Source organism: Marmota marmota, unplaced genomic scaffold, assembly GCF_001458135.2.
Source record: "Marmota marmota marmota unplaced genomic scaffold, marMar, whole genome shotgun sequence".
NCBI classification, from domain to species: domain Eukaryota; kingdom Metazoa; phylum Chordata; class Mammalia; order Rodentia; family Sciuridae; genus Marmota; species Marmota marmota.
Window position 1 is genome coordinate 31,496,414 of NW_026000221.1, and position 70,610 is coordinate 31,567,023.

Here is a 70,610-nt window from a genome sequence, read left to right on the forward strand (position 1 = left end):
TCTCCCATCTGGGTGTCAGGGGAAGCTCCTTAACAGCTACAGCCAGGGAAGAGAGGACTCGCCTCTCCAGGCGGAAGACTCCACCCACCTGATTGTCAGGTGGAGCTCATATACCCAGCAAAGCCAGGGTAGAAGAGACTCACACTTCCAGGCCAGAGACATTTCCCACCTGGGAATGGGGTAACTCCTATACCGCCTTAGCCAGGGTAGAGGGGACATACCCCTCCAGGTGGAAGAACCCTCCCACATGGGTATATGGCGAGAAAGGGATCATATACACCTGCAGCTGGGGTAGCAGTGCCTGGCCCCTCCAGGCGGGAGATCCTTCCCTTCTGGGGGTAAGAGGTGTATCTTATACTCCCTCAGCCAGGGTTGAGGGGTCTCGCCCCTTCAGGCAGGAGATGCTCCCACCTGGGTGGGGGTGGGAGCTCTTATACCACTGCAGCCAGGGTGGTGGGGACTCGCTCCTCCAGGCAGGAGATGCCTCTGACTGGGGTGTCCTGGGGAACTTGTATACCACCTTAACAAGCTTAGAGGAGACTCTCCCATCCAGGTGGGAGAGACCTCCAACCTGGCTTTCGGCAGGAGCTCTTATACCACTACAGCCAGGGTAGAAAGTACTTGCCCCTGGTGGTGGGAGACCCCTCCCACCAGGGTGTCAGTGGGGGCTCATATACCATCACAGCCAGGATACAGGAGACCTACATGCAGGAGAACCCTCCCACCTGTGTGTCTGTGGGATCTTGTATACCTCCAAAGCCAGGGTAGAGGGTACTCGCTGCTCCAGTTGGGAGACCCTTCCCAACTATGTATCAGAGGGATCTTGTATACCTACCGCCACAGCCAGGGTAGAGGGAACTTGTTCCTTCAGGCGAGAGACTCCTCCCACCTGGGTATGTATGGGGGGGGAGATCCTATACTGCCACAGCCAGGGTAGAGGGGACTCGCCCCTCCAGGTAGAGACCCAGGCAACCTAGGTTTCAGGAACAGCTAGTATACCACTGCAGCCAAGGTAGAGGACACTGGCCCCTCCAGGGGAGACCCCTCCCACCTGGGTGCGTGTGTGGGAGATCCTATACCTCCACAGCCAGGGTAGGGGGGACTCGCCCATCCTTGCAGAAGACCACTCCCACCTGTGTGTAGTGGGGGCTTGTATACCGCCTTAGCCAGGGTAGAAAAGACTTGCCCCTCCAGGCAGGAGACCCCTCCCACATGGGTGTCTGGGAGAGCTTGTATACCACCACAGTCAGGGTAGAGGGGACTCATTATTCCAGGCGGGAGACCCCTCACACCTGTGTGTATTGGGACCTCTTATATGGCAAGAGCTAAAGTAAGGGGACTCGCCCTTCCAGGTGGGATACCCCTCCCACCTGTGTGTCAGGGGAGCTTGTATAACGCCAAAGCCAGGGTAGAGGAAACTTGCCCATCCATGCAGAAGACCACTCCACTTGTGTGTAGGGGAGCACTTGTATACCGCCTTAGTCTGGGTAGAGAAGACTTGCCCCTCCAGACGGGAGACCCCTCCCACATGGGTATCTAGGGAGCTTGTGTACTGCCATTGCCAGGGTAGAGGGGACTCATTGCTCCAAATGGGAGACCCTTCTACCTGGGTGCCAATGGGAAGATGTATATCCCGCAGCCAGTGTAGAGGGTACTCGTCCTCCAGTCCGGAGACACCATAACCTGGGTGTCGGGGGAGCTCCTATACTGCCAGAGCCAAGGGAGAGGGTTCTCGACCCTCCAGGTGGAAGATCCCTTCCACCTGGTTGTCAGGGGAGTTCATATACTGTTATAGGCAGGGTAGAGGAAATTCGCCACTGGAGGCAGGAGACACTTCCCATCTTGGTGTATGGTAGAGCTCCTATACCACTGCAGCCAGAGAAGAGAGGACTCACCTCTCCAGTCCAGAGACCCTCCACCTGGGTATCAGAGGGAGATCCTTTATCACAGCAGCCTGGGTAGAGGCGACTCATCCCTCCAGGTGAGAGATCCATCCAACCTGGGTTCAAGGGAAATCTAGAATACCTCTGCAGCCAGGGTAGAGGGGACTCGCTCCTTCAAAATGGAGACACCTCCCACCTTGATATGAGGGAGAGCTTGTATACCACATCAGGCAGAATAGAGGGGACTTGCCCCTCCAAGTAGGAAACCCCTCCACCTTGCTGTATGGTTGTGCTGGTATACCCCCTCAGCCAGGATAGGGGGAGTCACCCCTCTAGGCAGGACACCCCTCCACTGGGGTGTCAGGGGGCATTCCTATACTGTTGTAGCTAGAGTAGAACGGACTTTCCCTTTCAGTCGGTAGACCCCTCCCATGTGGGTGTCTGGGTGAGCTCCTATCCCTCAGCAGCAAGGGTAGAGAGGAATCACCCCTCCAATTGGGAGACCCCTCCTACCTGGGTGTCCAGGGGAGGCTTAATTACTGTAGCAGCCAGGGTACAGGGGACTCACTCTTCCAGGCGGGAGACCCCTCCCACCTGGATGTGTGAGGGGAGATCCCATACCGCCACAGGCAGGGTAGAGAGGACTCACCCCTCCAGGTGGGAGACCCCTCCCATCTGGGTTGCAGGGAGTGCTTTTATTCTGCTGCAGCCAGGGTAGAGGGGACTAGACCCTCCAGGAGGGAGACCCCTTCTACCTGGGTGTCCTGGGGAGCTCATATATCCCCGAAGAAAGGTTAGAGAGGACTCCCCCCTCCAGGCGGAAGAAACCTCCCTTATGGGTTTCACAGGGAGTTGCTACACTGCTGCATCCAAGGTAGAGAGGACTTTCCCTTCCAGTTGGGAGACCTTTCCCAACTGGGTGTCTGAGGGAGCTTGATTACTGCAGCAGCCAGTATAGAGGGGACTCGCCCCTACAGTCGGGAGACCCCTCCCACCTGGGTGTCAGCAGAAGCTCCTATCAGGCCACAGTCAGGATAGAGGGAACATGCCCCTGCAGGTGGAAGACCACTCCCACCTAGGTGTACTGGGAGCTCTCATATGACAAGAGCTAAAGTACAGGGGACTCGCCCTTCCCAGTGGGATACCCCTCCCAACTGGGTGTCTGGGGGGAACTTGTATACCACCAAAGTCAGGGTAGAGGACACTCGCCCTTCCATGCGGAAGTCCACTCCCACCTTTGTGTAGGGGGGTGCTTGTATACCGCCTTAGCCAGGGGGTATAGAAGACTTGGTCCTCCAGGTGACAGAACCCCCCCACCTGGGTGTCTGGGAGAGCTTGTAAACCGCCACAGCCAGGGTAAGGGGGACTCATACCTCCAGGCGGGAAATCCCTCCCACCTGGGTGTCAGGGGGAGGTAGTATACTCCTGTAGCCAACGTAGAGGGGACTCAACTCTCCAATCAGGAGACCCCATAACCTGGGTATTGCAGGGAGCCCCTATAACTCTCCTATATAGACACAGGGGAGAGGGGACGCAAATCTCCAGGTGGAATATCTGGTCCACCTGTTTTTCAGGGGAATTCTTATATTGCCACAAGTAGGCCAGAGGGGACTCACCCCTGGAGGCAGGAGACCTCTCCCACCAGGGTGTATGGGGACCTCCTATACCAGTGCAGCCAGGGTAGTGGGGACTCACCTCTCCAGGCTGGGGACTCTCCCACCTGGGTGTCAAGGGGAGATTCTTTACTGGAGCAGCCAGGTTGGAGGGGACTCGCCCCTCCAGGTGAGAGACCCATACAACCTGGGTGTCAGGGAAACCTAGTAAACCACTGAAGCCTGAGTAAAAGGGACTCGCCCCCTCAGGAGGGAGTCCCCTTCCATCTGGGTATGGGGGGAGCTTGTATACCACAGCAGCCAGAAGAGAGGGGACTCGCCCCTCCAAGCAAGAGATCCCTCCCACCTGGGTGTCTGGGAGAGCTGGTATACACCCTCAGCCAGGGTAGAGGGAAGTCGCTCCTCTAGGAGGGAGACCCCTTCCACCTGGATGTAAGGGGAAGCTCCTTAACCCCTTCATCCAGGGTAGAGTGGACTCACCCCTCCAGGCGGAAGACCCCTCCCACCTGGGTGTCAGGTGGAGCTCATATACCCCTACATCCAGGGTAGAGGCAACTTGCACCTGAGTCAAGAAACACCTCCCACCTGGGAATGGGGGTACCTATACCCCCTTAGCCCAGGTAGAGGGGACTCACTCCTCTGATGAGGGCCACAGACAAGTCAAGATGGCGCCTGGCACTTTGCCAAGAGGAATGGTTTGAGAAGTAACACCACCGAGCCATTAAGATGATGGAGATTCCTTAATGACTGACTGCTGTGTCTAGATTATGTCAATTAAGTTAAGCTGTGTAATCATTAAGATGATGAGGATTCCTTATTGGATGACTGCTGTATCTAGTTTATGTTAATTAAATTAAGCTGTGTGTAATTAGTTGGGTATATATATTTCTCTGTCCTGTAATAAAGCGGCTCCTGCTGTATCAACCTTCACAATTTGCTTGTCATCACCGCCCCCCCCCTCCCCCGTTACTTTGCCCAGCCAGACTTCGGCACCCCTTCAGGCAGAAGACCCCTCCCACCTGGGTGTCTGGTTGAGCTCCAATACCTCCCCAGCCAGGGTAGTGGGGACTTGCCTCTCTAATCGGAAGACCACTCCATCCTGTGTGTCCCAGGGAGCTTTATTACTACAGCAGCTAAGGTAGAGGAAACTTGCTCCTTCAGGTGGGAGACCCCTCCCACCTGGATGTAGTGGGAGCTCTTATATGTGAAGAGCTAAAGTAGAGGGGACTCACCCTTCCATGCAGGATACTACTTCCACCTGGGTTCTGGGAAAGCTCGTATACAGCCACAGCCAGGACAGAGGGGACTCATTGCTCCAGGTGGGAAACCGTTCCCTTCTGGGTGTCTGGGGGAGCTCCTATAAAACTTGTATATCCCGGAAGCCAGTGTAGAGGAGACTCACCCCTCCATTTGGGAGAACCCATATCCTTGAGGTTGGGGAGCTCCTATAAAGCCAGAGCCAAGGGAGTGGGGACTGGACTCTCCCGGTGGAAGATCCCTTCCACCTGGTTGCCAACAGGGTTCATATACTGCCATAGCAGGGTAGAGGTGACTTGCCATTCGAGGCGGTAGACCCCTCACATCTGGGAATAGAGGTGCTTTTATACCACAGCAGCCAGAATAGAGGGGACTCTCCCCTCCAAGCAGGAGACTCCTCCCGTCTGGGTGTATGGGAGAGCTGGCACACCCTTTCATCCAGGGTAGAAGGAAGTCACCCCTCCAGGCGGGAGATCCCTCCCACCTGGGAATCAGGGGAAGATCCTTAACTGCTGCAGCCAGGATAGAGTGGACTCACCCCTCCAGGCGGAAGACCCCTCCCACCTGGGTGTCAAATGGAGCTCATATACCCCTACATCCAGGGTAGAGGCAACTTGCACCTGAGTCAAGAAACACCTCCCACCTGGGAATTGGGGTAACTCCTATACCACCTTATCCTGGGTAAAGGGACTCATCCCTCCAGGCAGAAGACCCCTCCAACCTGGGTGTCAGATGGAGCTCATATAGCCCAACAGCAGGGTGGAGGCGACTCACACCTCCAGGTAAGAGACAGCTCCCACCTGGGAATGGGGGTAACTCCTATACTCCTTTAGCCAGATTAGAGGGAATAGCCCCTCAAGGTGGAAGACCCCTCCCACCTGGGGGTCAGGTGAGCTCATATATGCCAGCAGCCATGGTAGAGGCAACTCACAACTCCAGGGGTGAGACACCTACCACTTGGGGATGGTGGAAACTCCTATACCTACTTAGCCAGGGTAGAGGGGACTCACCCCTCCAGACTTGTGACCCCATAACGTGGGTGTTGGGGGAGCTCCTATACTGCCAGAGCCAGGGGACAGAGGACTCGACCCTCCAAGTGGAATATCCCTTCTTCCTGGTTGTCAGGGGAGTTCATATACTCCCACAAGCAGGGTAGAGGGGACTCACCACTGGAGGCAAGAGACCCCTCCCACCTGGGTGTAGGGGGGACCTCCTATACCACTGCAGCCAGGGTAGAGGGGCCTCACCTCTCCTGGCTGGAGTCCCACCAACCTGGGTGTCAGGGGGATATAATTTACCGCAGCAGCAAGGGTAGAGGGGACTCACCCAGTCAGGCGGGAGACCTCTCCCACCTGGGATTAAGGGGGAGCTCTTATTCCGCTGTAGCCAGGGTAGAGGGGACTCGCCTCTCCAGGCAGGAGTCCCCTCCAACCTAGGGGTCAGGAGGAGTTCGATTGTACACTGCTGCAGCCAGGGTAGAACAGGCATCCCCTTCTAATCAGAAGACCCCTCCCACCTGGGTGTCTTGGTTAGCTCCTCTACCTCTGCAGCAATAATAGAGGGGACTCGCCCATCCAATCGTGAGACTCTTCCCACCTGGGTGTCTAAGGGAGCTTGATTACTGCAGCATCCAGTGTAGAGGAGACTCGCCCCTACAGGCAGGAGACCCCTCCCACCTGGGTGTCCAGGGGAGCTCCTATAGTGCCAATTACAGGTTAGAGGGAACATACCCCTGCAGGCAGAAGACCCTCCCACCTGGGTGTACTGGGAGCACTTATATGGCAAGTGCTAAAGTAGAGGGGACTCGCCCTTCCAGGCGGGATACCCCTCCCACCTGGGTGTTGGGGGAGCTTGTATACCGCCAAAGTCAGGGTAGAGGAGACTCGCCCTCCGATGCGGAAGTCCACTCTAACCTGTGTGTAGGGGGGTGCTGGTATACTGCCTTAGCCAGGGTAGAGAAGACTTGGTACTCCAGGCAGGAGATCCCTCCCACCTGGGTGTCTGGGAGAGCTTGTATACCGCCACAGCCAGGGTAGGGGTGACTCATTGCTCTAGGCGGGAAACCCCTCCCACCTGGGTGTCTGGGGGAGCTCATATACCCCGCAGCCATTGTAGAGGGGACTTGCCTCTCCAGTCGGGAGACCCCATAACCTGGAAGTTGTGGGGAGCTCCTATACCGCCAGAGCCAGGGGAGAGGGGACTTGCACCTCCAGGCGGAAGATCCCTCCCACCTGGGTGTCAGGTGGAACAGCCGAGTAGAGGCATGTCGCACTTCCAGGAGAGAGAAACCTCCCACCTGGAAATTGGGGTTACTCCTATACTGCCTTAGCCAGGGTAGAGGGGACTCGCCCTTCCAGGTGGAAGACCCCTATCACCTTGGTAACTAGAGAGGGAGGGTTTGTATACAGCTGCAGCTGGGGTAGCAGCGACTTGTCCTCCAGGCAGGAGATCCCTCTCTTCTGAGGGTGGAAGGGGGCTCTTATACCCCCGCAGCCAGCGTTGAGGGGACTCACCCCTTCAGGCGGGAGACCCTCCCACCTGGGTATCACTGGGTACTTGTATATCACCTTAGCCAAGGTACAGGAGATTCGCCCATCCAGGCGGGAGACCCCTCCAACCTGGCTTTCAGTGAGCTTATACACCACCACAGCCAAGGAAGAAAGTACTTGCCCCTCCTGGCGGGAGTCCCCTCCAACCAGGGTGTCAATGGGAGCTCATATACCACCACAGCCAGGATAAATGGGACTTGCTCATCAGGCAGGAGACCCCTCCCACCCGGGTGTCAGGGGGAGCTCTTATACCACTGCAGCCATGGTAGAGGGTACTTTCCCATTCAGGGTGTCAGGGGGAGCTCCTATACCACCGCATCCAGGGAAGAAGTGACTCACCCCTTCAGGCAGGATATCCCTCTAACCTGTGTTCTGTGAAGCTCCTATACCGCTGAAGGTGGGGTACACGGAACTCAACTCTCAGGTGGGAGACCTCTTCCACATTGGTGTCTATTAGGAGCTCCTATACTGCTACAGCAGGGTAGAGGGGTCTCTAGCCTCCTGGTCAAAGCCTCCTTCCAGTTGGATGTCAGGGGAGCTCCTATGCTGCAATAGTCAGGGTAGAGGGGACTCCCACCTCTAGGCAGGAAGCCTCTCCCATCTGGGTGTCAGGGGGAGTTCCTACACGACTGCAGCCAGGGTAGAGGAGACTCACCATTCCAGGCAAGAGACACCTCCCTCCTGGGTGTCAGGGAAAGCTAGTAAACCACAGAGCGGGTTTGCCCTTCCAGTTGGAAGACTACTCCTACCTGGGCGTCTGGGTGAGCTCCTTTACCTCTGCAGCCACAATAGTGGGGACTCGCACCTCCAATTGGGAGACCCTACATCTTGGGTGTCTTCTGGAGCTTGATTACTGTAGCAGCCAGGATAGAGGAAACTCGCACTTCCAGGCAGGATACCTGTACCACCTGCGTGTCTGGGAGAGATTTTATACAGCCATAACCAGGATAGAGGGGACTCATTTATCTTGGCAGGAGACCCCTAACACCGGGGTGCCTGGGGGAGCTCATATACCCCCCGTGCCAGTGTAGAGGGGACCCACCCCTTCAGATGGGAGACCCCATAACCTGGGTGTCGGGGGGAGTTCCTATACCACAAGAGCCAGAGGTTAGGGGACTAGAACCTCCAGGCGGAAGATCCTTTCCACCTGCCTGTCAGGGAAGTTCATATACTGCCACAGGCTGTGTAGAAGGGACTCGCCACTAGAGGCGGGATACCCTCCCACATGGGTGTAGGGGGTACCTCCTATATCACTACAGCCAGGGTAAAGTGGACTCACCTCTCCTGGCTGGAGACCCACCCACCTGGGTGTCAGGGGGAGATCCTTTACCACCGCAGCCAAGGTGAAGACGATGGACCCTCCAGGCAAGAGACCGATCCAACCTGGGTGACAGGGAAAGCTAGTAAACCAGTGCAGCCAGGGTAGAGGGGATTCACCCCTTTAGGCGGGAGACCCCTCCCATCTGGGTATGGTGGGGAGCTCGTATACGACAGCAGACAGAATAGAAGGGACTCGCCCCTCCAAGCAGGAGACTCCTCCCATCTGGGTCTCTGGGAGAGCTGGTACACCCCCTCCAGGCTTGTGACCCCATAACCTGGGTGTCGGGGGAGCTCCTATACCACCAGAGCCAGGGAAAGAGGACTTGACCATCCAGGCAGAATATCCCCTCCACCTGGTTTTCAGGGGGAGTTCATATACTCCCACAAGCAGGGTAGAGGGGACTCGCCACCTGAAGCGGAAGACCCCTCCCACCTGGGTATAGGGGGGACCTCCTATACCACTGCATCCAGGGTAGAGGGGCCTTGCCTCTCCAGGCCGGAGTTCCTCCCACCTGGGTGCCATGGGGAGATAATTTCCCACATCAGCTAGTGTAGAGAGGACTCGCCCCGCCAGGCGGGAGACCCCACCCACCTGGGTTTCAGGGGGAACTTTTATTCCCTGCATCTAAGGTAGAGGGGACTCGCCCCTCCAGCCAGGGCACCCCTCCCACCTGGATGTCAGGGGGAGTTCCTACACTTCTGCAACTAGGTTAGAGTGGACTTGCCTTCCAGTTGGAAGACCCCCTCCCACCTGGGTGTCTGTGTGAGCTCCTCTATCTCCACAGCAAGGATAGAGGGGACTCACCCATCCAATAGTGAGACCCATCCCACCTGGGTGTCTGATGGAGCTTGATTACTGCAGCAGCCATTGTAGAGTGGATTCGCCCCTAAAGCCCGGAGACTCCTCACTCCTGGGTGTAGGGAGGACCTCCTATACCACTGCAGCCAGGGTAGAGGGGACTCACTACTCCAGGCAAGAGACATCTCCCTCCTGGGTGTCAGGGAAAGCTAGTAAACCACTGCAGCCAGGGAAGAGGGAACTCGATCTTTAAAGTGGGAGACCCCTCCCATCTGGGAATGGGGGGTCCTATACCACAGCAGCCAGAAGAGAGGGGACTCACCCCTCCAAGCAGGAGACCCCTCCCACCTGTGTATCTGGGAAAGCTGGTAAACCCCTGCAGCCAGGGTAGTGGGAAGTCACCCTTCTAGGTGGGAGACCTTTCCACCCTGGGGGTCAGGGGAAGCTCCTTAACCTCTGCAGGCAGAGTAGAGTGGACTCGCCCCTACAGGCAGAAGACCCCCTCCCACCTGGGTATCAGGTGAAACTCATATACCCCAGCAGCCAGGTTGGAGGCAACTCGCACCTCCAGTCGAGAAACACCTCCCACCTGTGAATGGGAGTAACTCCTATACCCCCTTAGCCCGTGTAGAAGGGACTCACTCCTCTAGGCAGAAGATCCCTCTAACCTGGGTGTAAGGTGGAACTCATATACCCCCCAGATAGAGGCAACACACACCTCCAGGTGAGAGACACCTCCCACCTGGGAATGGGGTAACTCCTATATGGCCTTAGCCAGGGTAGAGGGGACTCACTCCTCCAGTTGGGAGATGCCTCCCAGATGGATGTCTGGCAAGGGGGGGGGGGTTCGTATACAGCTGCAGTTAGAATAGCAGTGACTCGCCCCTTCAGGTGAGAGACCCCCTTCCTACTGAGGGTAAGAGGAGGCTCTAATACCCCCGCAGCCAGGGTTGAAGGGACTTGCCCCTTCAAGCGGGAGACCCTCCCACCTGGGTTTCAGGGGTAACTTGTACACTAGCTTAGCCAGGGTAGAGGAGAATTGCCCATCCAGGCGGGATACCCCTTCAACCTGGCTGTCAGCGGGAGCTCTTATACCATGATAGCCAGGGAAGAAAGTACTTACTTGTCCTTGCGGGAGACCCCTCCAACTAGAGTGTGAGTGGGAGCTCATATACAGCCACAGCCAGGATAGAGGGGACTTGCCCCTTCAGGCAGGAGACCCCTCCCACCTGGGTGTCAGGGGGAGCTCTTATACCACCGCATCCATGGTAGATGATACTTTCCCCTTCAGGTGGGAGAACCCTCACACCTGGGTGTTGGGGGAGCTCCTATACCGCTTCAGGCAGGGTAGAGGGAACTCTACCCTCCAGACTGGAGACCTCTTCCACTTGGGTGTCCTGGGGAGCTTCTATAACACTGCAGCAGGGTAGAGGGGACTCTAGCCTCCTGGCTGGAGACTCCTCCCAATTTGATGTCAGAGGAGCTCCTATACTGCAGTAGCCAGGGTAGAGGGGACTCCACCTCTAGGCAGGAGACCCCTCCCACCTGGGTGTCTGAAAGAACTGGTATACCCTGTCAACCAGGGTAGAGGGAAGTCACCCCTCTAGGCGGGAGACCCTTACCACCTGGGTGTCAGGTGGAGCACATATACCCCAGCAGCTAGGGTAGAGGCAACTCGCACCTCCAGGCAAGAGACACCTCCCACCTGTGAATGGGGGCAACTCCTATAACTGCCTTAGCCAGGGTAGATGGAAATCACCCCTCCAGGAGGAAGACCCATCCCACATGGGTGTCTGGCAAGGGTGGGTTCCTATACAGCTGCAGCTGGGGTAGCAGGGACTTGCCCTCCAGGCTGGAGACCCCTCCCTATTGAGGGTAGGAGGGGGCTCTTATATATCTGCAGCCTGGGTTGAGGGGACTCGCCCCTTCAGGCAGGAGACCCTACCACCTGGGTGTCACAGGCAACTTGTATACCACCTTAGCCATGGTAGAGTAGACTCGCCCAACCAGGTGGGAGACCCCCTCCAATCTGGCTTTTAGCAGGAGCTAATATACCACCACACCCACGGAAGAAAGTGCTTGTCCCTCCTGGCAGGAGACCCCTCCAAACTGGGTGTCAGGGGGAGCTCTTTTCCCTTCAGGTAGGATACCCCTCCCACTTGGGTGTCTGGGAGAGCTTGTATACAGCCACAGCCAGTGTAGAGGGGGCACATTGCTTCAGACGGGAGACCATTCCCATCTGGTTGTCTGGGGGAGCTCATACACCCCTGCAGCCAGTATAGAGGAGACTGCCCCTCCATTCAGGAGATCCCATATCCTGGGTGTTGGGGGAGCTCCTATACAGCCAGAGCCAAGGGAGTGGGGCCTTGAACCTCCAGGTGGAAGATCCCTTCCACCTGGTTGTCAGCGGAGTTCATATACTGCCATAGCAGGGTAGAGGGGACTCGCCACTGGAAGCAGGAGACCCCTCCCACCTGGGTGTAGGGGGCACCTCCTATACCACTGCAGCGAGAGTATAGGGGACTCGCCTCTCCAGGATGGAGACCCTTGCACCTGTGTGTCAGGGGGAGATCCTTTACTTCTGCAGCCAGGGTGGAGGGGACTCGACCCCCAGGTGAGATACCCATCCAACCTGGGTGTCAGGGAAAGCTAGCAAACCACTGGAGCCAGCATAGTGGGGACTCGCCGCTTCAGGTGGGAGATCCCTCACATCTGGGTATGGTGGGGGGGAGCTCTTATACCAAGGCAGCCACAATAGAGGAAACTTGCTTCTCCAAGCAGGAGACCCCTTCAATCTGGGTGTCTGGAAGAGCTGGTACACCCTTCTAGGCGGGAGATCCTTCCTACCTGGGAGTCAGAGGAAGCTCCTTAATCTCTGCAGCCAGGTTAGAGGGGACTCACCTGTCCATGTGGAAGACCCCTCCCACCTGGGTATCAGGTGGAGCTCATATACCCTAGCAGCCAGGGTAGAGGCAACTCGCAGCTCCAGGCAAGTAACACCTCCCACTTGGAAATGGGAGTAACTCCTATACCCCCTTAGCCCAGGTAGAGGGGACTCGCTTCTCCAGGTGGAAGACCCCTCCCACCTGGGTGTCAGGTGGAGTTCATATACCCCAGCAGCCAGGGTACAGGCAACCCGCACCTCCAGGTTTGAGATACCTCCAACCTGGGAATGGGGATAACTCCTATACCGCCTTAGCCAGGGTAGAGGGGACTCACCCTTCCAGGTGGAATACCCCTCCCACATGGGTGTCTGGTGAGGGTGTATTCTTGTACAGCTGCAGCTGGGGTAGCAGCGACTCGCCCCTCCAGGTGGGAGACCCCTCAATACTGAGGGTAGGAGGGGGCTCTTATACCCCACTAGTCAGGGTTGAGAGGACTTGCCCCTTCTGGTGGGAGACCCTCCCACCTGGGTGTTGCGGTGATCTTGTATACCACCTTAGCCAGGATAGAGAAGACTTGCCCATCCATGCACGAGACCTCTCCCACCTGGCTTTCAGTGGGAGCTCATATACCACCACAGCCAGCGCAGAAAGTACTTGCCCCTCCTGTCAGGAGACCTATCCAAGCAGGGTGTCAGGGGGAGTTCACATACCCCCACATCCAGGATAGAGGGGAGTTGCCCCCCTTGGCCCGAGACCTCTCCCACCTAGGCTTCAGGGGGAGCTCTTATACTGCTTCAGCCAGGGTAAAGGGGACTTACCAATCCAGGATGCATGTCCTGGGATGCTCCTATACTTCTGAATCCAGAGTTAAGGGGACTGACACCTCTATTCTGGAGACCCCTTCCACCAGTGTGTCAGGGGAGCTCATGTACTGCCACAGCCAGGATACAGGTGACTCGTCCTTCCAGGTGGGAGACTCCTCACACCTGGGTGTCTGGATGAGCTTGTATACTTTTGCAATGAGGGTAGAGGGGAATCTCTGTTCCACTTGGGAGACCCTTCTCACCTGTGTGTCAGGGGGATCTCGTATACTGCCACAGCCAGGATAGAGGGGACTTGCCACTCTAATAGCAAGACCCCTTTCACCTGAGTGTCCTGAGGTGCTCCTGTACCACTGAACCCAGGGTAGAGGGGACTCACCACTCCAGGCGGAAAAACCCTCCCACCTGGGTTTCAGCGGGAGCTCTTATATTACTGCAGCCAGTGTAGAGGGGACTTGCCCCTCAAGGAGGGAGACCCCTTCCACCTGGGTGTCCTGGGGAGCTTCTATACCGCTGAAGCCAGGGTAGAGGGGATTTGCATCCCTAGGCAGGAGACCTATCCCATCTGGATGTCAGGGGGAGTTCCTACACCGCTTCAGCCAGGGTAGAACCGACTTGCCTTTCTAGTCGGGAGACTATTCCCATTTTGGTGTCTGGGTTATACCTCCACAGCCAGGGTAGAGGGGACTTGCTCCTCTAATAGTGAGACCAATCCCAACTGGGTTTCTGGAGGAGTTTGATTACTGCAGCAGCCAGGGTAGAGGCAACTCACCCCTATGGGCAGGTGACCCCTCCCATTTGGGTGTAGGGGGGAGTTCTTTACTGCTGCAGCCAGAGTAGAGGGAACACGGCCTTGCAGGTAGAAGACGCCCACTACCTGGGTGTACTGGGAGAGCTTATATGGCAAGAGGTAAAGTAGAGGGAACTTGCCCTTCCAGGGGAGATACCCCTCTCATCTGTGTGTCGGGGGAGCTTGTATACCACCAAAGCCAGGGTAGAGCGGAATCACCCGTCCATGCGGAAAAACACTCCCACCTGTGTGTAGCGGGGCGTTTGTATACCAGCATAGAGAAGACTTGCCCCTCCAGGCGGGAGAACCCTCCCACATGGGTGTCTGGGAGAGCTTGTGTACCCCTGCAGCCAGGGTAGAAGGGACTCATTGCTCCAGGTGGGAGACCCCTCCCACTTGGGTGTCAGGGGAGCTTGAATACCCCCGCAGCCAGTGTAGAGGGGACTGGCCTCTCCAGTCGGGAGAACCCATAACCTGGGTGTCTGGGGGAGCTCCTATACCTCCAGAGACAGGGGAGAGGGGACTCGACCCTCCAGGCAGAAGATCCCTTCCACCTGGTTTTCGGGGAAGTTCATATACTGGCACAGGCAGGGTAGAGGAGACAAGCCACTCGAGGTGGGAGACCCTTCCCACCTGGGTGTAGGTGGGGCCTCTTATACCACTGTAGCCAGGGTAGAGGGGATTCCTCTCTCCAGGCAGAAGACTCCTCACACCTGGGTACTGGGGGGAAATTGTATTCCGCCTTAGCCAGGGTAGAGAGGACTCGCCTCTGCAGGCCAAATGTCCCTTCCACCTGGTTGTCAGGGGAGTTCATATACTGCCACAGGCAGGGTAGGGGGGACTCACCACTCAAGGCAGAAGACCCTCCCACCTAGGTGTCAGGGGGAGATCCTTTACTCCGCTGCAGCCATGGTAGAGTGGACTCGCCCCTCCAGGCAAGAGACCCATCCAACCTGGGTGACAGGGAAAGCTAGTATACCACTGGAGCCAGGGTAGAGGTTCTTGCCCATTCAGGTGGGAGATCCCTCCCATATGGGTAAGGGAGGTTCTTGAATACAAAAGCTGACAGAATAGAGGGGACTCGCCCCTCCAAGCAGGAGACCCCTTCCACCTGGATGTCAGGAAGAGCTCAAATACCCCAGCAGCCAGGGTAGAGGCAACTCACACCTCCAGGTGAGAAACACCTGCCACTTGAGAATGGCAGTTAACTCCTATACTGCCTTAGCCTGGGTAGAGGGGACTCGCCCCTCCAGGCTGGAGACTCCTTCCACCTGGGTGTCTGGCGAGGGCACTTCTTATGCAGTTGCAGCTGGGGTAGCAGTGACTGGCTCCTACAAGTGGGAGACCCCTTCATCCTGGGTATAGGATGGGCTCTTATACACCTCAGCCAGTGTTGTGGGAACTCGACCCTTCAAGCAGGAGACCCTCCCACCTGTGTTTGGGGTGTTAGATCATATACCTCTGCAGCCAGGGTAGTGGGGACTCGCCCATCCTGGCAGGATGCCCCTACCACCTTGTTGTCCAGGGGAATTTGTATACCATCTTAGCCAGGGTATAGGAGACTCGCCCATCAATCCGGCAGACCCTTCCAACCTGTCTGTCAGTGGAAACTCATATACCACCACCGCCAGGGTAGAAAGTACTTTCCCCTACTGGCGGGAGACCCCTCCCACTAGGCTGTCAGGGGTGAAAGGAAAGTAACCACTGCTTTATTACAGCAGTGCCAAATAGGAGAAAAAGAGAGAGAGAGAGTGAAAGAGAGAGAGCGAGAGAAGAAAGAGATGGCAATGGAGGGTGAAAGCAAGAGAGGGAGACAGTGAGAACAAGAGAGGGGGGCCCGGCAGGAGGAGTTTTTATAGCCAAATTCTAATGAGGTCTCTGGGTCTGCAAGCTGCCTTGTTGGCAGACAATGATTGGACCACACAGTAGTTGCTAAGGGAGTCATCCTCTGCCTTCAGGCAGATAGGGCAGGGGTCAGATGTGGGTTTCTGAGGCACCAGACAGGTGGAGTTCAAGTGTTCAGCCTTGAGTGGGGTTGAGTATTCAGACTTGATGCAAACAAGTGATAAAGGAGCAGACAGAGGGGTGTTTAAGTGCACGGGTGATCCTGCAGACAACTTAGTTCAGCCTATCTGGCACCCAACAGTCCTCTCTTTTTTTATTTTTTAAGGGGAGTGGGAGCAATGCAAAATCGTTTGGCAAATTCCTGCTGAGAGGGGATGGAATGGAGCCTACCTGAAAGAGGTGGGGAATGTTCAAGGACAGGCTTGGGAATACCAGGGTGGCTAGAGATAACACCCAGTGGCTATAGACAGTTATCTCAGAAGGGTAAAGTCCATAAAGTTTCCTTGAAGCCATAGGATGTCAACTACATCAAACCATTTTTGAGTGGAGGAGATCCTTGGTATCAGCCCTTGGTCCTGTAGTATGGACTCTAGGAAGTATCAGAGGTGGCTTGGTTGCATTCAGTAATGTTAAGGGTGACTGCCCATTTGCAGCCAGTGGAAGAGCAATCGCCTTGACCCATAAATTGAGAGTGGGTGGTGTCATTCTTGTGCCAAGTCACTTGGACGTTAAAGCCCCATCTGTGGTTGGGATAGAAAATGAGGGTTGGGGTTTGTGGGGATGTGGAGCCTCTAAGTGCTGTTGAGGCCTTTGGAGACTGACTAGTTGAAAAACCTGAGAAGCGAAGGCTGGCCCACTGTCTAACTGGATTATGGAACCAAACCTGGGAATTATCTCTTCAATGAGGATGGAGGCTATGATGTCAGCAATTTCCCTGGATGTAGGGAAGGCTTCTATCCAACCTGAAAAAGTATCAACCAAAGTAAGTAGGTAGTGAAGTTTTTGTGCCTAGGCATGTGAGTGAAGTTGATCTATCAGTCTTCATCTGGCTGGTGGCTCCTCATTTCATGTGTGGGGAATTTAGGTTTGATGCTTCTTTGTGGGGATACTGTAGGGCAGACAGAACAAGCAGAGTGGACATGCAGGAGAGGAGTTCTATTTCCTAGGAAGGGAAAGAGTGGTTGTAAAAACTGGAAAAGGGATTAACATGGTTTTTAGATGGGGGCAGAATCTCTGGAGCCAGAGGAGTTGGTCATGAGTCGTAGGTCTTCATCTTGGGCATCAGGGCTCGCAGTCTTAAAGAAGTAGTTGATTGACTGGCTGGTTGGTGAATTTGTGTATCTGATCTTGCAGGAACTTCCATAGGCAATTTAATGGTCATGGTCCTATGAGGAGAAACATAAATTTGACTAATAGGGATCCTCCGAGGGGGAGGAGCCAAGGCCATACTTGACTGAACATTCCCCATGAAGCCTGTTGGCTTAGTTCCTGTCTCCTCTTTTCTAGCTGTTGTTGTCCTTCATTACTCTCAGGAATGACTGTGTTTTGGCTTAACTCTTTTTTTGTAGATGTTTAAGATCAAGCTGGTGAAAATTGACTTTGTTTCTATCTATTGTTAAGAGTTAGCTGAGTTCCCATAGGGGTCACTCGTGGCGGAACTTGAGAGCAACTTCTTAGTTCTGCTAGTGCCATTTGTGCTAGGATGGGTCCAGGTCTTGCTTGATCATGTGGCTTCCCTTGGAAGCATCAAGGATGTCTCCTATCTCCAATGACCCTCCTATTCACAGCAAGTGCTCTGATTGGCTTTTCATTCTCCGGTGGTCTTATTAATCACCATGATCAGGATATTATGTGGCCCAGATTTTCAAAGCTCTTTACAAAAGTTCTCTGTTCCCTGGATTCAGACTGAATTATAGGGTAAGAGCCAAATATTGGTTTTCATGGCCATTTTAATTTACGTCTTGATCTTAAACATCCAGCAAAGTCAGTTTCACCAGTCTTAAATTAAGAATACTGAGCTTTAGCTGAAGTCTGGCCTTCTTTGGAGTCATTCTGTCATGTAGTAATATGGGAGACAGAGCCTTACTCAGATAATGCAGGGGTCTTCATAAATCTTAGGTAAAGTGTTCTAGTATTGAAGCTGATCTTTGCTTTTAAATATCATTTTATAAATTTACATATATTGTTATTTGAGGTCACATTAATATTAGCAAACACAATATGATATTACATTTAAATTGTACCCCAGTATATAGAACTTTATGTTAATCTTATTGACAACAGGTCCAGTTATAGAAAATTAAATGATATAAATAAATCTCCAATATGTTATTTTTAAAAGCCTAAAATTACCATGCAGCCTTTTGGAGAACACCAGCTTGATATAATGTTTTTTTAAAGCTTCTATCCTAAAGATTTATATACCTGGAAAATATGAACACATTTAATATACAAAGAAGAGTAATAGTACCACAATTACTATTGATGTTTTTATATTAATCAAGTTTAGCTCTTAAAGGAATAACATATTACAATATTGCAAAAAAAAGAAAAAAACAGTTGTTATTTAACTATAGTTGTATAATGCTTAATTTCATCAAGACTACTTGGTCAAAAAACTTACATATATAACCCACTTACACAGACCTTCTTTATCACTTACTTAATACTATATAGCCAATGCATATAGACCTTCTTCATTACTTGCTTAAACCCTCTTATTTACTTAATCATATAGACTTTCTTATCCAGAAACTTTTTTCCCTTCTATTAAATCCATACCTAGAACCTTCTAATTTCTCTTTCCCATCTGTTAACCCCTTCTTTATTCACATTTTGAAACAGTCCTTGTAAATTTCTGAATTTAGGTAAAATATTCCATTTTAATAAGAGATATTTTGTTATTTGCAGTACACAATTAATCACATCTGTTTACCATTTCATGAAAACATAAACAATGTTTAAGTATATAGAATTATAATGTTGTAGGGATGGACAAGAGGCAAGGAACCTAAAATAGTACCAAATATAGGTAAACACTTTTATTTGGTTGCAGCCAGATTCAGAGGGCACAGCTTCTGCTGTAATCAATTAGTCCCATGAACCCCAAGTTTAGGTAGTTTCAGAATTTTGTAACAAGCATGTAAGGGGTGGAGCTCAGAAGTTCCCAGTTTGCAGAAGTTCACATAAAAGCAGTTTTTTCTCTGTTCTGGGCAAGTTTATCCTTCAAAGACACCTGAGAAGGGGAGAGCTTCTTTTTCCCTTTCTTTCCTCCCCCTGGCAGCTGTTACCATGGAACCCAGTTGGTAACTTCTTTTACCTTAGAAATTTAGCCATTTCTGTGAAGCCCAGCTCAAGGCCAGAAGCCCAACATATTTTTTGTGAAAAACTAGTAAGGGGGTGTCCAGCACCTGGAGTGCTGAATTTTTCCATCCAGTGGACAAGTAAAACAGGGTAACATAAAAATTGGAAGTTTATCTACATTAAACTTTTCTTTACAGACTCTTTGCTGACAGTTCTAAAATCAGCCATGGAGAAGATTTATGGAGAAGGTCAGTTAAGACTTTTCTGTGGGCCTGGGTAGGGAGGAGGAAGATGGGAATGTGGGGTTGACAGCAGCTAGGGTGGATCTGAGACTGAGGAAGGAGATGTAAATGAATAATGGGAAAGGGGTTTGAGATTTTCCCTAGCACGGAAAACTTGAGCAGTAGGACAGGTAGAGCAGAGGGGAGGACAGGAGTGAATATCCCAAAAGGACTGTAAGGGACGTTAAATTCTTAGTAACCTGTTTTCAGTGACGACAAAGCCAATTTAAAGGCTATTTTTACCAGATCTCAGATAGGGATCCGAGAGCTCTCCTCATTTAGTTTGAGCTTTGGGTTAACTGGTAAGAGGACATGGTGGGACCAGATGTGGGCACTGAAAGGAGAAAAGAGGAGTGAGTGGGTGCAGGGATAACTTCAATACCTGCTACCCCAGCAAGGAGGTAATGGTTTTAGGAAGGGTGGTGTTTGGGTTTTTTATCTATTAATTGTTGGGGAGAAAGCAGGTTATTGAGGTTGAGGAGATGGTGGAGGGTCTGGGGCAGAAGTTTGAGTGTGAGGACCTATTCAAGCCAGGTGATAGGATGGAGGTTCACATCAGGGTCAAAAGTAGTGGATGTGTCTGGAGGAAGAGATGATTGGATATCGGTGGTTATGGGGGTTAGTTTGCAAGCTAGAAAAAATGGTATAGGTTTGCAAGAGGTTCAAAGAGCAGAATTGGATTGGAACAAGAATAAAGCTTGGACATAGGGACTCTTTTCCCAATTTTTCGAATGCTCACAGTAATTGTAAAGATCCCTTAGAATGGAAGGATCCAGAGACCGAAAATAGGGTCATTTATTTTGCTTGTCTATGGGATAAGTGGGCCAATCCTGGGTGCTATATTTGATCAATTTTTGGGGTTTGATGTCTGGTATCAGTGAAAGGGTTTTGAGATTATCCAAGAAGCATTTTAAGGGAGAGTCAACCGGCAGAGAGTATGCATTACCCATTTCACAAACAATATAAGGGAGAGGGAAGGGGACACAAACATAGTATAGGGTAGACGGAAGGAGATGCAAAGGTAGTGTAAGGGAGAGGTAGGAAACTGATTTATTGGCAAAAGGTCATCCCTGCTAGAGCCAAAAATCAAGAGTGCCTAGTGGCAGGTTCGAGCTGCAGAGATTGGTTGTCACTGAATCCTGACAGTAGAGACTTCTGTCATGGACAAGGCTGCAGCCATGGAAGATCTTAGCCAAGGCTTTTTGGGACCCCTGCTGGAGAGGCCAGAGACTCCCAGGGCCGGAAAGAGGGGAGAAAGAGAAGAAGGGGAGGTTAAGTGTTATCTCTAGCAGCCAAGTCTTAAAGGTGCGAGGACTAGGACTTTATGAGAGCAACCAAAACCGTGAAGGTCTGGGTGGGGTGTGATGTTTAATTCTATGTTATGTGATCCCAGAAGTTACACAGTCCTTTGAGGGTGACCTACAAAACCTATGCTGGTAAACCAGCAGCTGGGAGTGGGAAGGGAAATAATTTTGAACCCAAGAGTCCAATCTGCCCAAGGAAGGAGTCCTTGAGGACCACTGTGGCCTTGAAGGCTATGATGGGGTGCTTTCCTCCACACATGTGGGCAAAGGTGTTTGCTGGAAGATCAATGGTCAAATCCTCCTGAAACCACCATTGGGTTTAGGACTCCAGGAAGGGGAAACTCACCAATTGAAGGCCAGGGGTGCATGTAGTTCTGGTGGTCAAGAAAATGGGTTCAGGTTGTCTGATGAGTAGAACTTCTGGAGGAAGAGGGAACCAAAAGTGGGTTTTATCCCTCTTCCTGGGTTTCGGCAACAATGAAAGGAAAGTGACCACAACAGTGACCACAACAGTTCAGAGCAACCACTGCTGTATTGCAGCAATGCAAAAGAGGAGAAAAAGAGAGAGAGGAAGAGAGGGAGCAAGTGAAGAAAGAGAGACCAANGAGAGAGAGAGAGAGAGAGAGAGAGAGAGAGAGAGAAAGAGAGAGAGAGAGAGAGAGAGAGAAGAAAGAGAGAGCAAGGGGAGTGAAAGCAAGAGAGGGAGACAGACAGCAAGAGAGGTGGGCCCAGCAGGAGGGAGTTTTTATAGCCAAATTCTAATGGGGTCTCTGGGTCTGCAAGATGCCTTGTTGGTGGACAATGATTGGATGACACAGTAGTTGCTAAGGGTGTCATCTTCTGCCCTCAGGCAGATGGGGTAGGGGTCAGATATGGCTTTCTATTGCACCAAAGAGGTGGGGGTCAAGTTATCAGCCTTGAGTGGGGTTGAGTATTCAGACTTTATGCAAACAGGTGATAAAGGACCAGACAGAGGGGGGTTTGAGTGTGTGGATTATCCTGCAGCTAACTTTGTTCAGATGTCCTGCAGACAACTTACATCAGCCTGTCCTGCACCTAACAAGAGGGAGCACATATACTCACCCCTCCATGCATAAGACCCCTCCCTCCTGGGTGACCTGGGGAGCTTGATTACTACACAGCCAGGCTAGAGGGGAAATGCCCCTATAAGTGGGAAACCCTTCCCACTTGGGTGTGTGTGTGGGGGGGTCTCCTATCCTGCTACAGATAGGGTAAGAGAACATGCCCCTGCAAGTGGAAGACCCCTCCCACCCTGGTGTACTGGGAACTCATATATGTCAAGAGCTAAAGTAGAGGTGACTCGCCCTTCCAGGTGGGATACCACCTGGTGTTGGGGGAGTTTGTATACTGCCAAAGCCAGGGTAGATTGGACTCGCCTGTCCATGTGGAAGACCACTCCCACCTGTGTGTAAGGGGGTGCTTGTATACTGCCTTAGCCAGGGTAGAGAAGACTTGCCCTCCGGACAGGATAATCTTTCTACCTTGGTGTCTTGGAGAGTTGTATACTGCCACAGCCAGGGTAGAGGGGACTCATTGTTCCAGGCAAGAGATCACTGCCACCTGGGTGTCCAGGGGAGCTCATATACCCCTGCAGCCAGTGTAGAGGGGACTCACCTCTTCAGTCAGGGGACCCCATAACCTGGGTGGTGGGGGGAGCTCCTGTACTGCCAGATTCAGGGGAGAGGGCACTCGACCCTCCAGGTGGAAGATCCCTTCCACCTTGTTGTAAGGGGAATTCATATACTGCCACAGGCAGGGAAAAGGGGACTCACCACTAGAGGCAGGAGACCCCTACCACCTGGGTGTAGGGGGTAGCCCCTATACCACTACATCCAGGATCAAGGGGATTTGCCTCACCAGGCTGGAGACCCTCTCACCTGGGTGTCAGGGGAAGATCCTTTACCACCACAGCCAGGGTTAAGGGGACTCGCCCCTCCAGGTGAGAGACTCATTCAATCTGTGTGTCTGGCAAAGTTAGTAAACCAGTGCATCCAGGGAAGAGGGGACTTGCCCCATCAGGTGGAAACCTGCCCACCTGGGTGTGGTGGTGGGGAGTTCATATAATGAAGCAGCCAGGGTAAAGGGAACTCACCCTTCCAGGTGGAAGACCCCTCCCACCTGAGTGTCAGGGGGAGCTCCTATACCACTGTAGTCAGGGTATAGGGGACTCGCCCCTTCAGGCAGGAGACCCCTCCCACCTGGGTGTCAGGGGGAGCTCATATACCGTCCCAGACAGGGTAGTGGTGGCTCATCCTTAAAGGTGGGAGACCCCTCCCACCTGGGTGTCCTGGGTTGGGGGTGCTCCTATATAGCTCCAGGCAGGGTAGCAGGGAATTGAAACCCCAGGCAGAATATCACTTTCACCTGGGTGTCTGGGGGAGTGCTTATCCTGCAGCAGCCATGGTAGAGGGGAAACACCCCTCCAGGCAAGAGTCGCCTCCCACCTGATGGTCAGGGGGAGTTCATATACCTCCATAGCCAAGGTACAGGGGACTCACCCCTCTAGGCCAGAGACCATCCCACCTGAGTGAATGAGGGAACTCCTATACTGCCTCAGCCAGGGTAGAGGGGACTCACCCCTCCAGGCTAGAGACCCTCCCACCTGGGTGTCAGGGGAGCTCCTTTACTGCCACAGACATTGTAGAGGGAACTCATGCCTCCAGGTGGGAGACCCCTCCCTCCTGGGTGTCCCGGAGCTTCTATACTGCATTATCCAGGGTTGAGGGTGCTCTCTCCTCCAGGCAGGAGACCCCTCTCATCTGGCTATGGGGGGTGGACTCGTATACCTCTGTAGCCAGGAGGGAGGGGACTCACCCCTCTAGGCGATAGACCCCTAAACCCTGGTTGTCAGGGGATCTATATACAGGCAGAAGCAAGGAACAGGGGACTAGCCATTCCAGGAGAGAGACCCCTCCCACCTGTGTGTGTCAGGGGAGGCTCTTATACCACTATAGCCAGGGTAGTGGGGACTCCCCCCTCCAGACAGCAAAACCCTCCCACCTGGGTAGCACACTGGAGCTAGTATACAACCTTAGCCAGGGTAGAGAGGACTTGCCACTTCAGGCGAGGGACCCCTTCCACCAGGGTGTCTGGGGGGAGCTCCTATACCATGGAAACCAGGTTATAGGGTATATGCCACTCCAGTTGGGAGATCCATCCCACCTGGATGTTAAAGGGATCTCTTCTACAGCTGCAGCCAGGGTACAAGGGACTCACCCCTCCAGGCTGGAGATGCCTCCCACCTGGTTGTTGGAAGGATCTAGTATACCTCTGCAGCCAGGGTAGAGGAATCTCACCCCTCCAGGGTGGAGACGCCTCCCACTTAGGTCTCAGGGTGGGGGAGCTCTTATACCACTGCAGTCAGGGGAGTGGGGACTCACCCCTCTAGACAGGAAAACTCTCCCACCTGGGTGTCATGGGGAGCTTATATATTACCTTAGCCAGGATAGAGAAGACTGACCCCTCAAGGGAGGAGACCTCTCCCACCAGGGTGTCAGGGGGAGCTCTTATACTACAGCAGCCAGGGTAGAGGGGAATTGCCCCTCCAGGCAGTAGACCCCTCCCACATAGGTGTCTGGTTGGCAGGCTCATATGCTGCCCTAGCCAGGGTAGAGGGGTCTCTCCCCTCTAGTCGGAAGAGCCCTCCCTCTTGGGTGTTGGGGGAGCCCCTATACCGCTGCAGCCAGGGTAGCAGAGACTTGCTCCACCAGTTGGGACTCTCCTCCCACCTGGGTATTGCAGGGAGCTTGTATAACATGTTAGCCAGGGTAGAGGGGACTGGAGGTGCAAGTAACCTCTACCCTGGCTGAGGATGTTTTGAGCTCACCCCAAGACATAGGTGTGAGGGGTCTCCCTCCTATAGTGGTGACTGCCCTGTATCCTGGCTGCAGCAGTATCAGAGCTTCCCCTGACAACCATGGGGGAGGGTCTCCCACGTGGAAGAGCGAGTCCCCTCTACCCTGGCTGCTGGGCTTTAGGAACTCCCCTGACACTCAAGAGGTAGTGGTCTTCCATCTGGAAGGGTGAGTCCCCTCTCACCTGGCTGCAGAAGTATATGGGGAGAAAGGGGAGTAAGGGGAATGTGTGGCACAGGGAGAGGAGGGCTCATGCCCCAGTTTCACTGCAGGGTGTCAGGATTGAGGAACAGGCCCCAGGCTGAAGGATGCCAAAGCCCCCAGGTGAGGGGCACTACTACCTTGTTCCAAAGGAAGACCACAGGGCCAAACATCCCAGTTTCAGCCCCTGGCTCTGGAGAGCATCCTGGGAAAGCGATCTGGAAAAGGAGCCCAGCAGGGACAAGGACAAAAGAAGGGCTGAAGGAGGGCACAGCACGAAGTGATGGATGAAGGGTGTTTGTGGGGTGCAGGCCAGGACCGTAGAAAACAGCTCAGACTAGGGATCTAGAGGAGGGCCCAGACTAGGGGAGAGCAAGGAAGGGTGGAGCCAGATAGGCAGGGGCTGCATGAGGGTTTTCAGATGCCCAGAAGCCAAGGCAAGTGGGGAAGAGGCCCCAGCAAGGCACACAGTTCAAACCCAGGGAAGCACAGAGCAAGAAGCACCCCAGAAGCTCAAGAGAGGAGCCAGTCCAGGGAATGGAGAGCCAAGGGCCATTGCTGGAGCAGGTGGCTTAGGACAGTAGACAGTGCTAGGGAGGGAAGGCAGAGGATCCATCAAGGGGGAGTGAGGCTTGAGACCCAGCGCCACTGCCAGGTGTCAGGGTTCCTGGTGCTGCTCCAAGGGCCTAGGGAGAGTAAGTAGCCCAGTCGAGGTTCAGGATTCTATTTCCCATAAGGTGTCCTGTCCCAGATGAGGATCAAGGGCCAGGGACCAGGCCAAAGGGCCTGGCAAGGGACAGGGCTAGGAGTGCGATATGTGGGCACAGTGGGTGTTCATGGTGGGTGCAGAGAGGGGCAAGAGTCAGGACCCAATCAAGGAGCCCAGGTAAGGGACTGACCCCACCAAATGGTATTAGGGACCCAATGATCAGGAGGCCCCTGCTCCAGGAAAAAGTGGTAGGAGAAGGAAAGGTATGATCAATGCTAGGATGAGGAGACAGAGGGCTGTGCAAAGGGCACAGAGGAGAGCGAGCTAGGTGGTAAAATCAAGGGGCCCCCAAGTCAGACATGATAGGAAGAGACACCAGAGAAAGGAACACAACCCGAGTAATGGATAAGGAGCTCAGGCTGGCAGCCAGGCCAGGGGATTGTAGGGCGAAGGGTCAGGGCAAGGAAGGGCTGGGATGGCTTAGGGGCAGCTTGCAAGGCTAGCGGGCAGGAGAGGGAAGGCAAGGGATCTCCCAGGGCAATGTCATCACTAGGTCCAAGTCTACTACCATTTGTCAAGTTTGGGCGGCAATGCAGGCCCAAACGAGAGGCCCATAGGGATCCTTCAGGACCCAGAGACCAGCCAATTCAACTACTCTGCCCCAGTTGAGTAGATCCTCAGAGAGAGACCAGGACCAAAGGAGGGCAATGTGAGGGATACCTTTGGTCCAGGTTTGGGGGGGTGTATTGTTGGGGAGCCAGTAACCATTGGAGATCAGGCTAGGGAGAAACAGGAGAAGGAGAGGGTCCTGACAATGACAAAATAAGACAGTACAAGGGGAACAGAAGGGAGGAACAGGAAGGGGGCCCAGCAAGGGGCCTGAAATCAAGGGACAGGGACAGGGTCCTGGAGAAAGGCGACCAGGGGCTCCAGCAAGGATCCAGGCCCAAGAATGAGGAGCCAAGTACCAGGACCTAGTCCTGGGTCCCATGAAAACAGACAGGGCTGGGGAGGGGAGAAAGGGGAGCAAGGGTAGTGGGTAGCACAGGGAGAGGAGGTTTCAAAGCCAGGTTCACTGCTGGGTGTCAAGATCGAGGAGCAGGGCTCAGGCTGAGAGAGTCCAAAGGCCCAGGCAATGGGCATGGCTATGTTTTCCCATAGGGAGCCCACAGGGCTAAATGCCCATTTCCAGTCCCTGGGACATGGTGAGCATAATGGGAAAGGGATATTGAAAAGGGGCCCAGCAGCAACATGGAGAACAGAAAAGATGAAGTAGGGTACAGTGTGAAAGGCCAGAGGAAGGGTGTTGATGGGGTAGGGCCAGGACTCCTGAAAGGAGCCCACGCTCGGGACCAATAAGAAGGCCCAGGCCAGGAAAGGGCAGTGAAGGGCAGGGCTGGGCAGATGGGTAACAGTAGGACTCTATGGCTCAGGGAAGCCAAGGGGAGCAGGGTACTGGCCCCAGTGAGGCCCACAGTCCAAGACCAAGGAAGTACAGAGTAAGAAGTGCCCCCAGAAGCTCAAGCAAGGAGGCACACCAGGGAATGCACTTCCAAGGGCCAGGGCTTGGGCAGGAGGCTCAGGACAGTGGACAAGGCTTTGGAGGGATTGCAGGTTTTCCGGCAGAGGATAGACAGGTTCCTGGCACAGGGCGAATGCGAGGGGTCAGTGTTCTGGGTTCAGGACCAAAGGCCCAGAGAGAGCAAGGGACCTAGGTAAGGGGAAGGACTGTTTCCCATAAAGTGCCCTGGTCCAGATGAGAATACAGGGACAGGGACCTGGCAAAGGAGGCCTGTCAAGTGAAAGGGGCCAGGAGGAGGGTGAAGGGAGAGCATGGTGGGGGTTCTTGGTGTTTGCATGGGGTGGCAAGATCCAGGACCCAAGCCAGGGGCCCAGGCAAATGATCCACCTGACCGACCATGGATGAAGGACTCAAGGAGCAGGAGACATTCAAGTGCCTGGAGAAAGCATGAGGGGAAGGGGAAGATGGGCTTCACAAGGACCAGGAGATAGATAAAAGCACAATGGGCATATAGGAGAGCAAGATGGTGCTCCCAAGTAAGGGACCCCCAGGTCAGACTCCATGCTATGCCAAGTGACATGAGAAACACTGTCAGGGGCTCATGTAACCACCTGGGGACTGAAGTGCAAAAGGTCAGGGTTAGGGAGGGCTGGGTTGGTGTGGGGGCAGCATGTATGGCAAGAAGGCAGGGGAGGGAAGGGAGGGGATCTCTCAGGGCTGGGTTTGAGCAAGTCATATGTTAACTGCCAGGCCTCAAGTTTAAAGAAGAAAAGGGGACTCAGGCAAGAGGCAAGGCTGTGTTTCCCATAGGGAACCTTAAGGGCACAGAGGCCAGCCAATTTGGCTCCTCTGCCCAGGTGAGTAGATCCTCAGAGAGGGACCTGGATGAAAGGAGGGTCAAAGAGGGCACTGTGAGGGGATAGCTGGCATACAGAGGTTGTGGGTGTGGTCAGTTGGCAGCCAGGACCCATTCCAGGAGCCCAGGCTAGGGAGAAGAAGTGGATGTGAAGGGTCCTGGCTGGGCCAGGATACTATAACACCAGTGGAACAGAGGAGAGGCACAGGATAGGGCCTGTAAAAAGAGGCCTGAAGACAAGGGAAGGGAAAGGGTCCTCGAGAAGGCAGCCAGTGCCTCAAGCAAGGAACTGGGCCCAGTAATAGAGAGCCAAGTGTTAGCACCTGGGGTTGGATGAATGAAAAGGGACATGGATAGGGAGGTGAGAGAGGGAAGAAAGAGGAGTGCGTGGCACAGGGGGAGGAGGGCTCAAGGCCCAGGTATACTGCAGGGTGTCAGGGTTCAGAAGCAGGGCCCAGGATGAGGGAGGCCAATGGGCACAGGCAAGGGGGCAGGGATACATTTTTTCAAAGGGAGCCCGCAGGGTCAAGAGGCCAGAACAAGTCACCGGGCCCAGGTGAGCATCCTTGGAAGGAAATCAGGAAAGCAGGCTTGACAGAGACAGAAACCACTGGAGGGCAGAAGGAGGCCTCAACCTGAAGGGTTGCAGGGCAAGTGTGAGTGGAATGGGGGCCAGGATCCCAGCAAGGAGCTCAGGCAAGGGACCTAAGGGAGGACCCAGGCCAGGGGAGAGCAGGGAATGCTGGCACGGGGAGCAGAGGCTGCACGAGGGTACTGCCATACAGGAAAGCCAAGGGAGCAGGGAAGCAGCCACAGGGATGGGCCTTCAGAAAATGCACAGAAAATCAGTGAGCAAGAAGGACCACCAGAGGAGCCAGGACAGGGAATTGATAGCCAAGAGGCCAGGGCTTGTGCAGTGGGCTCAGGATAGTGGACAAGATTTGGGAGGGAAGGCAGGGGATCCATCAGAGAGCAGTCAGGTTCCAGGCCCAGGGCCACCTCCATGTTTCAGGGTTTCTGGTGCAGGACCAAGGACCCAGGGAGAGCAAGGGGCCCAGGTGAGGGGCAGGGCAATGTTTCTCATAAGGCACCTGGACTCAGATGAAAATTCAGGGCCAGAATCCTAGCAAAGGAAGCCAGGAAAGGGAAGGGGGCCAGAAAGAGGGTGATGGGAAGGCACGGCTGCAGGTCAGGGTGGGTGCGTTGTGGGGCAAGAGCCAGGACCCAAGCCAGACACCCAGGCAAGGGACCCACTCGATAAATGTTGATGAGGGACACAAGGACAGGAGACCCATGAGTGCCAGAAAATAGCACAAGGAAAAGGGGATAAAGGCTCTCCAGTAGGACCAGGAGAAGCCAAGGGGCATCTAGGGGAGCTGACTTGTAGGCCCAAGCAAGAGGCCCCCAGGTCAGACCCAATATGAAGAGACTCCATGCTATGTCAAGGGCCATGAAGAATGCAGTTAGGGGCTCAGGAAACACCCAGGCCCAGGGATTGGAGTGCAAATGGTCAGGGTTAGGGAGGGCTGGGTTGCAGTAGGGGCAGCATGCAAGAAGAGAAAGCAGGGGAGGGAAGGAAAGTGATCTCTCAGAACTGGGTTGGAACAAGTCCCATGTTAACTGCCAGGCCTCAATGTTCAGGCAGTGAAGGGGACTCAGTCACACTCGCATGGCTGTGTTTCCCATAGGGAGCATTAAGGGCGCAGAGGCGAGCCAACTCCACTCCTCTGCCCCAGGTGAGGAGATCCTCAGAGAGGAACCTGGACTAAAGGAGGGGCCAAAGATGGTACAGTGAGAAGATACCTGGTTGATGGAGGTGGGTGGGGTTAGGATGCCAGGACCCATTTGAAGACTGGAGGGCTGAAGGAGGGCACAAGCTAAAAGGGTGCAGGTCGGGTGTGAGTGGGGTGGGAGCCAGGATCCCAGCAAAGAGTGCAGTCAAGGGACCTAGAGGAAGGCCCAGGCTTGGGGAGAGCAGGGAATGCTGGCCCAGGAAGGCAGGCCACCATTAGGGTAATATAGTACAGGGAAGCCAAGGGAAGAAGGAAGTGGCCCCAGTGAGGGGCCATCAGAAAATGCCCTCTGGTGAGCAAGAATGACCACCTGAGGCTGAAGCGAGGAACTAGGCCTGGGAATGGAGAGCTAAAGGCCAAGGCTGGGGTAAGGAGTTCAGGAAAGTGGAGAGGGCTTGGGAGGGAAGGCTGGGATCCATTCGATGGGAGTCAGGTTCGAGTGCCAGCACCCCTGCCAGGTGGCATGTTTCCAGGTGTATGACCAAGGGCCCAGGGAGAGTAAGGGGTCCACATGAGGGGCAGGCCTCTGTTTCCACAAGATGCCCTGGTGCAGATGAGAATCAAGGGCCAGGGACCAGGCCAAGGAGGCCTGGCAAGGGACTAGTCCAGGAGGATAGTGACCACATGGCATGGCACAGGGTTGCGGTCTGTACCATGAGGGGCAAGAGCCAGGACCCAAGCAAGGATTCCAGGTAAGGAACCAACCCACACTAAAGAGGATTAGGAATCCAAGGAGCAGGAAGCCCGCTCACCTGGAGAAAGCGCTATGAGAAGGAGAGGAAGGGGCAGTGCTAGGATGAGGAGACAGAGGGCAGAGCAAAGGGCAAGGAGGGAAGCTCAATAGTGGACCCAAGCAAGGGGCCCCCAGGTCTGTCCCAACAACAAGAAACCCCCAAGGGAAGCAATCTGACACAAGGTATGCAATCAAGGGCTCAGGTGAGCAGCCTGGTCCTGGAATTAGAGTGCAGAATGCCAGGGTTAGGAGAGCTGGGTTGGGGTAGGGGCAGCATGCAAGGGTAGAGAGCAGGGCTTTGAAGGGAGGAGATTAGGCAGGGCAAGGTCAGCACTTGGCCTTCAGTGGTCAGAGGCCAGCCAATTCCACTCCTCTGCCCCAGATAATGTAGATCCTCAGAGAGGGACCTGGATCAAAGGAGTGCCAAAGGAGGGCACTGTGAGGGAATAACTTGTGTCCAGATTTGGGTGGGTCGTGGGGAGCCAGGACTCATTCTTGGAGCCCAGCCTAGTGGGAGGGGAGAGTTCAGGCAATGCTGAGATAGCGTGGTACAGTTGTAAGGTCAAATGAGGCAAGGCACTGAACATAGCAGGAAACAGTTTTACTTGGCTTCAGCCAGGCTCAGAGGGCACAGCTTTTCCTGTAATCAATCAATCCCCTGAACCTCAATTTCAGGCAGTTTCAGAATTTTATACCCAGCATGTAAGGGGAGGCGCTCAGAAGTTCACAGTCTGCAGAGATCACATAAAAACAGCTTTTTATTTCACTGTTTTGGGCAAGTTACCTCTTCAAGGACAACACCTGAGTAGGGAGAGCTTCTGTTCCCCATTTTTCCTCTCCCTCCCAGTTATTACCATGCAGCCCAGTTGGTAACATATCTTAAAAATGCAAACATCTGTGAGAAGCCCAGCTCAAGGCCAGAGGTCTTATTTGCACATTTCTACAAACTACTATACAGGATGTTTGTGAAAAACTAGTAAGGGGGTGCCCAGCACCTGGAGTGCTGGTATCTTCTCAGGCAGTGGCCAAGTAAAACAAGGTGACAGGAAAATAGAAACTTTATGTACACTGAATTATTTTGCAGAAACTCTTTTGCTCACAGTCCAAAAATCAGCCATGGTGAAGATTAGTTTAGAATCCCACGTAAGACATTTCCATGGAGAAAGGGGGTGTCAATTAAATTCCCCCTTTAATGATGCTCCCCATAAATTATTTTTTTTAAATTTAAGAGCATCTTTACCATTATATTGGCTTAAGGCCTTATATAATGTCAAAACCTTACTTGTTGTCATCTTTTCAAAAGCAGCTTTCAAAGTGGACTCCTTAGTTTTAATGCACAGTGGAGCCAAATATGGGAGCAATAAACAGGTTAACATCAGAATACCCACTATAGCAGTTAAGTTTTTAAATCTACCTAGGGTTGACAACCATCTCCCAAAAGCATGTTTGGGACCCAAAGTTGAATGCCCTTCTAGGTATGCACTAGCACACGTGCAAGTTCTCTTGTGTTTTTGGCTATATTCTTAACTGTTTGTCTATTGTCATCCATTTGGATGCAACAATATGAGCTGTTGAACTCTCCACATATTTCTCTTTCCTCAGCCAGTAGATAATCTAACACCAAGTGCTTTTGATATTTATCCACTCATGTTGGGTCTGTTTTGTGGCTAGGAGGTCAAAGGCTGTGGCAGTCTGATTAATAATAATTTCTAGTACAGCTTGTAAGTGAATAATTCTGTTTAGCAGGTAAATAGGAGTTCTATAACTCCAACTGCCATTTTGTGCTCAGGTAGTGTAACCATAAGTGGCAATGATCCTCTGGGGTGGCCAATAATATTCACCCCAAGATTGGTGACTTCCTAGATCAAGTTAAGTCCCAATGGACCTCTTTTGTCTTTCCAAACAATCATCCATCCATTGCATTCCTCTGGCAGGATAGGTCCTAAATATATGTTTTACCACCTCTTGGTTACAGTGGATTGTCTTGACATATGATTCACATGATCTCCATGGTTGGAATAGGAGTAGAACAGAACCTCTGAAGGTTATAAAAGGAAACCAAACTAAATAATAGACTAATGTTTGGTTAGCATAGGTTAAACAACATAAATTAACAAAGCAAAACTAATAAAAGCAAACAAATCCTAGAAAATTTATATAATCGAGATAAAAAAGTATAAATGATTTTTTTACCCAGTGTCCAGTCAGTAGGAGTTACTGTTATCAAACCAGTAGCAAAACCCCGAGAATTATGTATATATTTAGAAGCAAGTGGTGCCAATTCATTATAGTATAAGAACTCTCTTAGGGGTTGAAAACATTCATTAGCCCTGGTGGGAGGTTTATCTTTCATGGTGCATTGATCAGCCAGGCCCTCCCATGTGAGGAAAGCAGGGCTGTAGTCTCCTCAAGCTTTGGCTGTGCAGAGTGACTGGTACAGAGCTTTTGTCCTTCTGACCCTCAAAATTCTCTGGTGCTCCTTTTTTTCTAGACAGTCAGCTTCAAGGGCATAGCAGCATCTGGAGTGCACACCCAGTCTGCAGCTGCAGCCTTGAGTCTGGTGTAGTCAATAAAGGGACCTATTTATGCAAACTTGTCTGCAGTAGTGGTGGATAAAATAACAGGGAAAGGGTCCTTCCAAAGAAGTTTAGGTGTTTGAATATCCCATTCTTTGACCCAGAAACAATCTCCAGGCTTGAAGGAGTGTGCACCTGTGGTCAAATTTAGTGGCAATCTTTCTCTAACACATTGGTTCAGAACCTGTAAAGTTTTCCCTAAGTCCTGAAGCTGTCTTCTCAGGGTGAATTCTCCTATCTCTCTTAAGTCTCCCAATGTCCCCTAATAAGAGGTGGGCCTCATATACATTATCTTATAAGGAGAGAATCCAGTCCTCCTAAAGGAAATGGATCTAATCATCAACAGTGTCATAGGGAGAAGTTCATCACAATGTAAGTGAGTCTCCTGACACAGCTTACCCAATTGAGGCTTAAAGGCCTGTTCACCATATGAACTCTATCAGAACTCTGCAGCCTATAGGCAGTATGTAACTTCCATTTGATGTTTAAATCATTGGTCAGTAATCATATCACCTCTGCCCAAAAGCTGGCCCATTGTCTGAGCCAATGGATATTGGGATAAAAAAAGTCTGGAATCATTTCCCTGAGAAGCATCCTGGTTATCTCCCTAGCCTTTTCGGGGTGCTTGGGAAAGGCTTCCACCCAGTCAGACTAGGAACACAGAAAAAACAAAAGTTACTTATAGCGCCGTGGCATGGTAGTTCAGTGAAGTCTACTTCCAAGTCTTCAAAAGGTGCTACTCCTATAGTTTGGATTCCTGGTGGGAGCTCTGGTCCCTGACAAGGTTTGTTGTGAGCACAAGACTCATATTTTTTTTCAGAATATCCAGGTGAAGTTTGTGAGCCAGATGACATAGAAATGGTGACTCAATACTGTCTGAAGTGCTGTATGTCCAACATGTTGTCCTGTGGAACTGTTTGATAAAGGGTGGGGCAAGATTCTCCAGGATGGCTATGCCAGACATCACAGTATCTCCACCATCCTCCTGGGAGAAAATATTCTTTTTCAGTCTTAAACCATTTACATTCATGTTGGGAGTATGTTGGCTCCCATTCTGTTTAATAGTCAGCCTGCAGAAGGGCAGCCTTTAAACCTGGGACTAGATTTTCTTCTCATTTCTTGCAGACAGTTCCCTGGCCTCTCTGTCAGCTCTCCAGTTGCCCTGAGAAACCACAGTGTTTCCCTTTCAATGACATTGGCAATATATAATCACAACTTTCCTGGGAGCCCACAGTGCATCCAAAATTTATGAATTTCTTGCCCATACACCATGCCTTTTTTTTCTCCTCAGTTAATGATCCCCTTTTCCTTACATAAGGCCCTATAACCATGAAGGGTAGTGAATGCATATTTTTAGTCTATGTAAATATCCACAAGGATTCCTGCTGTCAACTGAGGTGCTTGAGTCAAAGCAATAAATTTTGATTTTTGTGCTGAGGTTCCCTGAGACAAAAGTTCTGCCTCAACAGTGGAGTCCAGAGCGACCACTACATAGCCAGCAAAACATACCCCATCATTTATAAAACTGCTTCCATCTGTGAAGCACTCCACATCCGGGTCCCTAAGGGCTGGTCTGCCAGGTGTGGTCTGCTGGAGAACATTTCATCCATGACTTTAATACAGTTGTGATCAGGTTGTCCAGGTCCAATGGACAGCAAGGTTGCTGGGTTCAGAGTCTGGATGACTTCCACATGGATACATGGGTTTTTACATAACATGCCCTGGTATTGACCATTAGTCAACCAATGGTGTCCTTTGTACTCTACCAATGTCAACTCTGAATGAGGAACCCTGAAAACCAATATTTGTCTCATCGCCGATTTATCAGCTTCCAACACCAGAAGATCTGTGGCTGCAAGGGCCCTGTAAAAAGGTGGCCAGTCTGGGCCTACAGAGCCCAGTTCTTTGGACATATGTCCATATCAAGACTTCTTCAGCTATTGCAGATTGTCCCTAGATGTACAGAAAGTAAAGCTTTGTGAGGTCAGGGAGCCCTAGTCTAGATGCACTGAAAATGCTTATTTAATGTCCTCAAAAGTCTTTTGCTTAGGTGGCCCCTATATTAAAGAATCCCATTCTCCCCCCTTTTTGGATTCACAGAGGGGTTTCCTATAACTGAAAGTTGAGGATCCATATATGGCTGAATATTGTAACCCACAATAATTCTCCAGTCTAATGACAGGTTGAAAGAATTGGAATTGAGCAGATTTCCTGTTTCTTTTGAGGCCCAGTGGCTATTGTCTGTTCTGAGGCTGAGTCAGATGGTAACCAAAGTATTTGACCTTTTTCTTGATAGATATGGGCTTTAAAGTCAGAGTGCAGTACTGTCCCAAGGATGGTTTCTCATGCCCCTGGGAGGAACTGTCCTTTAGGGAAGGGGAGCGTACATAAATCCTCTGGTATATTAAGATGCAGCAATTTGTTTTTGTTATCTCCTGGTATAGGATCTTGGCTGCTAGGATTCTCCAACTCTCAAATCTAATGTAAATCCTAGCAGAGATTGATGACCTGGGACACCATTTGTATAAAAGGGATCTAGGTCAATCTCACTGTGGGCTGTCTGCCATGGTTGGAGGGCAGGTTCCCTGCAGGTCCTGGTGTGGCAGCCACATTGTGCTCACCTAGGTGTTGCTCTTTGTCTGTGTGGCTTTCTACTCTTAAAAGTAGGGAGCCTGCTCTAATTGTGTATAGTAGCTGCCCCACTTGTGTTTTTGTTCGCTATGCCTTGGTGCATGGGGCTCTGTGTCCCTTCCTGTTGGTGACTCACAGTGTGAGTTTGGAGCCAGGGTGGCATGTCCTTTTGGTGTGTCCATCATATGGCTCACTATCGGGTATTAACATGAATATATTTATGGTTCATTTTGGGGCTTGCAGCAGCTGAGCACTCTTGAGATGCTAGGTCCCGTGTATCATAAAAAGTAGAGTGTGTCTATTGGACCCCTGCCATATTCGTTAATCATCAACTTCTGAGCAAGTGGGAAGAAACTGAAAGGAGGTTTGGGGCAAAGGCTGGGGGAAAGCATTCATTCCTTCTCTGTTCAAGGCTTAGCATTTGAGCATGGCAGTAGGTGCTTGCCCGCTGGTGCCACTAGAACCTTCCCCTTTTGTCTGGCCACGTTTTTTTTTTCCTTATAAACATTTGGACTATTGGCTTTGTTCTAGTGAGACCCCCCCACAATTTGAGTGACCTCTGGGTTTGTGGTGAGGGCAGTTGTAAAGAGATCCATCCTCCTCTTTATCTTTTTGGTCTGCATGTCTTTGAGCCTCTTGGTCTCCATTGAGGAAAATTTTGGTGGCCATCTTCGACAGCTCTCTGGGACACTTCTCAGTAAAGCCAGTTTTTAATTTTTGGCAAATGTCACTCTGAGCCTGTTCCACAAAGGCTGCATTGGTCACCTGTTTCTTGAGCCCCTGCATCTCTTCCCTGACAAACTTACATTATGGCAGCTACACTTTTATGGTGACCCTCCTCTCCTGGGCACCTCTTAGCAGGGAGAGGGGCAGCAGCGGCAGTGGCCCGGACACTCAGCTCTGAGTCAGTTGGGCACAACTCTTTTGATCATTACTGTGAGTTTCATAAGGCGGAGGGGCCTTAGGCAGATGCGGGTTCCAGAGAAATGTTCAGGACTATCACAGGTGCAAGAGGGGAGATGCTGGAGCACTGGGAGGATTTGCTCAGATCTATTTGTCTGCAGATGTGCTCTGACTTAGGGCTGGCTCTGATTCCTTCTAACATTTGGGCACAGTTTCTTATTTTTTATTTCTCTTAGACTTCCTATGAGGGGAGTCTTGATATATTTTTATTTTTAGCCCTCTTTCTTTGTCAGGGCCCCATCCTAGGTCTGGATAATGGGCTGCATCAGATCAGTCATGGTCCAGGGTTTCTCCATGTAGGAGAAAGTATGATTTTTCCAGCTTATGAGTGCAATGGTGGTAAAAGGCTGGCAGACAAAACTGCCTTGTCTCCCTCAGGTGTTTCTCTGGTCAATATGGGCAGGTCCTTTAGTCCCTTGCAGCGGCATCTTGAGTGCTCTCATCTGGTTTGTGGTGAGGGCACAAAGTCTTGGGTCTTGGGACAAATCTCCCACCTTAATCTTGGGAGGTGAAAGAGTCTTTGGTTCTAGGAAACCTTTGGCTCTGAGGATGCCAAAGAGAAAGGAATAGCCAGTATTTAGGGCCATAATTAGTTGCTTCTGAGGAATATGGGGCTGAGGGGACAGTTTGCTGTCCCAGTGGTCTTGGCAAAGTTGGGTAGAGTGGCACATAAGGTGGTGGGTCCTCTTGTGGCTCATGGGGAAAACTGTTTCCCTTCCTGTTTTTCCTCCATCAGGTATTCTGGTTATCTTCTTTCCGCTGGGTCTTAGAGACCACTAGGCTCCTGGCTAACATCAGCTTGGACTGTCAATCTAGACAGGCTCTCAACCAAGGGGGCTGATTCTGTACTATCTCTTGACAGCAATAAATGTAAGAGAAATGGTTCAGGGACTCCAACAATAATCAAAAGGACCTCAGTAATGACTCTCTTATCTGAAGACCCTTCTGGTCCCCAGCCCACATCTTTGGTGGGCCATTCTAATTCAGAGTCTGCCCCATTTGTGGACTGAATTTCACCCCACAGTTACCAGAAAATCCTTCCTAAAGGTTTTTAACAAACATTTCAGAAGGTTCAGTTTTCTTTGTGTGCCTCCCATGTTCCAGCCTGCATCGGCGTCGCACATTTAGAACAAGACTTGCTTTGTCCATCTCTGGCTGTTTCCCTTGAGGTAACTTAGAGCCCTCTTAGCATTGTGGGTTGGCATCAACCCCAGACCTGGAGTTTTCACCTAGATGTTGGTTGGTGAAATTCCACCATAGGCTGCATGAGGTGCCATGGAAACTCAGATAGGTCTCCATACTCACTTGGGCCCTGGGGTTGGGTAGGAAACCTTCCCTTTGTCTGTCTCATTTGCATACTTTTCCCACAGACATATTCAGAAAACAATTTTATACTGCCCAAATTCCAACATTGCCAAAACAAACAAAAAGGGCGTCATGATTTCCCCTCTGCTCGCTGACCCAGAACACAGTCTACTTGGTCAACTCCCTAGGTCTCTTTCAGCTCCAATCACATTGGAGAAAACTTGGGACCCAACAGAGGTTGACAAATCCTCTCTTCCACCCTCTTAGGCCTCAAAGGGTAAGTATGGTGGGCTTCAAAAACAAATGGACCCAGGTCCTAACTGTTCAGTTGGGCAGTGCTCCAAAACACTAATTCTGGTTGCTGCTGTCTATGGGCCCCTTTGTGCTCTAGGGTGGCAGCGCCAGTGTGCTGGGTGAGTGGATCTTCCTTCAGGCCAAGAGTGGGCTGGATGCACCAAGGGGAACACTGTCCCCCACCACCCCAGGGAAATGGGTCCCCAGATACAAGAGAGGCAACATACCCTCTCCTATCTCCTCTGTCCCTCTGGGTCCCCACAAATGTTGTAGGGACAAATGAGGCAAGGCACCAAACATAGCAGGAAACCATTTTATTTGGCTGCAGCCAGGCTCAGAGGGCACAACTTTTTCTGTAATCAATCAATCCTATGAAACCCTAGTTCAGGTAGTTTCAGAATTATATACCCAGCATGAAAGGGGAGGGGTTCAGAAGTTCACAGTCTGAAAAAGTTCACATAAAAGCAGCTTTTTCTTTCACGGTTTTGGGCAAGTTAACTCTTCAAGGACAACTCCTGACATAGGGAGAACTTCTTTTCCCAATTTTTCCTCTCCCTGCCAGGTGTTACCATGGAGCCCATTTGGTAACATGTCTTAAAAATGTAGACAACTCTATGAAGCCCAGCTCAAGGTCACCAGCCTTGTTTGCTCATTTCTACAAACTACTATACAGGATATGTTTGTGAAAAACTAGTAAGGGGTGCCCAACACCTGGAGTGCTGGTATCTTCTCAGCCAGTGTCCAAGTAAAACAAGGCAATGGGAAAATAGAAAGTTAATCAACATTGAACTCTTGCAGAGACTCTTTTGCTGACAGTCCTAAAAACAGCCATGATGAAGAATTCTGGAGAAGCCGAGTTAAGACTTTTCTGTGGAGGAAGGGGGTGACACTTCAATACAAGGAGAACAGAAGGGAGGCATAGGAGGAGGCTTGATAAAGTGGGTTAAAATCAAGGGAAAAGGACAGGGTCCTGGAGAAGGGTGGCCTCAAGCAAGGAGCCAGGCCCAGGAATGGAGATCAAAGTGCATTGGCCTGGGAAGGGGTCCCATGAAAACAGTCAGGTCTAGGAAGGGGAGGGAGGGGAGAAATGGGTATGGGTGGTACTTGGAGAGGAGGGCTCAAGGCCCAGGTCCACTGATATGTGTGAGGGTTGGGAAGCAGGGCCCAGGCTGAGGGAGGCTAAAGGGTCCAGAGAAAAGGGGAAGGTCTACATTTTCCCAAAGAGAGCCTGCAGGGCCAAAGTCCAGGTCTAGTCCCTTGGCCCTGGTGAGCACCCTGGTAAAGGGATCATGAAAAGGGGCACCATAGGGACAGTGAAAACAGGAGGTCCCAAGGAGGGCACAGCAGGAAGTGCCAGAGGATGACTGTTGATGGTGGGAGCAGGACCCCAGCAGGGATACCAGGCTAGGAACCTAGAGGAGGGCCCAATCCTGAAAGATCAGGGATGGGTGAGGCCTGGGCAGGGAGGCAGCACTAGGGTTCTGCCATGCAGGGAAGCCAAGTGGAGCAGGGAAGTAGCCCAAACAAGGGGTAAGCACAGGGCAAGAAGAGCCACCAGAGGCTCAAGTGAGGAGACAGGCCAGAGAATTGAGAGAAAAGGGCCAGGGCTGGGGCCGGGGGATCAGGACAGTGGACATGGCAGAGGAGGGAAGGCAGGGGATACAGGGGATACAGCGGTGGGGAAGCAAGCTCCAGCCACAGGGCCATTGCCAGGACTCAGTTTTCCAAGAGTAGGACCAAGGGCCCAGGGATACCAAGAGGCCCAGGCTAGGGATAGGGCTCTGTTTCCCATGAGATACACTGCCCAGACAGGAGCCTGACAAAGGATGAGGCCCATGAAAAAGATGATGGGAGGGCAGGGTGGGGTGTCCTGGTGGGTGCAGAGAGGGACAAGAGCCAATACCCAAGCCAGGATCCCAGGCAAGGGACTGATCCCACCAACAGAGCATTAGAATGCTAGGAATAGGAGGCCAGCAATCCAGGGGAAATCATGAGTGGAAGGAGAGGAAGGGTTGGCGCTAGGATATGGAAACAGAGGGCAGAGCAACGGGCACCCAGTGGAGTGCACTAAGGGGCCCAAGCAAAGGACCCCAGGTAGTCCCCAACGTGAAGTGACAGCTTGCGATGCTATGCAACACGAGGAATACAGTCTGGGCCTCATGTAAGCATCGAGTTCCAGAACCTGGAGTGCAAAACATCAGGGTTAGGGAGGACTGGGTGGGGTAGGGCAGCATGCAAGGCTAGATGGTAGGGGAGGAAAGGGAGATTATTGTGCAGGGCAAGGTCAGCAGATGGCTCAAGTCCACTGCCAGGTGTCAAGGTTTGGAAGGTGAAGGGGGTCCAGGCAAGGGGCAGTGCTGGGTTTTCCATAGAGAGCCTTCAGGGACCAGGGGCCAGCAATTCAACTCCTCTACCCCAGGTGAGTAGAATCTCACAGAGAGACCAGGACCAAAGGAGGGTCAAAGGAGGGCATTGTGAGGGGATACCTTGTGTCTGGAATTGGGGGTAGGGTCAGTGGGGAGCCAGGATCCCTTTGAGAATCCCAGGCTAGGGAGAAATAGAGGGAGGTGAGGGTCTGGGCAGTCCCAGGATACTACAGTATAAGGGGAACAAAGGGGAGGTACAGAAGGGGGCTGGAAAAATAGGCAGGAAATCAAGGGACAGGGACAGGATCCTTGAGAAGGGCAGCCATGGATTCAAGCAAGAGATGAGGCCAAAAAATAGAGAGCCAAGTGGCAGGACCTAGGCTGGTTTCTCATGTAAATGGACAGGGCTGGGGAGGAGAGGGAGAATAGAAATGGGATAGGGTGGTGCAGAAGAGGGCTCAAAGACCAGGTTCACTGCTGGGTGTCAGGGATGGGGAGTAGGGCCCCGGCTGATGGAGGCCAAAGGGCCCAGGCAAGGGGCAGGGATACATTTTCCCAAAGGGAGCTCCAAGGGCCAAAAGGCCAGTCAAATCACCGGCTCTGGTGTGCATCCTAGTAAAGGGATCAGGAAAAGGGTCACAGCAGGGACAGGGAAAACAGGAGGTCCAAAGAAGGGCACAGCAGAATAGGCCAGAGAATGTGTGTTGTTGAGTTGGGGGCCAGGATCCCAGCAAGGAGACCAGACTAGGGACCCAGATGTGGTCCCATGCCAGCCAGCACAGAGCAGGGAAGGGCCGGACCAGGCAGGCGGGTAGCACTAGGGTTCTGCAAGGAAGGGAAGCCAAGGGAAGCAGGAAATTGGCCCAAGTGAGGGGCGCAAAGTCAAGGGATGCTGGGAGCAAGAAGGGGCACTAGAGGCTCCAGGGAGGAGCCAGGCCAGGTAATTCAGAGCAGAGGGCCAATGCTGAAGCAGGGGATTCAGGATAGTATACAGGGCTGGTGAGGGAAGGCAGGGGATCTGAGAAGTGACAGGAAGGCTCAAGTCCCAGGGCCACTGCCAAGTGTCCAAATTCTCTGTTTAGGACGAAGGGTCAAAGGAGAGCAAGGGGCCCGGGCAAGGGGTAGGGCTCTGTTCCCATGAGGTTCTCTGGCCCAGATGAGAATCCAGGGCCATTGAACGGGCAAAGGAGGCCTGGCAAGGGACGGGGCCCAGGAAGAGGGCAATGGGAAGGCACGGCACAGGGTCGTGGTGAGTGTGGAAAGGGTCCATAGACAGGACCCAAGCAAGGAGCCCTGGCACAGGTCTCATCTGACCAACCAAAAATGAAGGACCCAAAGGGCAGGAGGCTCCAGGGTGTGCCCAGGTAAAACACAAGGGGATGGGAAGAAAGGGGTGACATGAGAAGAAATCAGCTGGAAGCACAGAGCAAACCAAGAGAAGCATGCTAGGGGGCCAAAAACAGAATGACACCAGGCAAAGCCATATGATGCCATGGGACTTTGGCATGTAGTCAGGGGCTCAGTTGAAGGTTCAGGGTCAGGGGGGCTGGGTTGGGTTTGTAGCAGCATTGAAGGCCAGAAGGCAGGTGAGGGAAGGGAGGGAATGGTGCAGGGCATATCTGGTGCAAAGCACACTTCCCCTGCCAGGTTTCAAGTTTCTGGTAGTGAGGAAAATCAGATGAGTTTCAGGGATGTTTTTCCATAAGGAGATTTCGGGACATAGAGGCCAGTAGTCTGCCCTGGGTGAGTAGATACTCAGAGAGGAATAAGAAGCAAAGGAGGGCCAAAGGAGGGGACTGTGAGGACATTTCTTTTGTCTGGACGTTGGGGGGAGTTGGTGAGGAGCAAGGACCCAATCAAGGAGTCCAGTCTAGGCATAAGCAGTGGAGGGAAGAGTCCAGGCAGTGCCAGGATACAATAGCAGAAGGAAAACAGAGGAGAGGCATATCAGGGCCCTGAGTAAGGGGCCTTAAATCAAGGTGCATGAGCAAGGTCCTCATGCAGGGCGGCCAGGCTCTCAAGCAAGGCCAGGATTTCTGTTCTCTCTAGGAACAGAAAGCCATGTGCTAGGGCCAGTGCCAGGGCTTATGAAAACGGACAGGGCTGTTGAGGGGAGGGAGGCAAGAGACGGAGCTGGTGGAGCAAAGGAGGGAGGTTCAAGGCCCAGGCACAGTGCAGGGTGTCAGTGTCCGTGAGCAGGGCCAGGGCTGAATGAGGCCAAATGGCCTATGCAAGGGGAAGAGCTATGTTTAACAAAATGGAGCCCACGAGGCCAAAATGCCAAGTCCTTTCCACCTTGGGTGTCGGGGGGAGCTCCTATATCTCCATAGCCAGGGTGGATGGGACTTGCCCCTCGAGGCAGGAGAACCCTCCCACCCGGATGTCAGTGGGAGCCCCTATACCTCCACAGGCAATGTCCAGGGGACTTTACCCTCCAGGCGGGAGACTCCTCTCACCTGGGTGTCAGCAGAGCTCCTATACTTCAGCAAACAGGGTTGAGTGGACTTGCCCCTCCAGGCGGGAAACCCCTTCCACCTGGGTGTCTCAGAGAGCTTGTATACCACCTTAGCCAGGGAGGAGGCAACTTACCCCTCCAGATGGGAGACCCCTCCCACTTGGGTATCAAGGGGAGCTCATATACCACTGCAGCCAGTGTAGCGGGTTCTTGCCGCACTATCTGAGAACCCCTCCCACCAGGATGTCAGGGGGAGGTTGTATACTGCCACAACCAGTGTAGAGAAGACTCGGTTCTCCAGGCAGAAGATCCCTCCCACCTGGGTGTCAGTGAAACCACCGCAGCCAGGGTAGAGGATACTCGACCCTTCAGGCGGGAGACCCCTCGCATCTGGGTGTCTGAGGGAGCTTGTATACCTCCGCAGCCAGGGTAGAGGGGACTTGCTTCTGTAGGTAGGAGACACCTCCCACCCGGGTGTCAGGAGAGCTCATATGCTGCCACAGCCAGGATAGACGGAACTCGCCCCTCCAGGCGGGGGACTCATCACATATGGGTGTCTGTGGGAGCTCATACACCACCACAGGCCGGGTAGAGTGGACTCTCCCCTCCATGCGGGAGACCCCTACCACCTGGATGTCCTGGTGAGCTCCTATACCATTGCAGGAAGGGTATAAGGGACTTCCCCTCCAGGTGGGAGACTCCTCCCACTTAGTGTCAGGGGAGCTCCTACACCACAGCAGGATAGAGAGGACTTGCCCCTTTACCTGGGAGACCCCTCCCACGTGGGTGTCTGGGGGAACTGTATATGCCGCAGCCATGTTAGAGGTGACTTGCCCCTCTGGGCGAAAGACTCCTCCCACCTGGGTGTCAGGTGGAGCTCATATACCCCAACAGCCAGGGTAGAAGCGACTTGCACCTCCAGGCCAGTGACACCTCCCACTTGGGAATGGGTGTAACTCCTATACCGCCTTGACAGAGTAGAGAGGACTCGCTTTTCTAGGCCAAAGACCCCTCCCACATTGGTATCAGGGGAACTCATATACCGCCACACACAGGATAGAGGGGACTCACCACTTCATGTGGGAGACCTCTCCCACCTGGGTATCTGAGGGAGCTTGTATACATCCGCAGCCAGGGTAGAGGAGACTTGCTGCTCCACTTGTGAGACCCTTCCCACCTGTGTGTCATCGGGATCTCCTATACCGACACAGACAGGGTAGAGGAAACTTGCTCCTCCAGGCGGGAAACCCCTCCCACCTGGGTGTGTGGGGGGAGATACTAAACTGCCATAAAAAGAGTAGAGGGGACTCGTCTCTCCAGGTGGGAGAACCCTCCCACCTTGGTTTCAGGCAGAGCTCTTATGCCGCTGCAGCCAGGGTAGAGGGGGCTCGCCCCTCCAGGCCTGAGACCTCTTCCACCTGGTTTCTGAGGGAGCTCCTATACAACCACAGGCAGTGTAGAGGGGACTCTACCCACAATGCATGAGACTCCTCAAACCTGGTTGTCATGGGAACTCCTAAACTGCAGCAGCCCAGGTAGAGGGGACTCGCCACTGCAGGAGGGAGCCCCCTCCCATCTGGGTGTCCAGAGAGCTCTTATATGACACCAGCCAAAGTAGAGGGGACACAACCCTCCAGGCGGGAGACTCCTCCCACCTGTGAGTCAGGGGGAAGTTGTATATCCCCTTAGCCAGAGTAGAGGAGAATTGCCCCTCCATGCAGGAGACACTTTCCACCTGGGTGTCTGGGGGAGCTGGTATACCTCCTCATCCTTGGTACAAGGGACTCACTTCTCCAAAAGGGAGACCCTTCCCAACTGGGTGTCATGGAGGTGGCGGGAACTCCTATAACACTGCAGCTAGGGTTGAGGGGAATTGACCTTACAGGCTGGAAACCTCTCCTGCCTGGGTGTTCAGGGAGAGCTCCTTTACCGCCACAGTGTGGAGAGGACTCGCCCCTCCAGTCAAGAGACCACTCTAACCTGGGTGTCAGGGGAGCTCCTATACTGCAACATCCAGGGTAGAAAGGACTCACTAATCTAGGCGGGAGACTCCTCCCACCTGGGTGTTTGCTGGGGGAGGCTCATATACCTCAGCAGCCAGGGTAGCAGGGACTCGCCAGTCCATACGGGCAACCCCTCCCACCTGGATGTCAGGGGGAGCTCATATATCTCTATAGCCAGGAGAGTGGGGACTCACCCCTACAAGCGGGAGACCCCCCACCTGGATGTACAGCAGAGCTCCTATACCTCCACAGCCAAGGTAGAGGGGACTCACCCCTCCACTCAGGTGACCCCTACCACCTGGGTGTTTGGAGGAGCTCCAATAACTACACAGTCAAGGTACAGGGGACTTGCCCCTACAGGAGGGAAACCCCTCCCACCTGGGTGTCAAGGGGAGCTCCTATACTGCCACAGCCAGTGTAGAAGGGTTGGCCTCTTTAGGCGGGAGAGCCCTCCAACCTGGGTATTCCTGGAGATCTTATAGAGCACCAGCCAGGGTAGAGGGGACTCGCATCTCCAGGGGGAGACCCTTCTTACCTGAGTGTAGGGGGGGGTCTTGCATACCGCCTTAGCCAGGGTAGAGGTGACTTGCCCCTCCAGGTGAAAATCCCCTCCCACCTGGGTGTCTGGAGAGCATGTACACATCAGCAGCCAGGGTAGAGGGGACTCTCCCCTCCAGCCGAGACACCCCTCCCAATGAAGTGTCAGGGGATCTCCATTACCGCCACAGCCAGGGTAGAGTGGATTCACTCCTCCAAGCAGGAGACCTCTCCCACCTAGTGTTGGGTGGGGTGGGGGGCTCATATCCCGCCCAAGACAGGGTAGAAGGGACTCGGCCCTCCATGAGGGAGATCCCTCCAACTTGGGTGTCTGGAGGTGCTCATATACCCCAGAATCCAGAGTAGGGGGGACTCGCCCCTTGAAGTGGGACACCCCTCCCAACTGGGTGTCGGGGGAGCTCATATACCACTGCAGGCAGGTTAAAGTGGATTCTCCCCTACAGTCAGGAAACCCCTCCACCTGAGTGTCAGGGAGAGCTCCTATACCTAGGCAACCATAGTAAAGGTGCTGGCTCCTCCAGGCAAGAGACCTCTCCAGCCTGAGTGTGGGGCGGGGCTCGTATACCACAGCAGGCAGGGTAGAATGGACTTGCCACCTGGGTGTCTGGGGGGAGCTCTTACACTGCTGAAGCCAAGATAGAGTGAACTTGCCCCTCCAGGCAGGAGACTCCTCTCACCTGGGTGTCATGGGGAGTTTGTATACCAGCTTAGCCAGGGTAGAGTGGACTCCCCACTCCAGGCGGTAGACCCCTCCCACCAGGGTGTCAGGGGGGAGCTCCTATACCATCGAAGCCAGGGTATAGGTTATATGCTACTGAGGCAGGAGATCTATCCCACCTAGGTGATAAAGAGAGCACTTATACAGCTGCAGCCAGGATATAGGGACTTGGCCCTCCAAGCTGGAGACGCTCTCACCAGGGTGTTGGAGGGGGATAGTATACCCCCACAGCCAGGGTAGAGAGAACTTGCCCCTCCAGGCTGGAGACCCCTCCCACCTGTGTAACAGGGTGGGGGAGCTCTTTTACCACTGCATCCAGGGTAGTGGGGACTGGCCCCTCCAGACAGGAAACCCCTCCCACCTGGGTCTCCCTGGGAACTTATATATCACCTTAGCCAGGGTAGAAAAGACTCGCCCCTCCAGGCAGGAGACCCTTCCTTCCAGGGTGTCAGGGAGAGCTCTTATACCACAGCAGCCAGGGTAGAGGGGAATCACTGCTACAGGTGGAAGACCCCAGCCAATTTCACTCCTCTGCCAGGACCAAAGCAGGGCAATGTGAGGGATACTTTTGGTCCAGGATTAGGGGGGTGTTGGTGGGGAGCCAGCAACCATTGGAGGAGCCAAGGCTAGGGAGAAGCAGGGGGAGGGCAGGGCCCTGGCAATGATGAAATACCACAGTAGAAGGGGAGCAGAGGGGAGGAACAGGAGGGGCCAAGCAAGAGGCCTGAAACTAAGGAACAGGGACAAGGTCCTCAAGAAGGGCAACCAGGGCCTCCAGCAAGGAGCCAGGCCCAAGAATGGGGAACCAGTCCTGGGTCCTGTGAAAACAGACAGGGATGGGGAGAGGAGAAAAGGGAGCAAGGGTAGTGGGTGGTGCAAGGAGAGTAGGGATCAAGGCCTAGGTTCACTGTTGGGTGTCAGGTTTGAGGAGCAGAGCCTGAACAGATAGTCCAAAGTCCAAGGCAAGGGGCATAGCTACATTTTCCCAAAGGGAGCCCACAGGGACAAACACCCAGTTCGGGTCCCCTGGGCCTGGTGAGAATCCTGGGAAAGGGATCTTGAAAAAGGGCCCAGCAGGGACAGGGACAATAGGAGGAATAAAGGATAGTACAGTGTAAAAGGCCAGAGGAAGGGTGTTGATGGGGTGCGGGCCAGGACTCCAGAGAGGAGACCAGGCTAGGCACCAACAGGAGGGCCCAGGCCAGGAAAGGGCAGGGAAGTGCAAGGCTGGACAGGTAGGTGACAGTAGGGGTTCTGAGGTTCAGGGAAGCCAAGGGGAGTAGGGTACTGGCCCCAGCAAGGCCTGCAGTCCAAACCCAGGGAAGCATAGAGCAAGAAGGGCCCCCAGAGGCTCATGCGAGGAGGCCGGCCAGGGGATGGAGAACCAAGGGTCAGGTCTTGGACAGGGGGCTCAGGACAATGGACAAAACTTTGGAGGGATGGCAGGGGATCTGGCAGGGGGTAGGCAGGCTCCTGGCCAAGGGCGACTGCCAGGTGAAAGGGTTCTGGGTGCAGGACCAAAGGCCCAGAGAGAGCAAGGGGCCCAGACAAGGGGCAGGACTCAGTTTCTCATAAGGCAGCATGGCCCAGATGAGAATCCAGGGACAGGGACCTGGCAAAGGAGGACTGGCAAGTGAAGGCAGCCAGGAGGAGGGCAATGGGAGGTCAGGGCAGGAGGTCTTGGTGGGTGCATGGGGGCGGGGGCAAGATCCAGGACCCAAGCCAGATGCCCAGGCAAAGAACTCACCTGACCAACCATGGATGATTGACCCAAGGAGCAGGAGACCTGCAAGCTCCAGGGGAAAGCACAAGGGGAAGGGGAGGAAGGGCTGCACAAGGACAAGAAGACAGAGAAAAGCGCAACAGGCACCTAAGAGAGCACACTGTCAGTTCCAAGAAAGGGGTCCCCAGGTCAGGCCCAACAGGAAGAGGAGTCACATAAGTCACATGAGGAACACTGTCAGGAGCTCATGTGAGTGCCAGGCTAGGAGACCGAAGCGCAAAAGGTCAGGGTTAAGGAGGGCTGGGTTGGGGTAGGGGCAGCATGCAAGGCCAGAGGGCAGGGGAGGGAAGGGAGTGGATTTCTCAGGGATGGGTTGAAGCAAGTTGCAGGTTAACTGCCAAGCCTCAAGGTTCAGGCAGCAAAGGGGATTCAGGCAAGAGGCAGGGCTGTATTTCCCATAGGGAGTCTTAAAGGTGCAGAGACTAGCCAATATGGCTCTTCTGCCCAGGTGAGTAGATCCTCAGAGAGGGACCTGGACCAAAGTAGGGTCAAAAGAGGGCATTGTGAGGGGATACCTGTCATATGGAGGTTGCGGAGGTAGTCAGTTGGTAGCCAGAACCCATTCTAGGAGCCCAGGCTAGGGATAAGAAGAGAAAGCGAAGGGTCCAAGCAGTGCCAGGATACCATAGCACCAGTGGAACAGATGAGAGGCACAGGATGGGGTCTATAAAAAGAGATCTGAAACCAAGGGAAGTGCTACCAGGGGCTCAAGCAAGGAGCCATGCCCAGTAATGGAGAGCCAAGTAGTAGCAGGGTGAATGAAAATGGATATGGATGGGGAGGGGAGGGAGGGGAGAAATATGAGAAGGTGGCACAGTAGGAGGATGGCTGAAGGCCCAGAACCACTGCAGGGTGTCAGGATTGGGTAGCATGGCATGGGAAGCCAAAGGGCCCAGACAAGGGGCAGGGCTACATTTTCTCAAAGGGACCCCAGAGGGCCATGAGGCCAGGTCAACTGACTGGCCTGATGAGCATCCTGGGAAGGGGATCAGGTAAGTGGGCCTGGAAGAGACAGAAACGACAAGAGGGCCAAAGGAGGGCACAGTCTCAAGGGCCACAGGATGTGTCTGGGTGAGCTGGAGGCCAGGACCCCAGGAAGGAGCTAATACAAGGGACCTAGAGGAGGGCCCAGGCCAGGGGAGAGCAGGGAAGGGCAGGGCCAGTAAGGCATGGCTGCACTAGGGTACTTCAGTACAGGGAAGCCAAAAGGAGGGAAGAAGTGGCTCCAGTGTGGGTCCCTAAGACAAAGCTCAGAAAAGAATGGAACAAGAAGGGCCACCAGAGGCTCAAGTGAGGAGCCAGGCAAGGAAATGGAGTCCCAAGGGCCAGGGCTTGGGCAGGGGGCTTAGGACAGTGGACAAGAATTGGGAGAGAAGGCAGGGGATCCAGCAGGGTCACTACCAGGTGTCAGGATTCCTGGTGGAGAACCAAGCACCCAGAGAGAGTAAGTGGACCAGGCGAGGGACAGGGCTCTGTTTTTCATAAGTTGCCCTGGCCCAGTTGAGAATCCATGGAGAGGGACCTGACAAAGAAGGCCTGGCAATGGAAGGAGGCCAGAAGGATGGCTATGGGAGGGCACGGCCAGGGATCATGATAGGTGCATGGTGGGAGGAGAGGAGAACAGAAGCCTGGTGTTGAGACAAGGTACCACCCAACTAACCTAGGACAAGGAACCCAAGGAGCAGAAGACTCACGTTCACCAGGGGAATTCGCAATGGGAAAGGAAGGATGAGCTTCACAATGACTGTGAGACAGAGGGAAGCTCAAGGGGCACTAGGGTAGCCCTCTGGAGGGCCCAAGCAAGGGGCCCCCATTTCAGCCCAATATGTGAAAGGACATGAGGAAAGAGTCATTGGCTCAAGGGAGCACACAAGATGGGGAGAGGAGTGCCAAGGGCCTGGGTTATTGAAGGCTGGGTTGGAGTAGGGGCAACATGTAAGGCCAGAGGGCAGGGGAGAGAAGGGAGGGGATTGCTCAGGGCTGGGTTGGAGCAAGTCCCATGTTAACTGTGAGGCCACAAGTTTCAGGCAGTGAAGGGGACTCATGTGAGTGGCAGGAATGTGTTTCCTATAAGAGGCATTCAGAGCACAGATGTGAGCTAATTCTGCTCCTCTGCCCGAGTTGAGTAGATCCTCAGAGATGGACCTGGACCAATGAGGGGCAAGAGGGTATTGTGAGGGGATACCTGGCGTGCGGAGGTTGGGGGCGGTTGGTGGGCTACAGGACCCATTTGATGAGACCAGGCTGGAGTGAATAGGAGTAGCTGAGGGTCCGTGCACTGCCAGGATGCCTCACCATGAGGGGAACATAGGGGAGTCACAGGAGGGGGCTGGCAAAAGAGGCCTAAAATCAAGGGATAGGGACCAGATACTCGAAAAGGGCACACAGAGGCTCAAGCAAGAAGCCGGGCCCAGTAATGGAGAGCCAAGTGCTAGCACCTGGGGCTGGTTGAATGCAAAGAAAAATGGATAGGGAGGGGCAGGAGGGGAGAAAGGGGAGCGGCTGGCACAGGGGGAGGATGACTCAAGGCCCAAGTCCAGTGCAGGGTGTCAGGCTTCAGGAGTAGGGCCCGGGTTGAGGGAGGTGAAAGTGCCCAGGCAAGAAGGAGGGCTACATTTTCCCAAAGATCAAATCCTCTGGCAGCCAGGGACTCAAGCAAGGAGCAGGGCCCAGTAATGGAGAGTGAAGTGCTAGCACCTAGGCCTAGGTGAATAAAAAGAAACATGGAATAGGAGGGGAGAAAAGGGAGTGGCTGGCATGGGGCGGGAGTAGGGCTCAAGGCCCAGGTCCAAGGCAGGGTATCAGGGAACAGGAGCAGGACACTGGCTGAGAGAGGCGAAGCCCCCAGGCAAGGGGCAGGGCTACGTTTTCCCAAAGGTCATATCCTCTGGCCCAGGTAAGAATCCTGGGAAAGGGATTAGAAAAGTGGGCATGGCAGAGACAAAAAAGACATGAGGGCTGAAGGAGGGCACAGTCTGAAGGGCTGCAGGATGGGTGTGGGTGGGGTTGGTGCCAGGACCCCAGCAAGGAGTCTCAGCAAGGGACCTAGAAGAGGGCCCAGGTCAAGAGAGAGCAAGGAACGCTGGGCAGGGATGGCAAAACTGCACTAGGGTACTACAGTACAGGAAATCCAAGGGAAGCAGGGAAGTGGCTCCAGTGAGGGGCCCTCAAACAATGCCCAGAAAAGCAGTGAGCAAGTAGGGCCACCAGAAGCTCAAGCGAAAAGCCAGGCCAGGTAATGCAGAGCCAAGGGCCAGGGCTTGGGCAGGGGCCTCAGGACAGTGGTTTACATTTGGGAAGGAAGGCAGGGGATCCAGCAGGGGGAAGTCAGGCTCCAGGCCCAGTGCCAACTTCACATTTCAAGGTTCCTGATGCCAGACCAAGTCCCAAGAAGAGCAAGGGGCCCAGGCAAGGGCCAGGACATTGTTTTCCATAGGGCGCCTTGGATCAGATGAGAACCTATGGCCAGAGCCTGGCAAAGGAGGCCAAGAAAAGAATGGGGGCCAGAAGGAGGGTGACATGATGGCATGCAAGGGGGTTGGGTTGGGTGCACATAGGAGCCAGACCCAGGACCCAAGCCAAGTGCCCAGGCAGGGACTCACCTGATTAATGGTGATGGGGGACCCAAGGAGCAAGAGACCTGCGAGCACCAGAAAAAGGCACAAGGGGAAGGGGAGAAAGGGGCTGCATGAGGACCAGAAGAATCCAAGGGGCACCTAGGGGAGCCCGTTGGTGGGTCAAAGCAAAGGGTTCCCTGGTCAGAACCAACACAAAAGACTCCTCACTATGCCAAGGACCATGAGGAACATGGTCAGGGGCTCAGACAAACACACAGGCCCAGGGACAGCAGCACAAAGGGTTAGGGTTAGGGAGGAATGGGTTTCTGTAGGGGCAGCATGGAAGACTGGAGGCAAGGGAGGGGATTGCTCAGGGCTAGGTTGGAGCACATCCATGTTAACTGCCAGGCCTCAAGGTTCAGGCAGTGAGGGGGACTCAGGTGAGTGGCACAGCTGTGTTTCATATAGGGAGCAATCAGGGTGCAGAGGCTAGCCAATTCCACTCCTCTGCCCCAGGTAAGTAGATCCTCAGAGAGGGACTTGGACCAAAGAGGGGGGCAAAGAGGGTACTGTGAGGAGATACCTGGTGTGCAGAAGTGGTGGGGGCTGCAGGATCCATTCCAGCAGCACAGGGTAGGGAGAAGCAGGGGGAGTGGAGGGTCCGGGCACTGCCAGCATACCACAGTATGAGGGGGTCAGGGTGAGGCACAGGAGGGGGGCAGGCAACGAAGGACTGAAACCAAGGGACAGAGAAAGTGTTCTCAAGAAGGGGGAGAATGGCTCAGGGTCTCAAGCAAGGAGCCGGGCCCAGTAATGGAGAGCCAAGTGTTAGCACCTGGGCCTGGGTGAATGAAAAGAAACATGGAAAGGGAACAGAGGAAGAGGAGAAAGTGGAGTCAGTGGCACAGGGGGAGAAAGGCTCAAGGCCCAGATCCACTGGAGGGTGTCAGGTGTCTGGAGCAGGGCCCCAGCTAAGGGAGGCCAAAGGGCCCATGCAAGGGGCAGGGGTATGTTTTCCAAAGGCAACCCCCAGGGCCATGAGGCCAAATCAAGTTGCCTGGCCTTGGTGAGCATCCTGGAAAGGGGATCAGGACAACAGGTATGGCAGAGATGGAAAGGACAGGAGGGCCAAAGCAGGGCACAGCTTGAAGGGCTGCAGGACAGGTGTGGGTGGGGTGGGGGCCAGGAGCCCAGGCAAGGAGCCCAGGCAAGGGACATAGAAGAGGGCCCAGGACAGGGGAGAGCAGGGAATGCCAAGCCAGGAAGGCAGCAATGCACTGGGTTGCTGCAGTCCAGGAATGCCAAGGGGAGCAGGGAAGCAGCCCTAGCGTGAGGCCCTCAGACAATGCCCAGAAAAGCAGTGAGCAAGTAGGGCCACCAGAGGCTCAAGCAAAAAGCCAGGCCAGGGAACAGAGAGCCAAGGGCCAGGGCTTGGGCAGGGGCTCAGGACAGTGGATTACATTTGGGAAGGAAGGCAGGGGATCCAGTAGGGGGCAGTCAGTCTCCAGACCCAGGGCCACCTTCAGGTTTCAGGGTTCCTGGTGCCAGACCAAGTCCCAGGAAGAGCAAGGGGCCCAGGCGAGGGCCAGGGCATTGTTTTCTATAAGGCACCTTGGATCAGATGATAACCTACAGCCAGGGCCTGGCAAAAGAGGCCAAGAAAAGCAAGGGGGACAGAAGGAGGGTGACAAGAGGGCATGCTAGGGGGTTGGGTTGGGTGTCCATAGGGGCGAGACACAAGACCCAAGCCAGGCGCCCAGGCAAGGGACCCACCTGATCAATGGTGATGAGGGACCCAAGGAACAGGAGAACTGCGAGTGCCAGAAAAAGGCACAAGGGAAAGGGGAGGAAGGGGTTGTGTGAGGACAGGAGAAGCCAAGGGGCACCTAAGAGAGCCCGCTGGTGGGCCCAAGCAAGTGGCTGCCAGCTCAGACCCAACACGAAGAGCTCCTTGCTATGCCAAGGACCATGAGAAACATGGTCAGGGGCTCAGGCAAATGCTCAAGACCAGGGACCAGAGCACAAAGGGTCAGGGTTAGGGAGGGCTGGGTTGCTGTAGGGGCAGCATGGAAGGCTGGAGGGAAAGGAGATTGCTCAGGCCTGGGTTGTAGCTAGTTCATGTTAAGTGCCAGGCCTCAAGTTCAGGCGGTGAGGGGGACTCAGGCGAGTGGCAGGGCAGTGTTTCCCATAGGGAGCATTCAAGGCGGAGGGCGAGCCAATTCCGCTCCTCTGCCCCAGGTGATTAGATCCACAAAGAGAGACTTGGACCAAAGGAGGGGGTCAGGGTTAGGAAGAGCTGGGTTGTGGTAGGGGCAGCATGGAAGGCCAGAGGGCACGGGAGAGAAGTGTGGGGATTTCTCAGGTTTGGGTTGGAGCAAGTCTATGTTAAATGCCAGGCCTCAAGCTTCAGGCTGTGAAGAGGACACAGGCAAGTGGCAGGGCTGTGTTTCCCATAGGGAGAATTCAGGGCACAGAGGTGAGCCAATTCTGCTCCTCTGTCACAGGTGAGTAGATCCTAAGAGAGGGACAAGGACCAAAGGTGGGGCCACAGAGGGTACTTTGATGGGATACCTGGTGTGACCCAGTGGTGGGGGGTCAGCCTGCCAGGACCCATCTGAGCAGCATAGGCTATGGAGGAGTAGGGGGGCATAGGGTCCAGGCTTTGCCAGAATATCACATCATGAGGGAATCAGAGGGGAGGCACAGGAGGGGGCCGGTAAAAGGTGCCTGAATCCAATGGACAGGTGCTGGAGAAGGGCAGCCAGGGGATCAAGAAAGGAACTGGGCCCAGTAATGGAGAGCCAAGTGCTAGCACCTGAGCCTGGGTGAATGAAAAAGGGCATGGTTGTCTGTAGGAGCTCTTATACCTCTGCAGCCTGGGTAGATTGGACTGGGTCGTCTGGGCCAAAGACTCCTCCCACCTTGGTGTCCAGGCTACCTTGTATATTGCCTCAGCCCCTTTAGAGAGGACTCACCCCTACAGTCATGAGATCCCTTCCACCTTGTTGCCCAGTGGCGGTGGGGGGGGGGAGCTCCTGTACAGCTGCAGCCAGGGTAGCAGGCACTCACCCCTCCAGGTGGCATACCCCTTTCACCTGGTGTCAGGGGGAGCTGGTATGTAGGCACAGCTAGAGTAGCAGGTCCTGGCCCCTCTAGGCAAGAGACCCCTCCCACCTGGATATGTACAGACGGCTCCTATAGAGCTGCAGCCAAGGTAACAGGGACTCACCCCTCCAGGAGGGAGACCCCTTTCACCTGGATGTCTGGGGGAACTCCTATACCTCCACAGGCAGGGTAGAGAGGACTTGCCTCTCCAGGCAGGACACGCCTCCCAAATGGGTTTTGAGGAGTTAGTACACCGCCCCAACAAGGGTAGAGGGGGACTCCCGCCTCCAGGCACCAGACCCCTCCCACCTGAGTGTTGTGAGTATCTTGAATACTGCTGCAGCCAGGTTAGAGGGGGCTCGCCTCTCCAAGCAAAGACCCCTCCAATCTGGGTGACAGGGGAGCTCCTATACCACTACAGCCAGGTTAGAGGGGACACAAACCTCTAGTCAGGAAACCCCTCCCACCTGGGTGATTGGGGGAGCTCCTATACCTCTCAGCCAGGGTAGAGGGGACTCGCTCCTCCAGTTGGGAGACACCTACCACGTGGGTGTCCTGGGAGCTCTTATATTGCACCAGCCAAATAGAGGGGACTCGCCCCTCCAGGTGGGAGACCCCTCTTACCTGGGTGTCTGAGGAAGCATGTATACCTGCACAGCTAGGGTATAGGGGATTCCCTGCTCTAGGTGGGAGACCCTTCCTACCAGGGTGTCAAGGGGGAACTCTTATCCTGCCACAGCCCAGGTTGGGGGGATTCGTCCTTCCAGGCAGGATACCCCTCCCACCTCAGTGTCAGGGGGAGCTCTTATACTGCCACAGCCAAAGTAGAGGAGCCCACCCCTCCAGGCGGGAGACCCCTCCCACCTGGGTGTCAGGTGGAGCTAGTATACTGCGCCAGCCAGGGTAGAGGGGATTGGCCCCTCCAGGCGGGAAACCCCGCCCACCAGGGTGTGGATGGAGGAGCTCATATACCACTGTAGCCAGGGTAATGGGGACTCACCCCTCCAGGAAGGAGACCCCTCCCACCTGGTGTAGCTGGGAGTTTGTATAACACTTTAGCCAGGGTAGAGGGGACATGCCCCTCCAGGCGGAAGACTCCTCCCACCTGCTCATATACTACAGCAGCCAGGGTAGAGGGTTCTTGCCCCTGACTATCAGGTGGAAGGGAACTCTTGCCTGGAGGGGCGAGTCCCCTCTACCATGGTTGCTGCAGGATAGGCACTCCCCGGGACACCCAGATGAAAGCGGTATTCCGCCTGGGGTTTCGCGTCCCTGCTACCCTGCCTGCAGCTGTATAGGAGCCTCCCCCGACAAGGACAGCCAGTTGGGAGGGGTCTCCCACCATTAGGGACAAGTCTCCTCTACCGTGTCTGGGGCGGTATATGAGCTCCCCCCACAACCAGATGGAAGAGGTCTCTTGCCTGAAGGGGCGAGTCCCCTCTACCCTGACTACAGTGGTATAGGAGCTCCCCTTGAGACCCAGGTAGGAGGGGTCTTCCACCTGGAGGGGTGAGTCCCCTCTACCCTGGTTGTAATGATATAGCAGCTCCCCCCATACCCAGATGAGAGGGCTCTCCTGCCTGGAGGGAGGAGTCTCCACAATGCTAGCTGCAATGGTATATGAGCTCACCCCTCACAACCAGGTGGGCAGGTCTCCCACCTGAAAGGGCGAGTCCCCTCTACCCTGGCTGCACTGGTTTTCTAGCTTTGCCTGACACCCAGGTTGGATGGGTCTCTCACTTGGAGGGGAGAGTCCCCTCAACCCTGGCTGAGGCAGTAAAGGATCTTCCCCTGACACCCAGGTGGGAGGGTCTCCAGCCTGGAGAGGTGAATCCCTTTGACACTGGCTGTAGTGGTATAGGAGCTCCCCCCTACACCCAGGTGGGAGGGGGTCTCCCGCCTCAAGGGGTGAGTCCCCTCACCCTGCCTGTGGCAGTATATAAATTCCCCTGACAACCAGGTGGAAGGGATCTTCCCCCTGGAGGGTCGAGTCTCCTCTCCCCTGGCTTTGGAGATATAGAAGCTCCCCCGACACCCAGTTTATGTGGTCTCCTGTGGTCCCTTCTACACTGGCTGTGGGGGTATATGAGCACACCCCCCAACACCCAGGTGAGAGTGATCTCCTGCTTGGAGCAATGAGTCCCCTCTACCCTGGCTGTGGCAGTATACAAGCTCTCCCAGACACCAGGTGGGAGGATTCTCCCACCTGGAGGGGCAAGTCTTCTCTACCCTGGCTAAGGTGATATACAAGTGCCCCCTTATGCACATGTGGGAGTCATCTTCCACATGGACAAGCGAGTCCCCTCTACCCTGGCTTTGGCAGTATACAAGCTCCCCTGGACACCCAGATGGGAGGGGTGTCCCAGTTGGAGGTGTGAGTCCCCTCTACCCTGGATGTGGATGTATAGAAGCTCACCCAGACACCCAGGTGGGAGAGGTCTCCTGATTGGAAGGGCAAGTCTTTTCTACCCTGGTTACAGTGGTATATGAACTCCCACTGACACCCAGGTGGGAGGGGTCTCCCACCTAGAGGTGTGAGTCCCCTCTATTTTGGCTGCTGTGATATAGGAACTCCCCTGACACCCAATTGGAAGGAGTCTCTGGCCAGGGGGCTAGAGTACCCTGTTCCCTGCTGCAATAAGAGCTCCCCAGGACAACCAAATGGAAGAGGTCTCCTGTCTGGAGGGTAGAGTTACCTCTACCCCGCCTGTGGCGGTATAAAAGCTCCCCTGAAACCCAAGTGGGAGTATTCTCCAAACCTGAAGGGGAAAGTACCCTCTACCATGGCTGCGGTGGTATAAGAGCTCCCCCTGACACTCAGGTGAGAGGGGTCTCCTGCCTGGAGGAGTGAGTCCCCTCTATTCTGGCTGTGGGGGTATATGGGCTCCCCTGACAACCTGGTTGGAGGGAGGGACAAGAACTTTCTTCCCTGGCTATGGTGGTATAAGAGCTCCCAGTGACAGCCAGGTTGGAGGGGTATCCTGCCTGGATAGGAGAGTCTCCTCTACCCTGGCTAAGGTGGTATACATGTTCCCTGTGATACCCAGATGGGAGGTCTCCCTCCTGAAGGGGAGAGTCCCCACATCCCTGGCTGCGTGGGTATATGAGCCCCCTCCTACCCTCAGTAGGGAGAGGTCTCCCGCCTGGAGGGATGAGTCGATGCTACCCCAGCTGCAGATGTATATGAACCCGCCTCACCAGACACCCATGTGGGAGGCATCTCCTAACTGTAGGGGCGAGTCCTTTCTACCCTGGCTAAGTGGTATGGGAGTTACCCCCATTTCCAGGTGGGAGGTGTCTCTTGTCTGGAGGTGCCAGTTGCCTCTCTCCTGGCTGCTTGGGTATATGAGCTCCAGGTGACACCAAGGTGGGAGTGGTCTTCCGCCTTGAGGGGTTAGTCCCCATTACCTGGGCTATGGGGGTATAGGAGTTACTCCCATTTTCAGGTGGGAGGTGTTTCTTGCCTGAAGAGGCGAGTTGCCTCTAACCTGGCTGCTAGGGTATATGAGTTCCACCTGACATCCAGGTGGGAGGGGCGAGTCCACTCTAACCAGGCTGCAGAAGTTAAGAAGCTTTCCCTGACCCCCAGGGTAGAGAGGTCTCCCGCCTAGAGGGGTGACTTCCCTCTACCCTGGCTGAGAGGGTGTACCAGCTTTCCCAGACACCCATGTGGGAGGGGTCTCCTGCTTGGAGGGGCTAGCCCCCTCTATTCTAGCTGCTGGGTATACAAGCCTGCCCCCATACTCAGATGTGAGGGGTCTCCTGCCTGATGAGACAAGTCCCATTTACCCTGGCTGCAGTGGTTTACTAGCTTTCCTAGACACACAGATTGGATGGGTCTCTTCCCCTGGAGGATCAAGTCCCCTACACCCTAGCTGCAGAAGTAATAGGTCACCCCCTGACACATTGGTGGGAGGGTCTCCATCCTGGAGAGGCGAGTCCCCTCTACCCTGGCTGCAGTGGTATAGGAGGTCCCCCCCTACACACAGGTGGGAAGGATCTCCTGCCCCCAGTGGCGAGTCCCCTCTACCCTGTTATGGCAGTATATGAACTCCGCTGACAACCAGGTGGAAGGGATCTGCTGCCTGGAGGGTCCAGTCCCCACTCCCTTGGCTCTGGCTGTACAAGAGCTCCCCCAACACCCAAGATATGGGGTCTCCCGAATGGAGGGGTGAGTCTCCTCTACACTGGCTGCAGGGGTATAGGAGATCCCCTAGACACCCAGATGGAAACAGTCTCCCACCTGGAGCAAAGAGTCAACTGTACCCTGGCTGTGGCTGTATACAAGCTCTCCCAGACACACAGGTGGGAGGGGTCTTCTGCCTGGAGGGGAGAATCCCCTCTACCCAGGCTAAGTGGATAGAGTTACTCCCATTCCCAGTTGGGAGGTGTTTCTCGCCTGGAGTTGCGAGTTGCCTCTACCCTGCCTGCTGGGGTATATGAGCTCCACCTGACACCCAGGTGAAAGGGGTCTTCCACCTGGAGGGATAAGTCGACTCTACAATGGCTGCAGAGGTTAAGGAGCTTCCCCTCACACACAGGTGGGAGGGGTCTCCCACATAGAGGGGTGACTTCCCTCTACCCTCCCTGAGGGGGTGTACCAGCTCTCCCAGACACCCAGGTGGGAGACATCTCCTGCTTGGAGTGGCGAGTCCCCTCTATTCTGGCTGCTGTGGTACAGGAGCTCCCGCATACCCAGATGGGAGGGACCTCCCATCTAAAGGAGCGAGTCCCCTTTACCCAGGCTGCAGTGGTTTACTAGCTTTCCGTGACACCCAGGTTGGATGGGTTTCTCACCTGGAGGGCGAGTCCCCTCCACTCTGGCTGCTTGGGTAAAGGATCTCCCCCTGACACCCATGTGGGAGGGTCTCCGGCCTGGAGATGCGAGTCCCCACTATGCTGACTGCAGTGGTATAGGAGGTCCCTGCTACACCCAGGCGGTAGGGGTCTCCCGCCTCCAGTGGCGAGTCCCCTCTACCCTACTTGTGGCATTATATGAACTCCCCTGACAACCAGGTGGAAGGGATATTGTGCCTGGAGGGTCTAGTCCACCCTCCCCTGGCTCTGGTGGAATAGGAGCCCCCCAACACCAAGGTTATGGGGTCTCCGGACTCGAGTGGTGAGTCTCCTGTACACTGGCTCAGGGAAATATGAGCTTCCCCAGCACCCAGGTTTTAGGGGTCTCCCACCAGGAGCAATGAATCCCCTCTACACATGTATATTGGGTATATGAGCTCCACCTGATGCCCAGGTGGGAGGGGTCTTCTACCTTGAGGGGGTGGTCCCCTCTACTGGGCTAAGGAGGTATAGGAGTTACTCCCATTCCCAGGTAGGATGTGTTTCTCCCACTGTGAAGCTGTATACAAGCTCTCAAAGACACCCAGGTGGGAGGGGTATCCTGCATGGAAGGGCGAGTCAGCTCTACTTTAGCTCTTGCCATACAAGAGCTCCCTGTACACCCAGGTGGGAGGGGCCCTCTGCCTGCAGGGGCATGTTCCCTCTACCCTGGCTGTGGTAGTATAGGAGCTCCCCCCAGACCCAGGTGTGAGGAGTCTCTAGCCTGTTGGGGTGAGTCCCCTCTACCCTGGCTGCTGCAGTAATCAAGCTCTCCTGAACATCCAGGAGGGAGGGGTCTCCCGATTGGAGGGGCGAGTCCCCACTACCCTTGTTGCGGATATATGGGAGCTCACCCAGACACCCAAGTGGGAGGGGTCGCCAGACTGGAAGGGCAAATCCACTCTATCCTGGCTGCAGTTGTGTAAGATCTCCCCCAGACACGCCCAGAGGTGGGAGTCCCCTCTACCCTGGCTACTGTGGTATAGGAGCTCCCCTGACACCCGATAGGGAGGAGACTCTGGCCAGGAGGCTAGAGTCCCCTCTACCCTGCGGCAGCGGTATTGGAACTCTCCAGGTGGAAGAGGTCTCCCGTCTGGAGGATAGAGTTCCCTTTACCCCGACTGCAGTGGTATAGGAGCTCCCTGATACACCCAGTTGGGAGGAATCTCCAGCCTAGAGGGGTGACTTCCATCTACCCTGCCTGAGGGGGTGTACCAGCTCTTCCAGACACGCAGGTGGGAGGGGTCTCCTGCTTGGAGGGGCAAGTCCCCTCTATTCTGGCTGCTGTGGTATATGAGCTCCGCACCCATACCCAGATGGGAGGGGTCTCCCGATTGAAGGGACAAGTCCTCTCTACCATGGATGCAGTGGTTTTCTAGCTTTCCTTGACACCCAGGTTGGATGGGTCTCTCACCTAGAGGGGTGAGTCCCCTCTATCCTGGCTGTTGCCTTAAAGGATCTCCCACTAATTTCCAGGTGGATGGGTCTCTGGCCTGGAGACGTGAGTCCCTTCTACCCAGGCTGCAGTGGTAAAGGAGCTCCCCTCCCTGCTACACCCAGGTGGGAGAGGTCTCCCGGCTTGAGAGGGAGTCCCCTCTACCCTGCCTGTGACGTATATGAATTCCCCTGACAACCAGGTGGAAGGGATCTTCCCCCTGGAGGGTCCAGTCCCCACTCCCCTGGCCCTGACAGAATAGGAGCTTCCCTAGACACCCAGGTTATAGGGTCTCCCGACGGGAGGGGTGTATCCCCTCTACAATGGCTGCAGAGGTATACGAGCTCCCCCACCTGGAGCAATGAGTCCCCCCTACCCTGGCTGTGGCGGTATACATGCTTTCCCAGACACCCAGATGGGAGTGGTCTCCCCACTAGAGGGGCAAGTTTTCCTACCCTGGCTAAGGCAGTATATAAGTGCCCCCCACACACAGGTGGAAGTGGTCTTCTGCATAGACAGGCGAGTCCCCTCTATGCCTGCTTTGGCGGTATACAAGGTCCCCCAACACCCAGGTAGGAGAGGTAGCCTGTCAGGAACGGCAAGTCCCCTCTACTTTAGCTCTTGCCATAAAAGAGGTCCCAGTACACCCAGGTGCCAGAGGTCTTCCGCCTGCAGGGCCTGTTTCCTCTTCCCTGGTTGTGGAAGTATAAGAGCTCCCCCCCCACACACACACCCAGGTGGGAGGGGCCTCCTACCTGGATGGACGAGTCCCCTCTACTCTGGCTGCTGCAGTAATCAAGCCTCCCTGGACATCCAGGGAGGATAGAGTCTCCTCTACCTTTGCTGCGGAGGGATAGAAGCTCACTCAGACAAGCAGGACGGAGGGGTCTCCCGCCGGGAAGGGCAAGTCTGCTCTACCCTGGCTGCAGTGGTGTAGGAACTCCCACCAACACCCAGGTGGAATGGGGTCTACCACTGAGAGGTGAGAGTCCCCTCTACCCTGGCTTCAGCGGTATAAGAGCTCCCCAGGACACACGGGTGGAATGGGTGAGTCGTATCCACTTTGGCTAAGTCTTATAGGAGTTACCCCCATTCCCAGGTGGGGGGTGTCCCCTCTATCCTGGCTGTGGTGGTATATGAGGTGAAAATCGCCTCTAAAGTGCCCGTTGGGATACACCAGCCTCCCCTAATACCCAGGTTGGAAGGGTCTCCCACCTAGAGGGGGAGACCCCCTCTACCCTGGTGAGGCGGTGTACCAGCTCTCCCAGACACACAGGTGAGAAGGGTCTCCTGCTTGGAGGGGTGAGTCCCCTCTATTCTGGCTGCTGTGGTATACTAGCTACCCCTTATAACAAGATGGGCGGGGTCTCTATCCTGATGGGTCGAGTCCCCTCTACCCTGGCTGCAGTGGTTTACTAGCTTTCCCTGACACCCAGGTTGGATGGGTCTCTCACCTGGAAGGATGAGTCCCCTCTACCCTGGCTAAGGTGGTATAGGAGTTACTCCCATTCCCAGGTGGGAGGTGTCTCTTGCCTGGAGATGCCAGTCACCTCTACCCTGGCTGCTGGGGTATATGAGCTCCACCAGACACCCACATGGGAGGGGTCTACTGCTTTGAGGGGCGAGGCCCTCTATTCTGGCTGCTGTGGTATAGGAGCTCCCCTACCATACCAAGATGGGAAGGTCTCCCTCCTGAAGGGCCAGTACCCTCTACCCTGGCTGCAGTGGTATATTATCTTTCCCTAACACCCAGGTTGGATGAGTCTCTCTCCTGGAGGGGCAAATTCCCTGTACCATGGCTGCTGCAGTAAAGGATCTCCCCCTGACACCCAGGTGGGAGAGGTCTCCTGCCTGGAGCAATGAGTCCCCTCTACCCTGGCTGTGGTGATATACAATGTCTCCCAGACACCCAGGTGGGAGGAGTCTCCTGCCTGCAGTGGTGAGTCTTCCCTACCCTGGCTAAGGTGGTATATAAGGGCCCCACTACACACAGGTGGGAGTGGTGTTCTGCATGGACGGCGAGTCCCCTCTACCCTGGTTTTGGCAATCTACAAGATCTCTGGACACCCAGGTGGGAGGGGTATCACACCTGGAAGGGCGAGTCCCCTCTACTTTAGCTCCTGCTATATAAGAGCTCTCAGTACACCCAGGAAGGAGGGGTCTTCTGCCTGCAGTGGAGTGTTCCCTCTACCCTGGCTGTGCCAGTACAGGAGCTCCCCCTGACACCCAGGTGAAAGGTGGCTCCCACTTGTAGGGGTGAATCCACTCTACCCTGGCTGCTGCAGTAATCCAGCTCCCCCGGATACCCAGGTGGGAAGGGTTTCCTGACTGGAAGGGCAAGTCATCTCTACCCTGTCTGCAATGGTATAGGAACTCCCCCTGACAACCAGGTGGGAGGGTTCTTCCACCTAGAGGAGGGAGTCCCCTCTATCCTGGCTTCAGCAGTATAGGAGCTCCTCAGGACACTCAGGTGGAAGGGATCTCCCTCCTGTAGGGGTGAGTCTCCTCTACCGTGGCTATGGCTGTATAGGATCTCCCCCACACACACCCAGGTTGGAGGGGTCTCCTGCCTGGATGAGCATGTCCCCTCTACCCTTGCTGTGGCACTATAGGATATCCCCCTGACACACAGGTGGGAAGGCTCTCCCAACTGGAGCAGCGACTCCCCTCTACCCTGGTTATGGAGGTATACAAGCTGCCCCAGACACCCAGGTGAGGCGAGTCCCCTCTATCCTGGCTGTGGCGGTATATGAGTTCCCACTGACACCCGGTGGGAGGGGTCTCCCGCCAGGAGGGGCAAGTACTTTCTACCATGGCTGGGGTGGTATAAGAGCTCCATGTCACAGCCAGTATTGATGGGTTCGTCTCTTTAGGCGGGAAAGCCCTCCATCTGGGTGTTATTGGAGATCTTATAGAGCACCAGCCAGGGTAGAGGGGACTTGTGACTCCAGCGGGAGACCCCTCTCACCTGAGTGTAGGCAGGGGGCTTGCATACCACCTTATCCAGGGTAGAGGTGACTTGCCCCTCCAGACGGAAGTCCCCTCCCACCTGGGTGTCTGGGAGAGCCTGTACACAGCAGCAGCCAGGGCAGAGGGGATTCTCCCCTCCAGCCTGGATACTCCTCCCAATGGAGTGTCAGGGAAGCTCATTTACGGCCACAGCCAGGGTAGAGTGGATTCACCTCTCCATGTGGGAGACCTTTCCCAGCTAGGTGTAGAGTGGGAGGGCTAGTATACCTCCCAAGCCAGGGTAGAAGAGATTGCCCCTCCATGAGGGAGACCCCTCTGACTTGGGTGTCTGGGGGTACCTCATACACCCCCAAATCCAGGGTAGAGGTCCTTGCCTCTCTAGGCAGGACACCCTCCCAACTAGGTGTTGGGGGGAGCTCATATACCACTGCAGGCAGGTTGAAGTGGACTCGCCCCTCCAGGTGGGAGACCCCTCCCACTTGAGTGTCTGGGGGACTCCTATACCACAGCAATGATGGTAAAGTTGCCTCCCCCCTGTAGGCAAGAGACCCCTCCCATCTGAGTATGGGGGGGGCTCATATACCACAGCAGCCAGGGTAGAGAGGACTTGCCCCTTCAGGCAAGAGACCCCTCCCACCTGGGTGTCTTGGGGGAGCTCTTACACTGTGAAGCCAAGATAGAGTGGACTCCTCCTCCAGGCAGGAGAACCTTCCCACCTGGGTATCACAGGGAGCTTGTATACCACCTTAGCCAGGGTAGAGCCAACTTGCCACTCAAGATGGGAGATCTCTCCCACCTAGGTGTCAGGGAAAGCTCCTATACCTCAACAGTCAGGGGAGAGGGGACTCGCCCCCCAGGGCAGGAGACCCCTCCCATCTAGGTATCCTGGGGAGCTCCAACACTGCTGCAGCAGGGTAGAGGGGATTCCAACCTCCGGGGGGGGAGATTCCAAATGGGTGTCAGGCGAGTTCCTATATCACTGCAGCCAGCGTATAGGGGACTCATCCCTCCAGGTGGGAGACACAACTCACCAATTTTCCAGAGTGAGCTTTTATACCGCTGCAGCCAGGGTAGAGGGGACTTGCCACTCCAGGAAGGAGACCTCCCCCACCTGGGTGTTGCAGGGAGCTTGTATACCAAGTTATCCAGTGTAGAGGGGATTGTAGGTGTGAATCCCCTCTACCCTGGCTGTGGTGGTATATGGGGAGAAAGGAGAGTAAGGGGAATGGGTGGTGCAGGGAGAGGAGGGCTCATGGCCCAGATTCACTACAGGGTGTCAGGATTGAGGAGCAGGGCCCAGGATGAAGGAGGCCAAAGCCCCAAGGCAAGTGGCACTGCTAGCATTTCCCAAAGGAAGACCACAGGGCCAAACATCCCAGATCCATTCCCTGGCTCTGATGAACATCCTGGGAAAGGGATCTGGAAAAGGATCCCAGCAGGGACAAGGACAACAGGAGAACCAAAGGAGGGCACAGCGTGAAGTGCTGGAAGAAAGGGATTTTGTGGGATTTGGGTCAGGATCGCAGAAAGGAGCCCAGGCTAGAGATCTAGAGGAGGGCCCAGGCTTAGGGGGAGCAGGGAAGGGCAGGGCCCAGCAGGAACAGGCTACACTAGATTTCTAAGATGCAGGGAACACAAGCGAGCAGGGAAGTGGCTCCAGTGAGGCCCACAGTTCAAGCTAGGGAAGCACAGAGCAAGAAGGACCCCCAGAGGCTCAAGAGAGGAGCCAGTCCAGGGAATGGAGAGCCAAGGGCCAGGACTGGGGCAGGGGGCTCAGGACAGTGGACAGAGCTGGGAAGGGAAGTCAGGGGATCCAGCACGGTGGAGGCAGGCTCAAGGCCCAGTGCCATTGCCAGGTTTCAGTTTTCCTGGTGCTGCTCCAAGGGTCGAGGGAGATCAAGTACCCGAGTCTAGGGTTGGGGTTCTTTTCCCATAAGATGGCCTGGACCAGATGAGGATCAAGGGCCAGGGACAAGGCCAAAGGGCCTGGCAAGGGACAAGGGTCAGGAGGAGTGCGATGTGAGGGTACAGTGGGGGGTTGTGGTGGGTGCAGAGAGGGGCAAGAGCCAGGACCCAATCAAGGAGCCCAGGTAAGGGACTGACCCCACCAAAGGTGTTAGGGACCCAATGAGCAGGAGGCCCCTACTCCAGGAAAAAAGCACTAGGGGAAGGAGGGGTAGGATCAGTGCTAGGATGAAGAGAGAGTGGGCTGTGAAAAGGGCACAGAGGGGAGCGAGCTTGGGGGCCAAATCAAGGGGCACCCAGGTCAGACATGACAGGAAGAGACACCATATAAAGCAATGCAACCCAAGTAATTCAGTAAGGATCTCAGGCTGGCAGCCAGGCCAGGGGACTGTAGGGTGAATGGTGAGGGTGAGGAAGGGCTGGGTTTGCTTAGGGGCAGCTTGCAAGGCTAGCTGGAGGATGGAAGGGAGGGGATCGCTCAGGGCAAGTCATTACTAGGCCCAAGTCCAGTGCCAGTTGTCAAGTTTGGATGGAAATGGGGGCCCAGGTGAGAGGCATGGATGTATTGCCCATAGGGATCATTTAAGGCCCAGAGGCCAGCTAATTTCACTCTACTGCCAAGACCAAAGGAAGACAATGTGAGGGATACCTTTGGTCCAGAATTGGGGGGGTGTTGGTGGGTAGCTAGCAACCATTGGAGAGACAAGGCTAGCGAGAAGCAGGGGGAAGGCAGGGTCCTGGTATTGATGAAATTTCACAGTAGAAGGGGAACAGAGGGGAGGAACAGGAGGGGGCCAAGCAAGGGGCCTGAAATCAAGGAACAGACAGGGTCCTTATGAAGGGCAACCAGGGCTTTCAGCAAGGAGCCAAGGCCAAGAATGGGGATCCAAGTGCTGGGACCCGGTCCTGGGTCCAATGAAAACAGACAGGTATGAGGAGGGGAGTAAAGGGTGCAAGGGTACTAGATGGAGCAGGGAGAGTAGGGCTCAAGGGCCAGGTTCACTGCTGAATGTCACAATCGAGGAGCAGGGCCTGGGCAGAGAGTCCAAAGTCCCAAGCAAGGGGCATAGCTACGTTTTTCCAACAGGAGCCCAAAGGGCCAAATACCCAGTTCCATTCCCCTGGACCTGGTGAGCATCCTGGGAAAGGGATCTTGAAAAGGGGCCTAGCAGGGACAGGGACAACAGGAGCATGAAAGAGGGTACAGCGTGAATGGCCAGAGAAAGGGTATTGATGAGGTGTGGGCCAGGACTCCAGAAAGGAGCTCAGGCTAGGAACCAATATGAGGGTCCAGGCCAGGAAAGGGCAGGGAACGGCGAGGCTTGGCAGGCTGGTGACAGTAGTGTTCTGAGGTTTAGGGAAACCAATGGGAGTAGGGTACTGGCCCCAGCAAGGCCCGCAATTTAAGCCCAGGGAAGCATGGAGCAAGAAGGGCCTCCAGAGGCTCAAGAGAGGAGGTAGGCCAGGGAATGTAGATCCAAGGGCCAGGTCTTGGACAGGGGGCTCAGGACAGTGGACAAGACTTTGGAGGGATGGCAGGGGATCTGGCAGGGGTCAGACAAGCTCCTAGCCCAGGGTGACTTCCAGGTGTCAGGGTTCTGGGTGCAGGACCAAAGTCCCAGAGAGCAAGCGGCCCAGGCAAGGGGCAGGACTCCATTATCCATAAGGCACCCTGGCCCAGATGAGAATCCAGGGACAGGTACCCGGCAAAAGAGGACAGGCAAGTGAAGGTGGCCAGGAGGAGGGCAATGGGAGGGCACAGCGGGGGGTCTTGGTGGGTGCATGGGGGGACGAGATTCAGGACCCAAGCCAGGAGCCCAGGCAAGGGACCCACCCAACCAATTGTGATGACTTTCCCAAGGAACAGGAGACCTGCAAGCACCAGGGGATAGCAGAAGGGGAAGTGGAAGAAGGGCTGCACAAGGATAAGGAGACAGAGAAAACTGCAACAGGCACCTAAGGGAGCATGCTGGCAGTCCCAAGCAAGGGGTCCCCAGGTCAGACCCAACAGGAAGAGACTCCATGCTACACCAAAGGACATGAAGATCTCTGTCAGGTGCTCATGTGAGCACCAGGCCCAGGGACTGAAGTGAAAAAAGGTCAGGATTAGGGACGGCTGGGTTGGGGTAGGGGCAGCATGCAAGGCCAGATGGCAGGGGAGGGAAGGGGGTGGATCTCTCAGGGATGGGTTGAAGCAAGTCGCATGTTAACTGCCAGGCCTCAAGGTTCAGGCAGCAAAGAGGACTCAGGCAAGAGGCTATATTTCCCATAGGGACCATTAAGGTTGCTGAGGCCAGCCAATATGGCTCCACTGCCCAGGTGAGTAGATCCTCAGAGAGGGACCTGGACCAAAGGAGGATCAAAAGAGGGCACTGTGAGGGGAGGTTGTGGGGGTGGTTGGTTGGCAGCCTGGATCCATTTGAGGAGCCCAGGCTAGGGAGAAGCAGAGAAAGTGAAGGGTCCCGGCAGTGCCAGTATAACATAGCACCAGTGGAACAGAGGAGAGGCACATGAAACCAAGGGACAGGAAAGGGTCCTCAAGAAGGGCTGCCAGGGGCTCATGCAAGGAGCTGTGCCCAGTAATGGAGAGCCAAGAGCTAGCACCGGGGGCAGGGTGAATGAAAATGGATATGGATGGGGACGGGAGGGAGGGGAGAAATCTGAGTAGGAGGCACAGTGGGAAGAAGGCTTAAGGTCCAGGTCCACTAAAGGGTGTCAGGATTGGGTAGCAGGGTGCGGGCTAAGGGAAGCCAAAGGGCCCATACAAGGGGCAGGGGTACATTTTCCCAAAGGGAACCCACAGGGCCACAAGGCCAGGTCAAGTACCTGGCCTGATGAGCTTCCTGGAAAGGGGATCAGGAAAGTGGGCCTGGAAGAGTAAGAAACGATAAGAGGGTCAAAGGAGGGCACAGTCTTAAGGGCCACAGGATGGGTCTGGGAGGGGTGGGGGGCCAGAACCCCAGGAAAGAGCTAAGACAAGGGACCTAGAGGAGGACCCAGTCCAGGGCAGAGCAGGGAAGGGCGGGGCCAGTAAGGCATGGCTGCACTAGGGTACTTCAGTACAGGGAAGCCAAAAGGAGGGAAGAAGTGGCTCCAGTGTGGGTCCCTAAGACAAAGCTCAGAAAAGAATGGAACAAGAAGGGCCACCAGAGGCTCAAGTGAGGAGCCAGACAAGGAAATGGAGTCCCAAGGGCCAGGACTTGGGCAGGGGGCTTAAGACAGTGGACAAGAATTGGGAGAGAAGGCAGGGGATACAGCAGGGTCACTACCAGGTGTCAGGGTTCCTGGTGGAGAACCAAGCACCCAGAAAGAGTAAGTGGCCCAGGCGAGGGGCAGTGCTCTGTTTTTCATATGGCGCTCTGGCCCAGTTGAGAATCCATGGAGAGGGACCTGGCAAAGGAGACCTGGCAATGGAAGGGGGGTATGAGGATGGCTATGGGAGGGCACGGCCTGGGGTCATGGTAAGTGTGTGGTGGGATGATAGCCAGGACAGTAACCAGGTGCTGAGACCAGGTACCCACCCTAACAACCTAGGATATGGGACCCAAGGAGCAGAAGACTCATGAGCATCAGGGGAATTCACGTAGGGATTGGAAGGATGAGCTGCACAAGAACCATGAGATAGAGGGAAGCTCAAGGGGCACCTAGGGGAGCCCTCTGGCAGGCCCAAGAAAGGATCCCCCAGTTCAGACCCAACATGAAAGTGACTCCACACTACACAAAGGGACATGAGGAAAGTGTCAGGGACTCAAAGGAGCACACAAGACAGGAACAGGAGCATCAAGGGCCTGGGTTAGGGAAGGCTGGGTTGGAGTAGGGGCAACATGCAAGGCCAGAGGGCAGGGGAGAGAAGGGAGGGGATTGCTCAGGGCTGGGTAGGAGCAAGTCCCATGTTAACTGCCAGGACACAAGTTTCAGGCAGTGAAGAGCACTCATGTGAGTGGTAGGGAGTGAAGGGCACTCATGCTCCCATAGAGAGTATTCAGGGTGCAGAATCGAGCCAATTCCGCTCCTCTGCCCCAGATGAGTAGATCCACTGACAGGGACCTGTACCAAAGGAGGTTCCAAAGAGGGTACTGGGAGGGGATACCTGGTGTATGGTAGTGTGTGTGGGAGTGGTCAGGCTTCCAGGACCCATTCAAGTAGCATAGGCTAGGGAGAAGCAGGGGGTGCGCAGTGTCTGGGCCATGCCAGGATATCACAAAATGATGGTATCAGAGGGGGGCAGCAACAGGGGCCTGAAACCAAGGGAAAGTGAAAGGGTCCACAAGAAGGGTAGGAAGAGTCTCAATCAAGGAGCCAGGCCCAATAATGGAGAGCCAATGTTAGCACCTGGGCCTGGGTGGATGAAAAGAAATATGGAGGGGGAGTAGTGAAAGGGGAGAAAGTGGAGTGGGTGGCACAGGTGGTGACGGGCTCAAGACTTGGGTCCACTGCAGGGTGTAAGAGATCTGGAGCAGGGCTCCTGCTGAGGGAGGCCAAAGGACCCAAGCAAGGAGCAGGAGTATGTTTTCCCAAAGGGAGCCCTCGGGGCCAAGAGGCCAGGTAAGGTCACCTGGCCCGGGTGAGCATCCTGGGAAGGGGATCAGGAAAGCGGGCATGGCAGAGACAGAAATGACAGGAAGGCCAAATTTGGGCACAGCCTGAAGGGCCGCAGGACAGGTATGGGTGGGGTGGGTGCCAGGACGCCAGCAAGGAGCCCAGGAAGGGACCTAGAGGAGGGCGCAGGCCAAGGGAGAGCAGGGAATGCC

General features: G+C 54.4%; 1 long non-coding RNA gene across 1 annotated transcript; it reads right to left on the reverse strand.

Annotated features, from left to right (window-relative positions):
* Window positions 1–16,050: 16,050 nt before the first annotated feature.
* Window positions 16,051–34,650, reverse strand: LOC125612999. Its single transcript, XR_007343512.1, has 2 exons — window positions 34,425–34,650; window positions 16,051–17,147 (listed from the first exon to the last, which is right to left on the reverse strand). It is a non-coding gene; the product is annotated as an uncharacterized LOC125612999 (long non-coding RNA).
* Window positions 34,651–70,610: the final 35,960 nt, after the last annotated feature.